At 42.7% G+C, this 72,089-nt stretch overlaps 1 protein-coding gene and 2 pseudogenes across 2 annotated transcripts; 1 reads left to right on the top strand and 2 right to left on the bottom strand.

The window, feature by feature from the left end:
* The window catches only part of LOC112070644 (neuronal acetylcholine receptor subunit alpha-7-like), a 24,350-nt pseudogene extending 15,017 nt beyond the window's left edge, over positions 1–9,333 (bottom strand).
* Positions 9,334–13,598: 4,265 nt separating this feature from the next.
* Positions 13,599–61,624, top strand: LOC112070641 (small conductance calcium-activated potassium channel protein 2-like; annotated as a pseudogene).
* Positions 48,760–55,125, bottom strand: LOC112070642 (small ribosomal subunit protein eS27). Of its 2 annotated transcripts, none has more exons than XM_024138075.2 (4): positions 55,042–55,125; positions 54,185–54,293; positions 50,491–50,601; positions 48,760–49,004 (listed from the first exon to the last, which is right to left on the bottom strand). In XM_024138075.2, the coding sequence occupies exons 1-4, from the start codon at positions 55,045–55,047 to the stop codon at positions 48,976–48,978; spliced, it is 255 nt and encodes an 84-aa protein (XP_023993843.1). In that variant the 5' UTR covers positions 55,048–55,125; the 3' UTR covers positions 48,760–48,975. The 2 variants fall into 2 exon arrangements, with proteins under 2 accessions (XP_023993843.1, XP_023993844.1); XM_024138076.2 differs by lacking the exon at positions 55,042–55,125 and adding an exon at positions 54,974–54,992.
* Positions 61,625–72,089: the final 10,465 nt, after the last annotated feature.

The following is a 72,089-nucleotide window of genomic DNA, read 5'->3' as shown; positions in this document are numbered from 1 at the left end:
CAAGACATGCAAATTAAGCTTTAGAAAAACAGAGAAGGGTCTGAAAAGCTATTTTAATGGTTTAGAAGTTGACAATCAAACCAAATTAAATCCAGCATTAATTATAAAACTTAGTCACTTCACATATCAAATTCCCAATGCAAGATTTCAAATGTAGTTTCATTCAATAGTTGTTTTTTTCCCGCTCATAATGGCATTGCTTTATAGTCTCTGAGCCGTGAAATTGTCAACAATGAACAGTCCAATATACAATTCACCTCTTTGTGCTGTGGTAAGGGCTCTGTAATAACTTATTGTTTTCTCTAGATTCATTCAACCTAAAACTAAACTGATTAGCTAAAAGCTACATTTACTTCCATTTGTAATTCACTGCTCTCCTGCAGCTCTGTAACAGATCCTCTAAGCTAATAATTAGGTTACTCTAAAAGCCGATCCGACAAGCAACCTTCCTTGACACAAAATATCCTCAAACTGCAACATGTCGAAAAATATATCTTAAAACTCTGGAGAATCCCTTGAAAAACAACCTCTACACAGGAAACAAGATGGATCACCCCAGCCTTCAAAAACCTATTTCCTTCCTTTCCCTTAGTGTTTGTCCCAAACGGCACCGTATTCCCTATATAGGGTGCCATTTGGGAACCAGCCTAAGACACCATCCTGCCAATACACCATGCATCATAGCGGAGCTATATATGAAAACTATTTCCAAACGTTACCATCCACCTAAAGTTCTATATCATATATCTCATCTGAGCTATGAAAACAATTTCTAAACATTTTAAAAACCACGAGAGCTCCAGAGGGTTGCTGCTTTTGAATTATTTACCCAGGAGTCAAGCTCCCAAACCCTCCCTGGCATACAGAGCCCATAGTCTTTTATCTCCAGACCAAATGGAGGCCAAATGGACCCCAGTAATTACTTTTATGATGAGAGGTCAGATCAGATCTTTGATATTCTGTACATTATAGCATTCCTGTGTGTGTCGCAGTCCCAATTCTCCATGCACATCATCATCATGATTTCATCCCAAATGGCACCCTATTCCCTACGTAGTGCGCTACTTCGACCAGCGCCCTATGGGACCTGGTTAAAATGTGCGCACTATATAGGGAATAGGGTGCAATTTGGGACACAGCCCCATATCACCCCTTCTGACAACATTTAATTAGCCAACTGTGTTTACATACAACACCTTATAAATAAACATATCCACTGAATAAGAAATGATGGAATTTCTTTGCACCCATTCCTTGACTTGACTTCAAAAGGCCATTTTGGTTTAGTCTGGCACAAGGGACTGGATCCCAGAAGTCTTTAATGTGGGGTTGGGGGAGGTCTGAGAGGATTCAACCAATGTGGTCTTAAAATATGAGAGGGGTAAATATCTCCCATATAGAAGAAACACTGCACATTGGGATTTGTTGCTACAGTAGCTGAGGATGCTGCTTCAAATATTGATGTCATAATTAAGAATAATCGGAAACCCAGAACTAAAATCTTGCGTAATTGCGTCAGATGCTAAATTAAGTTCTTGGTGCAGATGTGTTAGAAAAGATATTAGAACGAACAGCAGAAGCAGATCGGTAGCTCCACTCCTCTCCGTCTGCAAGTTATGGACAAGTCTTTGGGCCAAATGTCCCCTCCCCTTCAGAAATTCAAAAGATGCAAACACCTGCGAAATCGGGATTTTTCCAAATGATCAGTGACAAAATCTGCGCACCGGAACAAAGTTCTCTGTTAGTTGTGTGATCCCACAGTCTATTGACAGACACTATGAAACCATTTATGTTACGTGCGTCTGTCCACGAGGGATTATACAAAACAGATAGGGAGACACACATACCCACTGATACAGAAAAGGCCACTACCAAAGTTAAAAAAAATAATATATATACAGTGGGGAGAACAAGTATTTGATACACTGCCGATTTTGCAGGTTTTCCTACTTACAAAGCATGTAGAGGTCTGTAATTTTTATCATAGGTACACTTCAACTATGAGAGACGGAATCTAAAATCACATTGTATGATTTTTAAGTAATTAATTTGCATTTTATTGCATGACATAAGTATTTGATACATCAGAAAAGCAGAACTTAATATTTGGTACAGAAACCGTTTGTTTGCAATTACAGAGATCATACGTTTCCTGTAGTTCTTGACTAGGTTTGCACACACTGCCAGCAGGGATTTTGGCCCACTCCTCCCTACAGATCTTCTCCAGATCCTTCAGGTTTCGGGGCTGTCGGCTGGGCAATACGGACTTTCAGCTCCCTCCAAAGATTTTCTATTGGGTTCAGGTCTGGAGACTGGCTAGGCCACTCCAGGACCTTGAGAATGCTTCTTACGGAGCCACTCCTTAGTTGCCATGGCTGTGTGTGCTTCGGGTCGTTGTCATGGTGGAGACCCAGCCACGACCCATCTCAATGCTCTTACTGAGGGAAGGAGGTTGTTTGGCCAAGATCCTGCGATACATGGCCCCATCCATCCTCCCCTCAATACGTGCAGTCGTTCCTGTCCCCTTTGCGAAAAGCATCCCCAAAGAATGATGTTTCCACCTCCATGCTTCACGGTGGATGGTGTTCTTGGGGTTGTACTCATAACTTTCTTCTTCCTCCAAAACACGGCGAGTGGAGTTAGACCAAAAAGCTCTATTTTTGTCTCATCAGACCACATGCCTTCTCCCATGCCTCCTCTGGATCATCCAGATGGTCATTGGCAAACTTCAGAACAGGCCTGGACATGCACTGGCTTAAGCAGGGACCTTGCGTGCGCTGCAGGATTTTCCATGACGGCGCGTAGTGTGTTTACTAATGGTTTCTTTGAGACTGTGGTCCCAGCTCTCTTCAGGTCATTGACCAGGTCTGCCGTGTAGTTCTGGCTGATCCCTCACCTTCCTCATGATCATTGATGCCCCACGAGGTGAAATCTTGCATGGAGCCCCAGACCGAGGGTGATTGACCGTCGTCTTGAAACTCTTTCCATTTTCTAATAATTGCGGCCAACAGTTGTTTCCTCTCTCACCAAGCCTGCTTGCCCTATTGTCCTGTAGCCCATCCCAGCTTTGTGCAGGTCTACAAATTTTATCCCTGATGTCCTTACAACAGCTCTCTGGTCTTGGCCATTGTGGAGAAGGTTGGAATCTGTTTGATTGTGTTGGACAGGTGTCTTTTATACAGGTAACGATTCCAAACCAGGTGCAGGTAATACAGGGTAATGAGTGGAGAACAGGAGGCGCTTCTTAAAAAAAAACTAACAAGGCTGTGAGAGCCGGAATTCTTACTGGTTGGTAGGTGATCAAATACTTATGTCATGCAATAAAATGCAAATTAATTATTTAAAAATCATACAATGTGATTTTCTGGATTTTTGTTTTAGATTCCGTCTCTCACAGTTGAAGTGTACCTATGATAAAAATTACAGACCTCTACATGCTTTGTAAGTAGGAAAACCTGCAAAATCGGCAGTGTATCAAATACTTGTTCTCCCCACTGTATATATACAGTACCAGCCAAAAGTTTGGACACACCTACTTTATTTTTGCTATTTTCTACAGTGTAGGATAATAGTGAAGACATCACAACTATGAAATAACATATATGGAATCATGTAGTAACCAAAGAAATGTTAAACACTTGATGACAGCTTTGCTCACTCTTGGCATTCTCTCAACCAGCTTCATGAGGTCGTCCCCTGGAATTTATTTCAATTAACAGGTGTGTCTTTAAGTTAATTTGTGGAATTTCTTTCCTTAATGCGTTTGAGACAATCAGTTGTGTTGTGACAAGGTAGGGGTGGTATACAGAAGATAGCCCTATTTGGTAAAATACCAAGTCCATATTATGGAAAGAACAGCTCAAATAAGCAAAGAGAAACGACAGTCCATCATTACTTTAAGACATGAAGGTCAGTCAATCAGGAAAATTTCAAGAACTTTGAAAGTTTCTTCAAGTTCAGTCGCAAAAACCATCCAGCGCTATGATGAAACTGGCTCTCATGAGGACCGCCACAGGAAAGACCCAGAGCTACCTCTGCTGCAGAGGAAAAGTTAATTAGAGTTACCTGCACCTCAGATTGCAGCCAAAATAAATGCTTCACAGAATTCAAGTAACAGACACATATCAACATCAACTGTTCAGAGGAGACTGCGTGAATCAGGCCTTCATGTTCGAATTGCTGCAAAGAAACCAGAGAGTAGAGTAGGTGAACGGATGATCTCCACATGTGTGGTTCCCATTGTGAAGCATTGAGGAGGAGGTGTGATGGTGTGGGGCTGCTTTGCTGGTGACACTGTTGGTGATTTATTTAGAATTCCAGGCACACTTAACCAGCATGGCTACCACAGCATTCTGCAGTGATACGCCATCCCATCTGGTTTGCACTTAGTGGTACTATAATTCGTTTTTCAACAGGACAATGACCCAACACACCTCCAGGCTGTGTAAGGGCTATTTGACAAAGAAGGAGAGTGATGGTGCTGCATCAGATGACCTGGCCTCCACAATCACCCGACCTCAACCCATTTGAGATAGTTTGGGATGAGTTGGACTGCAGAGTGAAGAAAAGCAGCCAACAAGTGCTCAGCATATGTGGGAACTCCTTCAAGAATGTTGGAAAAGCATTACTCATGAAGCTGGTTGAGAGAATGCCAAGAGTGTACAAAGCTGTCATCAAGGCAAAGGGTGGCTACTTTGAAGAATGTCAAATATATTGATTTGTTTAATACTTTTTTGGCTACCACATGATTCCATATGTGTTATTTCATAGTGTTGATGTCTTCACTATTATACTACAATGTAGAAAATAGTCAAAATAAAGAAAATCCCTTGAATGAGTAGGTGTGTCCAAACTTTTGACTGATACTGTATGTAACATCAACAGAGTAGGAAAAATAGAAAGGGACTCACCTGGAGGGAGATACTCCGCGAAGCCACTGGAGTTGACCAACACGTTGGTCTTGAAGGAGGAGTCAAAGTCATCGTCTGCACTGAGGATAGAGAAAGGAAAGGGTGGATCAAACTCTGGACAGTAGTGTTTTAAAACCATAAAACACATGCATGTGTTGCATGACGATATGAATAGGACCATAGGTATACCTGTTGTAGAGGAGGACGTCTGGTGTCCACACCTGGTCAGTTGTGAACCGAAGGTTTTTCACTCCAGGGTATTCAGTCTGGTTCCACTGAAGATAATGATCAAACCAGCTCTGGAAGACAGACTCAGACTGGATATATTGGACATGGCAATTGAATTCAACTTCAACTGAATATATAACTAAGAAGGTCCACTGAGAAGGATACAATACATTCACTCTCACTCCGACAGCTGTTCACTTGAAGCTGTGCTGTGCTTACCATCCGAAGCCAGATGTTAGTGGTGAGGACCTGATTCTTCTCATCCTATAATATGTAAATCATTTTGAGTCAATTCTTATTCCAAGGAGCTATATTGAGAGACACGCCTCAAAGAATTCTGTGTCATTTTTGAAGTTGCAGTGGAATATTTACTTTAACAGAGCAGAGTTTGCACAGGTATAGACGAAGACACCAACAGACAGGTCGACGTACTGACAAGCAGACGGATAAAATAACATAAATGTAATATGTACATTGGTCCCTACCACATCCATGATCTGCATCAGACTGATAGTGAAGAAGACTGTGAGGGAGTGTGAATCATTGCCCACCGGCCTCTCCATTCGATTGTAGTCCTTCAGAAGGTTCTTCAACAAGGTCCTCTGGTGAGGGCCCTGAACCGACACTGAGAGAGGAAGGGAGGAGAGGGAGATGGAAAGAAAGAGAGAAAAGGAGAGTAGGAGATTTCAGAATAGAGGTGATGAAGACAAGAGGGGCCATGGAAAGGGGAAAATGTATGGAGAAGAAGGGAGCAGAGAGAGAAGATTTAAGAAAAGATTTCAGAAAAGGCGATATAGAAGAGAAAAAAAAGGGTCGTGAAGAGGACCGCCCACTGGGCACAGACGTAATTTCAACGTCTAGTTTTGATTTACATTTGGTTGAGTTATCAACTAACATGACTGCAACGGGAAATCAACAAAAAATGTCACCATGTCATTGATTGAATTTAGGTTAAAAGTTGGGTGAACAAAATGCGAAATCCCCTTACGTTGATGACTTTCTGCAAATCCAATCAGTTCTCCACATTGATTCACCTTCATCACATTAAATGTTTTTGTTGAAGTTATGTGAAAACAACGTTGACGCAACCAGTTTTTGCCCCGCGGGAGGAGAAAGGAAAATGGACAGAGAAGAATGGAGCAGAGAGAGATGGAAGGAAAGAGGGAGAAGGAGAGTAGAAGATTTCAGAAGCGAGGTGATATACAAAAGAGGGGGCATGGACAGGAGAGGAAAGTATGTGGGTTAAGTAAAGATGAAGAAGAATAGCGGAGGAGGAATCGGGGAAATTAGTGGAGGATGAGAGGAACCTCAGCGAAAGTTGTAGGCACACCTTATCAATGCTTAACTAATGAATAATCAAGCAGTTTCGTAAGTGTAAAACCCGTGAAGCACTACAAATTTAAGTAAGCGTGGGTGAATCATTAAATAAGGCATGATGTTCAAAGGATCTGCTTCATAATAGTGTTGTGGAGACTCATTTAGATAAGAGTCAGGTCAAATTATTGGCACCCTTGAAAAAAAAATGGGGAAAAAAGAATGTATAAAATACATAATACAAATACTGAGATATATTGTATTCTCCCCAAAATTGGGACATTTTGTTTAACAAGTAATAAAAACAATTCTCAAAAAGATAGGGGTCATAGTTATTAGCACCCCTGTTTTCAATACCTTTCAATAGCTCAACTTGCGAGGATATCGGCAATGAGCCTTTTTCTAAAATGTTTCATTCGATTGGAGAACACATCTTAGAGAGATCTTAGACCATTCCTCCATTCAGAATCTTTCCAAAGAGCTCTATTTTCATGTCATCTGACCACAGCACCAGTTCTTTTGTGTCCAAAGAAAGGTTAATATGCAGAAACTAACCCTATACCTACTGTCAAATTGGATGGACCTTTAATGTTATGCGGCTATTTTGCATCCACTGGTCCTGGGGCCATTGTTAAGGTCAACAGCATCGTGAACTTTACACATTACCAGGATATTTTTGTCAAAACCCTGGTTGCTTCTGCCAGGTCCTGGTTGCTTCTGCCAGCAAGACACTGACACTAAACAGACATCAAAACCCACAAAAAAAAGTATTAATTGGCCACAAAATCAACAGTCTCCGAACAAACCTGTGGTTTGAATTGAAGGTGGCAGTCCATAAATGCAAATGAAGGATATCAAGGATCTGGAAATATTCTGTATGGAGGAATGGTCTAAGATCCCTCCCGATGTGTTCTCCAATCTCCAACTCTAGCTAGTATTGACATTATAATTAAATCCCAATGGATTAGTTTCCATGAAACAGCTGCCTGTGTTGGCTTCCGAGTTAGAGCAGTGTCCTTAGCTAGCTAGTTAAACATTTGGCTATGGGTTAGCACTGGCAGTATGGGATTATGGAGAGTGAATTAAATAGTTTCTTCGCCATCTTGCTAGGTAGTTACCTAGCTGTGACCATATGGCTAGTATCAACAAGGGCTTTCTACAAAATAGTAACATTAGTGCAGCTAGCTAGCTAACATTGAAATCTAGACCATAAACTAAGCAGCACCTTCTGGTTTGGAGTATTTTAACGAGGCTGAGTGGCTGACGACGTCAAGGTCTATGCTGTGTGAACACATATGAGATTGACTGTCGACACTGTTCAGAGGTGCTAAAGTAAGTACTGTCGGCAGGCAAACGTTTGACAATCCAGTGTGTCAGCTATAAAGTCAGTGGATTTTAAATATTTTAGATGTGACTTAGCATATTCTTGTCAGCATCTTTTATATATTACTTTTTTATTTTATTTAACTAGGCGAGTCAGTTAAGAACACATTTTTATTTACAATGACGGCCAAACCCTAACCCAGACAACGCTGGGCCAATTGTGCGCCGCCCTATGGAACTCCCAATGACGGCTAGTGATACAGCCTGGAATCGAACCCGGGTCTGTAGTGACACCTACTAGCACTGAGATGCAGTGCCTTAGACCGCTGCGCCATTCGGGTATTGTCTTGTCTAGTGTATTTGCTTTTGTCTTTTAACCACCTAGCCCATAACTTTAGTCCTACTATTTTGCCCTATATGTGTTTAGTTGTTACGTGTCATTTCAGATCCATTTGGTGTACAAACAGATATTAAGCACTCTGTCAGTGGTCTGTGTACTTCTAGCTGTTTTATTATCCTTTACCACTGCGTGTCAAGAGGACTTTAACCATTTTTCACCGGGAAAGTAACAAGAATCTCTACAAAAGGTTACAGTCAGGAAATGATTCACGATTTTGCGTTGAGGAACGTTCAGTAGCTCTTTACATAGTTGCAGGGCAGGCAGCCTCTGATATGTAGTAATAACTCTCCTCTCCCTTAGCAAGCTATCTATCCTGCTGCTTACAGCTACTCTGCTCTCTTTGTTGCAGCAACATGTCCATACATAACAAGGAAGCAAGATCGGACCAGATCTATAATGGTGTTCAATTGACGTGCCACCATTGATAATTGTCTGTTCCCTGCTGGTTCAATCCCATTGATACTGCACTCTGTCCCCAGAGATTTTGGAGAAATAGAGGGTGAAAGAGTGAGGGAGGTTGTGACATTTATGATTGCAGCGTTTTCTCTAATAAAGCAAGTCTCCCCATCTCTCTCGCTTTATATACCAACTCTCTCTCTTTCTTTTTCTGTCCGTCCCTGCAACAGACAACATGTATTTTACGTTGAGGACCACATCACATCAGGTTCTGAATAACTGTAGACTTCTGTATTCACTAGGCACACAGGTAGGCATATACACACAGACCAACATAAAACAAGAGCACAAACACTGAGAGAACACAAAAATACACAGACACTTCTCAATCCTCCTCTCCTCCTTTCCAGTGATCCTTTCCTAGTCTTTCCCTCTGGCTTTGTAACTCTAATCTTGCAATGTAGTCAGAGAGAGTAAATAGAGAGGCAGACCTACCCTGGACCAAAGCAGAGAATCCACAGACAACCAGTGCCACAGAGCACCACATTTCTAATGGAGCTGAGACAGACCGGCTTTGGAGGGTCCTGGATATAGGGATAAGAGGAGAGGCAGCACGGACAGGAAGATTGGATTCAGAGGCAGGAATTCCCCTGATTCACATCCACAAAGCATGAGAAGGAATGAATGAGTTAGTCAGAAAGAGCAGGACAGAGAGATAGGGGGTAGGAAATGAGGTCCAGAGCCTAAGCTCGCACATGCCGTCTGGAAAAATGCAGTGAGTGAGTGGAAGAAAAAAAACAACTGATTGATTCTAGACACAAGTCAGCTCTCCCCCACTCTCTTTTGCGCTCTCTCTCTCCTTATCCCCCTCCCTAATCGTGTCCCTCTGCTTCCCTGGGAGGTGGAGCCAAGGAGGAGAGCATGAGAGGACAAAAAGGGATGGGGACCTTTTTAAGAAAAATAGCCCCACCTGATTGATTTGTGTAAACATCTTAATTGACAAAGTGTGTGTGTGTGCGTGCGTGCATAAAAATATGCCTCTTGGGTCCAATCTCCGGATTTGTCTGTGCCGCACAGTGATATACACAGTCTACTGGAGCAGAGAGTTGATGGAGGGGAGAACTAGTCTGTGTGTGAGTGAGCGAGCGAGGTGATAGATAGGTGAGGTGGTTTTGGCTGGGATGTGGGTGGTGGGGAAGTAGCTCCGTTGGGGGGGGGGGGTTTGAATCAGCAGGACAGATGGTCTCTCGTCTAATTGAGAAAGTGCTGGGCTCTGCATGGGGGCCCAGGAATGTGCATAGTTAAACTCCACTCCTCATTCGTTCTCATGAAGTGCTGATGCAGGGAAGGGGAGAGGAGAGAAACTGAGACAGGGAGAGAAAGAGAGGGACCGTATAATAGATTACACTATTACTTCTGCTGCCCTTTGCTATCCACGGCCCATGGGGGGTTGTCAGACATCCCGTGTGCCCTAGAGGCACAGATTCACTCATGACTCATGGGTGCACACAATGAAGAATGGCCTGTGGAATGGGGGGAGAAAGCATCGGTATCGGTGAAGTAAAGAAAACTGCACCAAGCATGAAACAACAAGGATATACAGGTAACTGCCAAAATAAAGGAAACACCAACATAAAGTTTCTTAATAGGCCGTTGGGCCACGACGAGCCGCCAGAACAGCTTCAATGCGCCTTGGCATAGATTCTACAAGTGTCTAGAACTCTATTGGAGGGATGCAACTCCATTCTTCCACGGGTTTTGTTGATGGCGGTGGAAAACGCTGTCTAGGGCGCCCCTTCAGAATCTCCCATAAGTGTTCAATTGGGTTGAGATCTGGTGGCTGAGACACACACACACACACACACACCCTTTAAACCCCCTATGCTCCTTTGAGACCCGCATTTTTATACATGACCCTAAGCATGATGGGGATGTTTTAATTGAAATTGCTTAATTCACTCGGGAACCACACCTGTGTGGAAGCACCTTCATTCAATGTACTTTAAATCCTGAATTTACTTAAGTATTTCCTTTATTTTGTCAGTTACCTGTAATAGATAATGTTAGATGAATCCTGTTGAAACTACATACCTCCATCATTTGAATGTGTACAAAATTAACTAAAGTCTGATTAAAATATGGTGTCTGTCCTATTACGTACTATTATATTGTGCCAAAATCAAAACCATAACACCTTAGCTATAAAAAATATGCATGGCAGCCACTGGGGTGTGGCTGACATCTGGTGGTTTGTACAAAAACTACATTCAAGATAACTATTTCTGATCGACCTGTGATGAGGTGAGGGTAAAGGAGAGGAGGCTCTGGTCAAAAGTAGTGCACTATAGGGAATAGGGCATAGGGGGGGGCTAAGAAAAACATATCGATCTACTAATACAGGACTAGTAAAGGCCCAGTGCACTGCTTTTGTCAGACATTTACATAAATAACTTTTTTCTCTATTCAGATTTTTCAGGGGATGCTGCAGTACCCTCAGCACCCCTACTTCCAGCGCCACACCATTAGTCATTGTGCTGTGCTTTGGGTTTTTAATTACTCTCTTGATTGGATTAGGGCGTTATACTACGCTAACACCTCACCCACCTAATAGGGTATTATCAGCAACAAGTATATTATCATATATCTGTGGCCTTGACTTCTCACTTCAAAGTAGCCTTTTCCCGATGGATTATCTCTTATGAATGCCTTTCACCTGTCCCATTGCATTCTTCTGGTAGGCTACTATCTACATTTGAGAGGTTCCTGTTCTAATGTTTTGTCACGTTCGTTTAGAGATGGATTGGACCAAGGTGCAGCGTGGTAGGCGTAGATCTTTCTTTGACACCGAAAAAACAACAAAATACAAAACGAACGTACAGCTACATGCAGTGCAGAAAGCAACTACACACAAACATGATCCCACAACTAAAGGTGGAAAAAAGGCTGCCTAAGTATGATCCCCAATCAGAGACAACAATAGACAGCTGCCTCTGATTGGGAACCATACCCAGCCAACAAAGAAATAGAAAAACTAGAATGCCCACCCAAATCACACCCTGACCTAACCAAATAGAGACATAAAAAGTCTCTCTAAGGTCAGGGCGTGACATGTTTCCTATCTTCTTCACTAAGGATGGCTATAATAAGTGAGGTTGAGTCTTTTGCTTTGGTGTGGCTGTTGGATTCCTGTTCTTTAGTCACAGCATAGCATGGAGCGATGGGAAGTGAACTGTAGTGTTTTGGGGTTCAGCTCCCAGTCCCAGATTGCATACCCTGGCAGTGTACCCTTGAACAGAGTACTTACCCTAATTCATCTATTTTACACCCAGCTGTGTAACTGTAATACGGGCTAGATGATTAGACCTCTGTGTGCATCTCTCTCTCTCTCTCTGAGTATGTGTTGTATTTTGATTACACAATACCTGTCTTTATCCTCCTCGCTCTACCCCTCCTCCTTGACTTCCTCTGTTAACTGGAGCCCCATCTGTCAAATATTAAAAGATAGAGATAAATGTTGGTGAATGTCATTGTTATGACTTTAATTCCAAAACCATTTCCCTCTCCACATTGTCAGGCTAAAGGGTGACATATTTAATATTTCATAAGCCACTAAGTATCAGATATCTGACTCTCAAACCAACTTGATTAATCTGCCATATTTCTATAATCTCCTCCCCTGCATTGATATGCAGGACCATCACTCACTCTCTTAGATTAAATGGGAAAAGATCCAAATTGCCAGCTTGGAGAGCTCCCTTGGATAAAAATAAAACCCAATAAAATAGTAATGCCTATCCCTCAATAAAACAATAAAACAAAATGTCAACTATTCTTCAACACACACACACACACACACACACATGCAAAAGGAGAGAGAGGCAAAAGAGCTGTCCAACTTGATGAAAAATGATGTCAGATGAAACTTTGCCATGTAACCAGGGACAACTGAAACTGTGGATCTTACAGTAATAAACCCAGCTTAAACAAAGACGTCATGATGGACAACTTAATACTGGAAAATAATTTAATAAACGAGTCATAATACAATTGATATCCATGGACATATGGTTTATATGCTGCTATGTGGATTATAGTTCATAACCCTTACTTATGTCTGCTGGAAGGGAGCTGGATTGTTATAAAGTTATTTCTGAGAGACTGAATATATTTTGTTCTGAATACAAGTATTTTTGTCACCTAATTATCCTAAGGTAATAACCATGATCTATCTAACTGATGCTTCATTTAATTTGTGTTGACTTTAAGGAGATGGACTAAAGGACAATCTGAGGAAGTTAAAAGGAACAGGGGCATTTAAGAGTTCTTAACCAACAACAGTGGAATTGAAAACTTAATTGGAAGTAACTGAAATACGTGGAGAGGTAAGACTGAGCAGAATCAATTAGGTTTTAACGGTAATTTGGCAAATTTGGCAAGAATATTTATGACTGTAAGATTACCAGGTGCTGCAATAACTTAAATGAGAGTTTTGTACAATAATTCTACAATGTTTCTAGATCAATGTTTCTGACAGAATGTCGTTGTTTTTTTCCAACAGGTTTCCATTGTCTTATCATATTATTCTATATAATGTCAACCATTATCACAGAGGAACATTCCCACTGGGCACAGACATCAGTTCAACGTTTATGTCATTGTATTTAGGTTAAAAGTTGGGTGAAAAAAATACTAAATGCCTTTGACGACTTTTTGCAAATCCAATCAGTTTTCCACATTGATTCAATGTCATCGCATAGTTTTTGGGGGTTGAAATTACATCGAAACAACATTGATTCAACCAGTTTTTGCCCAGTGGGTTTGTGTTCATGTTTACTGTGAACTATCAACATTCCACAGGCATATCAACGTCCCCTCTTTTACAATAGAGTTTGTGTTTTTATATGCTTCCCTCATACATTTTCATTGTTTTCACTCCATAAACTGGCTGCACTCTCTCACAGTTGTCTCTTTCCAAACCCCATAAAATCGTTCAAAAATAATAACTCAACACCTGTAACAATCTCTAGATGGAGCCCTCTCCCTCTATGAACTTGACAATGCAGCATGGGGATGAGGAGGAGGAGGAGGAGCAACATCCCCTCCTTCCATCAAAAGTGGTCCCTCCCCCTCCTGCTTTTGGCAACCAGTGCGGAAGAAACTACTCATGTCAAAAAGGGGGAGATCACTCAGTGTGGCTCGATGGAACCCAGTCATCACCCACCCTCTCATATTACAACGGCTGCCAATATGTGTCACCCTCACCCCGCTCCTCACCCCGAAGGGGAGACAATGAGGAAAAGGTTAGGGGGAAGGAGGTCCACAAGGAAAAGAGAGGCAAGAAGCCAGCAGGGAATGAACAGAATGCAGGGCACAAGGATCAGATTTGGGGGAGTAAAACCAAAAAGGCAAGCCCACAGAGGCACCAGCAGGACATGACATCCACTCAGTCACCCTACAAAGGACTCTGCATGTCTCAAATGGACTTAAGGGAGACAGAAAGTGGGCCACCCAGTGAAGGAGGTCGAAGGCTAGAGGCCCCATCAATGAAGATGCAGGACCGCCAGAGTCTACCTGAGATCATCATTACAACCAAAGATGACTACCAGCCACATTCCCCCAACCAAACACCCAGCTCTGACAAGAATCACCCGAAGTCTGAGGCCAAGGGCGCCTCTGGTGGAGGTGAGGAGACCAGTGGTGCGCATCACAAGGATGGTGTCCATGACTGCCCTCACAAGAAGACCCAGAGCATCGGTCGTAGGCTGGTCCGCCGAAGGGCGCTGTTTGAGAGGAGGCAGAGGCTGAATGACTGTGCACTCGCTGTGGGGATGTTTGGAGTGGTGGTCATGATCACCGAGATAGAGCTCTCCTGGAGCGTCTACAGTAAGGTCAGCACTGGGGACTAGACATGGGTTCAAATGCTTGACATTTTTTCAAATATATACTTTGAGTGTTGCCTGAGTCTGCCTGGAGTGCCAAATTGGCAGGGTTTGCAGTTTTGGGACTTTTCTATAGCTTTATTAAGCCATGCAAGTTCAACCAGGCACAGATCAAGTATTTGAAATGCTTTTTCAAGTATTTGAAACCCAGGTCTGCTGGGGACACCTGGGTGATTAGTGAGTTCAAACTTACAGAACATTATTTGAAGGCCTTCAGTATTTGTTGCTGACTTAAGGTTACTGTGGCCAGGAATCAAATAGAGGCACATTGTAGAGCGCTGTGGACAATGCGCCTTTTAAAGGAAATGTTCCTGTGTTCGCGGAGATCGTATAAATCGGAAATTACCTTTAAATGTCAAGCGTGCTATAATGTGCCTTGAATTGAATCCCAACTGTATGTTAAAAGAAGGTATATTTGCCACAATGAAGCTTACTGTACGTTAAGATAAGTGTGTCCACTACATGTTTCCCCTACAGATCTCTATATACTCTATGGCTATGAAGTCTGTTATCAGCCTGTCCTCTCTCATCCTGCTGTGTCTGGTCATTGCCTACCACATCTGTGAGGTGCAGGTAATTTCACCTCTCTGACTACTTACTACACTGCCCATACTCTCACTATCTTAAACTAGCTTATGTGATCCCTCAGCTTAGATTCTTTGAAGTCATTCTACTCTACAATACATTTTGTTATATACCAGACTATAGTAGAGATTATATTGCTAATGGGGAAAGTAGATGGTGACAGAGGGCAACCTTGTCTGGTACTTCTCATTATATAATTTATTACACTTTGACTACACTCTCATTGAACTGTACTTCGTATATGCTCTAACTCTGACATGGCTGTGTACCCATACTCCCATCACTGTTAGCTCTACATCCACGATAACGGATCAGAAGACTGGCAAATTGCCATGACAACGGAGCGTGTGAGCCTGATCGCCCTTGAGCTGTTTGTTGCGGCGGTGCACCCGTTCCCAGTGGGTCTCCCATTGTCATGGCAAGCCATGTCCCCCACGCTGTCAGAGACGGAGCTGGAGATCGTGCTGGCTCTACCCATGTTCCTGCGACTCTACCTCCTGGGTCGTGCCTTGATGCTGCACAGCCGACTCTACACAGACACCGCCTCGCGCAGCATTGGCGCCCTCAACAAGGTCAGAGGTCAACATTTGTCACCATGCAAGTTATGCAACCTCTCCCTCAAATCTTAGTTACTTGCTTTAATGGACCTGTACATACTCAGGTTGTACAATAAACAGAATGGTTTTGACTTGAAATTCAGTAGTAAGTACCTTCTCCATCATGTCGAAACGATGCTAAAGCAGCCCATTGGATTCCACAACACTTCCAGCAGATACTCACACCAACGCTAGGTGTTGCATATTAATGGAATTTCACTGTGCTGCTTTAGCATTGGCTAGCCGAGCATGCTGACAAAAAAATAAGTAGTCCTTTCTTGAGTTGGGCTCTAGGATGTAACAACCGTTGAGCATTTGAGCTTATGGTTGAGTGTGGGGGAAAGGGGTTGCAAATTGAGGTGAGAGCATTGGAAATACTTTTAACGGTTGATCTGCTTCTACTCTGTGGGTGGCACTGTGTGCTCTTTTCAAAGGATGGGTCCTGGCCTTTCGGGGGACCTAGGGATCCAGGGGGACGGGGGTGGTCTGCCGGTCACTGGGATGACAACCCAACTTGGGAGGGGCTTTGGCGGGTGGAGTAGTGGAGAACAATTGGAGGGTTACTTATTAGCAATGCAAATATCATGGTACAGCTACGGTATATGGACACTCAATCACTATGGTACTTTTTAATGGTAAATTTACAAACATATGATGAATGGATTTGAAACTTGTATCTCATTATGGTAAATGGTGAAATAAATATAGCCAGTTATAATTGTAATGTCTTAGCAGATAAGAAAAGAAGAACAATATTTACCTGGCTCAAAGAGAAGGAATATAATATATATTGTTTACAGGAAACTCATTCAACAATTTTAGATGAAGGTGAGTGGAAAATGGACTTGGGGGGGGGCAAAATATACTTCTCTCATGGGCAAAGAAACTCAAAAGGGGGGATGACATTAATTAAAAGTAATTTTGATCCGAATGTGCAAATTGTCCAAACAGATCTGCAAGGTAGATGGATGATTTTAAATATGTTATTGGACCATAAACAGATATGGCTCATTAACCTTCATATTGGAACTACTCGATATATGGAGGCTTAAATATCCTGACCTAGTGAGATATATCTGGAGGAGGCTCAATCAAGCTAGTCATCTTGACTTCTTTCTTATGCCATTCTCATTGGCACCAAAAGTGAAAAAAGTGTTGATAGGGGATAGAATGCGGTCGGACCATCAGATAATTGGAATATACACTTATCAAGGCACAAGGCGAGACCCAAATACAGACACAGGAGGCAGATGGTTGGCGTCTTACAATATGTATTAATCCAAAGGGGCAGGCAAGAGAATGGTCATGGACAGGCAAAAAGGTCCAAACCAAATCAGAGTCCAGGAGGTACAGAGTGTCAGACAGACTCGTGGTCAAGGCAGGCAGAATGGTCAGGCAGGTGGGTACAAAGTCCAGAAACAGGCAAGGGTCAAAACCGGGAGCACTAGAAAAAGGAGAATGCAAAAAGCAGGAGAACGGGAAAACCGCTGATTGACTTGGAAACATACAAGACGAACTGGCACAGAGAGACAGGAAACACAGGGATAAATACACTGGGGAAAACAAGCGACATCTGGAGGGGGTGGAGACAATAACGAGGACAGGTGAAACTGATCAGGGTGTGACAACACTACCGTTCAAAAGTTTGGCGTCACTTAGAAATGCCCTTGTTTTTGAAAGAAAAACCATCAAATGAATCAGAAATACAGTGTAGACATTGTTAATGTTGTAAGTGACTATTGTAGCTGGAAACAGCAGATTTTTTATGGAATATCTACATAGGCCCATTATCAGCAACCATCACTCCTGTGTTCCAATGGCACGTTGTGTTATCTAATCCAAGTTTATCATTTTAAAATGCTAATTGATCATTAGAAAACCCTTTTGCAATTATGATAGCACAGCTGAAAACTGTTGTTCTGATTATTAAAGAAGCAATAAAACTGGCCTTCTTTAGACTAGTTGAGTATCTGGAGCATCAGCATTTGTGGGTTTGATTACAGGCTCAAAATGGCCAGAAACAAATAACTTTCTACTGAAACTCGTCAGTCTATTCTTGTTCTGAGAAATGAAGGCTATTCCATGCGAGAAATTGCCAAAAAACTGAAGATCTCGTACAACGCTGTGTACTACTCCCTTCACAGAACAGCGCAAACTGGCTCTAACCAGAATAGAAAGAGTGGGAGGCCCCGGTGCACAACTGAGCAAGAGGACAAGTACATTAGAGTGTCCAATTTGAGAAACAGACGCTCACAAGTCCTCTACTGGCCGGTTCATTAAATAGTACCTGCAAAACACCCGTCTCAACGTCAACAGTGAAGAGGTGACTCCGGGATGCTGGCCATCTTGGCAGTCTATGAACTTTATCGAACAGAACATACATGTATTGTGTAACATGAAGTCCTATGAGTATCATCTGATGAAGATCATCAAAGGTTAGTGATTCATTTGATCTCTTTCTGCTTTTTGTGACTCCTCTCTTTGGCTGGAAAAATGGCTGTGTTTTTCTGTGACTAGGTGCTGACCTAACATAATCGCATGGTATGGTTTTGTCATAAAGCCTTTTTGAAATCGGACACTGTGGTGAGATTAACAAGAAGTTTATCTTTAAAATAGTGTATAATACTTGTATGTTTGAGGAATTTTAATTATGAGATTTCTGTTGTTTGAATTTGGCGCCCTGGACTTTCACTGGCTGTTGTCATATCGATCCCGTTAACGGGATTTCAGCCGTATGAAGTTAAACATAAATACCAAACTTGTTTTTGCATGGATTCTGCGTTTAACAGCTAGGATCGCTATTTCTTGTCCCAGAATCCCGCTTAACTGACAGGTTAAAATCTACTTGAAAGAGACACTAACCTAGCTAAGATGCTAACATTAGCCATCAAGCTAACGAAGTTAGTCCCAGATGAGTTTTCCAGTGGAGCCCTCTGTCTGGAGAAGTAAATTAATGGTTCCAGCGCTGTAGGAACTGTATCTACTATGCTTTGTTTCGGGACAAACTGGATCACTCAGAGTTCCAATGCGGCAATTGTTTGCTTGCCAAGGATTATAGGCTTGAGGTGGCTTCTTTGATCACGCAGGTTGCCAGCCTATGTAAGAAACTGGGGAAAAAGCAGAGTGGAATGTTTATCTTTTCTATCCCGGTGGCTGGACACCGCTCGCGCATGTTGGATGCTTCTCTGGCTTGTCGTTTGTCGTTATCCGACTGGCCGGTGTTGCCCAGAGATCATTCGCCAGGGCAGCCATCTCCTGCCTCTCCTCCCCCATCTGATAGCAGAGTCGAAGGAGCACAGCAAGAAGAGCATCGCAATCAAGGATAGTCGCATGTCACGAGCCGTGGAAGCCAAAGACAACAGCCTCCCGCAAAGCAGTCTACACTCCAAACGAGAGGCCCGGAACGGATGCAAACAACGAATAGTTTCGCCGCCCTGGAACCTGATCTTCCTGCACCTTCGTTGTTGGGGGTACATGTGTCTATGGCCGCTGTGCCTTCTCCTACTCCTTCCCCTATGATTTTGAAGTTGATGTTGGCAACCTTCCATCCCTGCTCTGGATCGAGCAGGGCTTCTCGATCTGCCGGAAGCCTACACCATCCTGTGAAGCGTGGGAGAGGGCAGATTTCCCCGTCCTTCTTGCCAGCCGTGATTTTGGGAAGCTCCATGGTAAGAAATGTGACTGTTCTCAGTGCAAAAACAATGTCCTATCCCTGAGCTCGAGTAAATGACATTACTAAGCTGTACCCGAATGTACTACACCAGGACATGGACATCGATTCTATTGCAGTACATGTGGGTTTTAATGACATTATAAAGGGCAGCGCTGAACAGTTGAAACTGGATTTCAAAGAGCTGATTGACTCTCTGCTAGACACTAATAGAAGACCCATCTTATCTGACCCTGTGCCCTCTCTGAATCATGTCATTGAATGCTTTAGCATGATTCTTTCTCTTCACAACTGGGTACGTGATTATTGCAGCTGAATTAGCTTAACTTCTGTTGACAATTTTGATACCTTTTGGAAACAAAACATGTTTTATAAGGAGAATGGGATGCTGTGCTCCTTGATTTGGGTGGATCCCATTCTCCTCATAAAACGTGTTTTGTATTTCTGGATCCTTTCACAGCATTATAAGGCTGCATTGAGACAATGACTTATCAATGGCCCAAGCCCAGTTCAGTTAATCGCTACCATTGTGTCGCTGAGTCATCATAATGCTTTAGCAAATGTACATTACACCAGGGGCATTGATAGACACAATGTAATTAACCTAATTTATGTCCCCCTAACTGCCCTGAATGCCTCTGCTGATCATACAGCTATTGTATGCAGCAATCATGTGCCTATGAACCAGATTTATTCTGTTAGCACTGAGCCGGTGTGCCCTAGTAGGAATCCACTGTGTGCAGCTCACCCTGCACTAACATAAATAACATGAGAATATCTACTTCTGCTAAGCTACCTAATAAAGTAATGAAAACAAGCAAGCATCCCAGAAAAGTGCTCAAAATAGCCCACGTTAACATATGTAGCTCAAGAAACAAAGTTCATGAAATTAATAACTTGGTAGTAACAGATGACATTCATATGACTATCTCTGAAACTCACTTAGACAATACCTTTGATGATACAGTGGTAGCAATACATGGTTATAATATTTACAGAAAATACATAAATGCCAGTGGTGGAGGTGTTGCTGTTTATATTCATAACCACATTCCTGTAAAGATTAGAGAAGATCTAATGTGAAATACTGTAGAAGTAATATGGCTACAGGTTCATCTGCCTCACATAAAGCCCATTCTTGTGGGAAGCTGCTATAGACCACCAAGTGTTAACAGTCAGTATCTGGATAACATGTGTGAAATGCTTGATACACTAGTATATTTTCTGGGTGATTTAAATATTGACTGGCTTTCATCAAGCTGCCCACTCAAGAAAAAGCTTAAAACTGTAACCAGTGCCTGCAACCTGGTTCAGGTTATCAGTCAACCTACCAGGGTAGTTACAAACAGCATAGGAATGAAACCATCAACATGTATTGATCACGTCTTTACTAATACTGCAGTATCCAGTATCCAGATCGGCTGTAGTGATCACAATATAGTAGCCATATCTAGGAAAATCAAAGTTCCAAAGGCTGGGCCTGTATAAGAGGTCATACAATACGTTTTGTAGTGATTCCTATGTTGCTGATGTAAAGAATATTTGTTGGTCCGTGGTGAGTAATGAGGAGCAAACAGACGCTGCACATGACACATTGCTTATCCCAGTTACTAATAAGCATGCACCCATTAAGAAAATGACTGTAAAAACTGTTAAATCCCCGTGGCTTGATGAGGATTTGAACAATTGTATGGTTGAGAGTGATAAGGCAATAGGAATGGCAAATAAGTCTGGCTGCACAACCGATTGTCAAACGTACTGCAAATGAGAAATCATGTGACTAAACTGAATAAAAAGAAGAATAAACTACACTATGAAACAAAGATAAATTACATAAAGAATTATAGTAAAAAGCTTTGGAGCACCTTCAATTACATTTTGGTAAAAAATTATTGTTGTCTATCAAGAATGACAAGCCAATGACAACTTGGATAGAAAATTACTGAGGATAATAGTGGATGATATTGCCATATCTTCACTTTAAGCCTAATAGAAAGTGTGTGCCCTCAGGCCTGGAGGGATGCAAAAGTCATTCAGCTACCTAAGAATAGTAAAGCCCCCTTTACTGGCTCAAATAGCCGACCAATCAGCCTATTACCAACCCAGAGTAAAGTTTTGGAAAAATTTGTGTTGACCAAATACAATGCTATTTTACAGTAAACAAATTGACAACAGACTTTCAGCACGCTTATAGGGAAGGACATTCAACAAGCACAGCACTTATACAAATGGCTGAGGATTGGCTGAGAGAAATGTATGATAAAAAAAGATTGTGGGGGCTGTTTTGTTAGACTTCAGTGAGGCTTTTGACATGATCGATCATAGTCTGTTGCTGGAAAAACGTATGTGTTATGGCTTTACACCCCCTGCTATATTGTGGATAGAGAGTCACCTGTAACAGAACACAGAGGGTGTTCTTTAATGGAAGCCTATCCAACATAATCCAGAAAGAATCAGGAATTCCCCAGGGCAGCTGTCTGGGCCCCTTGCTTTTTAAAATCTTTACTAACGACATGCCACTGGCGGATGACTCAACACTATACTATAGCGACTGAAATGACTGCAACACTTAACATTGAGCTGCAGTTAGTTTCATAATGGGTGGCAAGGAATGAGTTAGTCCTAAATATAAAAAAAAAAACTAAAAGCATTGTATTTGGGACAAATCCTTTACTAAATCCTAAACCTCAAGTAAATATTGTAATAAATCATGTGGAAACTGAGCAAGTTGAGGTGACTAAACTGCTTGGAGTAAGCCTGGATTGTAAACGGTCATGGTCAAAACATACAGTAGTAGCTAAGATGGGGAGAAGTCTGTCCATAATAAAGCGCTTCTCTATCTTCTTAACAGCACTATAAACAAGGCAGGTTCTACAGGCTCTAGTTTTGTCAGGTGTGGTCAGGTGCCACAAAGAGGGACTTAGGAAAATTGCAATTGGCTCAGAATAGGGCAGCATGGCTGGCCCTTGAATGTACACAGAGAGCAAACATTAATAATATAATATGCATGTCAATCTCTCCTGGCTCAAAGTGGAGAAGAGATTGACTTCATCACTACTTGTATTTATTAGAGGGATTGACATGTTGAAAGCACCGAGCTGTCTGTTTTTTTTTTTGTTTTTTTTTATGTAATTAAATGTAACCTTTATTTTACTAGGCAACTCAGTTAAGAACAAATTCTTATTTACAATGATGGCCTACACCGGCCAAACCCGGACGATGCTGAGACAATTTTGCACCGCCCTATGGGACTCCCAATCATGGCCGATTGTGTTACAGCCTGGATTCAAACCAGGGTGTCTGTAGTGACGCCTCAAGCACTGAGATGTAGTAGTGGTGCAGCGGTCTAGCACACAGCTCAGACACCCATGCATACCCTACAAGACATGCCACCAGAATCCCCAAGTCCAGAACAGACTATATGAGACACACAGTACTACATAGAGCCATGACTACATGGAACTCTATTCCACATCAGGTAACTGATGCAAGCAGTAGAATCAGATTTAAAAACAGATAAAAATAAGGAACAGCAGGGACTGTGAAGAAACACAATCATAGGCACAGACACATGCATACCAGTGCATTCCAGTTGAATACTTCATGAAGCTGGTTGAGAGAATGCCAAGAGTGTGCAAAGCTGTCATCAAGGCAAAGGGTGGCTATTTGAAGAATATCAAATATAAAATATATTTTGATTTGTTTAACACTTTTTTGGTTACTACATGATTTCATATGTGTTATTTCATAGTTTTGATGTCTTCACTATTATTCTACAATGTAGAAAATAATAAAAATAAAGAAAAACCCTTGAATGAGTAGGTGTTCAAAAATGTTTGACCAGTAGTGTATGTTACTAGTAACCCATTATACCTCCCTAACACTAGTCTTCTATTTATACAGGGGTTTTAATATGTACACTAGTGTTCTATTTAACAGCATATTCGGGAATAGTTATCTTCTCCTTTCATATCTCCACATACAGAATCCTTATATAACGTTATAAATCAACATAAATGCCTACAGATAATAGTCAGTGGGGCTTAGGTATTGACATCCACTCCATGTGCATCTTCAACGATTCCTAAATGCCTACATTAACACCTCGAGCTATTATCAGTGGTTCTCAGACCATGCAGACTTTTCTATCGTTACATCCTATGCATATATACCTTCAACGGTTCTCTTGCCGCTACTTCCTATACATATGAAACACCCTGTGCTCAATAACACCTTGTGCTATTACTAGTAGTCCCAGACTATGATGGGCGGTGGTGGACAGAACCCTATATAGCGTTTTAGATCGAAAAACTCAGCTCACAGAACTGGTTGGGGTATTCATACAGACACGCACTTCTTTCACACCGGAGCTAGTCTCCTGACAGCTCTTTCACTCAGTACTTAATAGTAATAATCTCCTATTATCTAAATTTAGATCCTCTTTTAACAATCCAAATTTAAATCCTCTTATTATCCCAATTTCAATCCTCTTATTATCCAGCTTATTATATTCTTTCCACACTCACACAACTCTCACATCCACATTCACCTTGTGCTATTACTTGACTCAAGACTAGTGGTATCCTCCTCCATTTTTATGTTGAGTTTTATTGGTTTTATACATTTTTTTGTATTATTTTTATACAAATTCATTTAAATTGACATACTGAAATTCAGTCGCCGTGTCCTTCAATTGTTCGCAGCTGTGCAGCTCACAGTAAGGGTCTGGTCTGGGCGGGTCCTTGTCGACTTTTGGTCGGACGGGAATTTTACTCACGCTTCATAAAATGCGCCACCGGGTTTCCTCGCATACTCCCACTGGAAAGCTCCGCAGGCAGAATCAATAATCCTATTCGTGACATGGAATTGTCGTTGAAATTACCACCAGGGACACCTGAAGTCAATATTAAATGAATAAATATGTATTATCAGCTAGCTGGAGAGGTTCTAACCAACTCAATGCACCATAGTACACATGTCGGTCAGGAGCTCCGCCGGGGCAGTCCCGCTAGTTCTCTTATATACTGCTTACACAGACAAGTTGTATTTACATGATGTAGCTTATTCATTATTCATAATTAACTCATCATTAACGTTTGGTTCATGCATGTGACTGACCAATACCTCACGAGGCCTCTTCTCTCCAATTTGAGAACTTAAAACTAAGACACCCCTTTCCGTTCTCAAAACAGTGTTATGGGCGTTATGCAAAATTGCAGATACTGATAGTGAGGATTCCTCCCAGTCACGATCAAATCAGTCACTTGCATGAACCCAGTTGAATTGGTTATTAGAAAAGCACAAACATACAATTTTCCTTCACAAAATACAGTGCCAGTCAAACGTTTGGACGCACCTACTCCTTCAGGGGTTTTTCTTTATTTTTGCTATTTTCTACATTGCCAGAATAATAGTGAAGACATCAACACTATAAAATAACACATATGGAATCATGTAGTAACCAAAGAAAGTGTTAAATAAATCAAAATATATTTTAGATTCTTCAAAGTAGCCACCCTTTGCCTTGAGAGCTTTGCACACTCTTGGCATTCTCTCAACCAGCTTCATGAGTTAATCACCTGGAATGCATTTCAATTAACAGGTGTGCCTTGTTAAAAGTAAATTTGTGGAATCTATTTTATTTTTATTGCGTTTGAGCCAATCAGTTATGTTGTGACATGGTAGGGGTGGTATACAGAAGATAGCCCTATATGGTAAAAGAACAGCTCAAATAAGCAAAGAGAAACAACAGTCCATCATTACTTTAAGACATGAAGGTCAGTCAATGTGGAAAATTTCAAGAACTTTGAAAGTTTCTTCAAGTGCAGTCGCAAAAAAACATCAAGCGCTATGATAAAACTGACTCTCATGAGGACCGCCACAAGAAAGGAAGACCCAGAGTTACCTCTGCTGGAGAGGATAAGTTCGTTAGAGTTAACTGCACCTCAGATTGCAGCCCAAACAAATGCTTCACAGAGTTCAAGTAACAGACACATATCAACATCAACTGTTCAGAGGAGACTGTGAATCAGGCCTTCATGGTCGAATTGCTGCAAAGAAACCACTACTAAAAGGACACCAATAAGAAGAAGACACTTGCTGGAAATCTGTCCTTTGGTCTAATGAGTCCAAATTTGAGATTTTTGGTTCCAACCGCCATGTCTTTGTGAGACGCAGAGTAGGGGAACGGATGATCTCCGCATATGTGGTTCCCACCGTGAAACATGGAGGAGGTGGTGTGATGGTGTGGGGCTGCTTTGCTAGTGACACTGTCTGTGATTTATTTAGAATTCAAGGCACACTTAACCAGCATGGCTACCCAATCATTCTGCTGCTATACGCCATCCCATCTAGTTTGTGCTTAGTGGGACTATCATCTGTTTTTCAACAGGACAATGACCCAACACACCTCCAGGCTGTGTAAGGGATTTGACCAAGAACAAGAGTGATGGAGTGCTGCATCAGATGAGCTGGCCTCCACAATCACCCAACCTCAACCCAGTTGAGATGGTTTGGGATGAGTTGGATCGCAGAGTGAAGGAAAAGTGCTCAGCATATGTGGATACTCCTTCAAAACTGTTTGAAAAGCATTCCAGTTGAAGCTGGTTGAGAGAATGCCAAGAGTATGCGAAGATGTCATCAAGGCAAAGGGTGGCTACTTTGAAGAATCTAAAATATATAATATATTTTGATTTGTTTAACACTTTTTTGGTTACTACATAATTCCATGTGCTATTTTATAGTTTTGATGTCATCACTGTTGTTCTACAATGTAGAAAATAGTAAAAATAAAGAAAAACCCTTGCATAAGTAGTAAGTATTTTTTTATCTAAGGGTGGATCAGCTTTAATATTGCAAATAAATTGTGACTTCTATCAATGTAATTGTCTGCATCATTTCCAATCCCCCATATATATATATTTTTTAATAAATATATTATTTTAAATATATTTTTAGGGGTATATATATATTTTTGTAATTATTTTCCCCTAACCCTACCACTGTGGATATTAATATTATTATTATTTTGACTTGTATCCAGATCCACTTCAACAGCCGTTTTGTGGTCAAAACCCTGATGACCATCTACCCTGGCACTGTGTTGATGATCTTCAGCGTCTCTCTGTGGCTAGTTGCTGCCTGGGGCCTACATGTCTGTGAGAGGTAAGTGACTAAGAAGGGAAAGGGAGTAGAGAGAGGAAGGAGGAAAATAGGGAAATTGGTATCAGACTTTTGCCAGGATTCATTAAAAGCAGTGTTAATTTCGTCAACTAAAATAGTACTCTACAATATTCGTCAAACACCTATTTTTCAGTGGCAATTGATGACTGAATAAATATAAATTATTTTTAATTTCAGTTGAATAAAATGAGACGAGACAAAATTATCTCTGTGACTAAAATCTGACTACTAAATGGACTGGGCAAGAGATTTTGGAGAGATTGAGAGCTTTTCGGTGATAAGCTCAAATAACAGGACAGATGCACAGTGCAGTTCTGTTCAGCAGTGGGATGGACTCAACCAGCAAACACAGGCTACTTCAGTGGTGAGCTACAGGGAAGCAATCACTGTGGACAGACAGGCAGCCAGGCAGGCTCTGCTCTGGCTCGGCCTCCGATTATAGCCTGCCTAAACATTGCGCAGGCGACTCTCTTGCTTCACCACCAGCCTTCTAATTAGCAAGCCTTGGCCTGGTTAAGAAACACAAGCTGCTTTACGAAATCAAAAGCAATAGCTGCATTGAGTTTAATTGTAAAATAACAGTCAAGCTATGTTTTCCTTTCTCTTTAGTAGACTATAGAAAAGTAGTCTGTCTCTCTCAACCATCCCACTTTTTCCACTGCATTTCATATACAGATTCTGTTGCCAAGTCTCCCTCTTTTACTCAGAAAAAACAGTTTGATTCTACTGCTGAAAAGACATGACTCATAATACTGGTGCTACGGTTTTTTCTTTCTATTGTGCATCAGCACAATAGAAAGACATACTCTATGTCGGCTCTATTCATGGAATTTCTATCTGCAATGTTCAACAACGCTTTTCAACTGAACCTGGCTGTGGGAACATTACCAGTAGCCTATATGCAAACATTTTGGTGGCACAGAAAGAAAGGAAAAGGGATAGCAAACAATTTATTGACAAAATGTATCTTACCACTACGCTATTTCTGAATTGGTAAATAACTTTATTTTGAGTTAAAGCTGCGATATGTATCCTTTTGGGCGACCTGACTAAATGCACATAGAAATGTTGAGTTATAGATCTGTCATTCTCATTGAAATCAAGTCTAAGAAGCGGAAGATCTGTTCTATGTGCGCTATTTCTATGCTTCCCGTTCTTCAGTGTTGTTTTTGTATACCAGCGCCAAACAGCTGAAAATACAATCTTTTTGGTTATGGAAAATATTAGTGATGCACCGAGATGACATATTTGGCCGATACCAATATCCAATATTTTCCTTGCAAAACAAAACTATACCGATAACCGATATTTAAAATTGTTGCGGTCTTTTAAATATTCTAGTACATTTAAATAGTTAACACACACAGACATGGATGCAGCGTTCTAAGGCACTGTATCTCAGTACAAGAGGCGTCACTACAGTCCCTGGTTCGAATCCAGGCTCTATCATAACCGGCAGTGAGAGTCCCATAGGGCGGCGCACAATTGGCCCAGCGTTGTCCGGGTTTGGCCGGGGTAGGCCGTCATTGTAAATAAGAATTTGTTATTTAACTGACTTGCCTAGTTAAGTAAAGGTTACACACACACACACACACACACACACCACTGACCCCAAACATTTTTTGTTGGCATTTACGTATGTCCCCATTACCAGTAAAACATAATCAAAACCTATTTCTTTCACTTACTTGCTGTGCTGTTTCGTTGTTCATTTCTTCAGTCGTTTCATTCTCAACCAGGATTTCTATGGAAGGCCATTTGGGCTTTTGCGTGTCAAAAACGATACACCAAATAAGCTTGTTGACCAATCATGACCTGAATATGACTGCAAGTCACATAATAATTTAATGCATCCATACATTTTTTACGTAGTTATTACACATTGATTACACTATCACTCGTATTTCATATGTCACAACGATTCATCGATACGTATGCTCTGATGCTGGTAAAATTGTCTCGCGCACCTACAGTGCTGGTCATAAAAAAAAGCTAGCTAGCTCCCGGATGCAAACAATGTTCTTCCCCAAAAACATAGCAAAACGACATGATCTGTTTCAGTAGCTATAGTTAGCTAGCTAACTGTATAGGTAGGCGTCATCATCTAAAATAACCCTAATTTATAAGCCAGTTCTTATTTGATTAATGGTGGTCGGACCCATCTATGTGAAGCTAGCCACAATATGGATTAGCCACAATAGTGGACTGAGGTTAGCCTTCAAAATAAAAGTATGGCATAATTCTACTATTTGTATTTATTTGCATCACTGTCAATGTCATACTTTTATTTTGAAGGCAAACCGCAAATTCCACTATTGTGCGTAATCCTTTTTGTGGCTAGCTTCACAACACATAACCCGGTCCGGTCGAGCCTCACTAACCAGATGAAGCTAGCAGGCTGCTTTTAACGTTAGCTTTGGGCAACAGGGTTAAGTAGCAGGCTAGCTATTTATTTTCATGAACTGAAGTTCAATTTCAATAGGCGAACAACAAGTGGCAACCTAGCTAATACTTACTCACAAAGATTCCTAAATCATTGCTAAGAATAATGAAAATGACTGCAGTTTGTACTGGTCATTGTTTTCAGGCTGGTTGTATTGGTGCTAGCTAGGTACCAAGCTAAAGCTAGCTACCCCAGAAGTTGCGGTCAAACAAATTATGCTTGTATGTACCAAACGCGGTATTGATAAACACATTGTTCGTTGTTGGTGTTTTGCAGACTTTTTTGTACAGCTTTGACAGTGCTACTGACCCAAACGGCATTCCATTAGTATGTATGTCGTGAAGCTAATAGCAGTGACGCTATTACTGTGCAACTCTGGTAGGGCAACATCTGAAAAATAGCGCACTTGGCACCGGTACGGTGCTCGACCAATCGGCGAAAGCCAACATCACCCAGGACAGAGAAGGGTTGATTGTCAAGGGCAATGAATTCCATTTTCTTGGCTTTCTTACTCTTTCAAATGACTGCTCGACTTGTTGACTGCTCGATCACACAGCAGACATTGTGGGAGGTTAGGGATGCTGTGTTGCAAGTGTTGTGTATGTTATATAGGTATGCACGACAGCTTTGACATCGGTTTTTAACATCATGTTAAACTAGACATCGGCGCGATACTGATGTGTGGCATTTTTAGCTAATATGGCCAATTTCGATATGTTCACCGATATATTGTGCATTCTTAGTGTTTTTTCATATTTCTGCTGTTGGGGAGAATGGGTTTTTATGTAGGAAAAAAAAAAAGTAGTAGGACAAGGCTATGTATGTTTTGTGCACATGGAATTCAGTGATTCATGTTACTATAGGTTACCTCTAATTCCTCCAAACCCGGATCGCGGGAGCACCCCCCACAGTAAAAAAGCTGACTAGCATAGCCTAGATAGCGTCACAAGTAAATACTAGCATCTAAATATCATTAAATCACAAGTCCAAGACACCCAGATGAAAGATAAACATCTTGTGAATCCAGCCATCATTTCTGATTTTTAAAATGTTTTACAGGGAAGACACAATATGTAAATCTATTAGCTAACCACGTTAGCAAAAGACACCACTTTTTTTACTCCACCAGTTTTTTACTCCATCAGTAGCCATCACTAATTCGACAAATAAGATATAAATAGCCACTAACCAAGAAACAACTTCATGAGATGACAGTCTGATAACATATTTATTTTGTATAGCATAGTTTTTTAGAAAAATTTGCATATTTCAGGTATAAATCACAGTTCTACATTGCAGCTGCAATCTGAAATAGTGCCGAAGCTGCCAGAATAATTACAGAGACCAACGTCAAATATCTAATTACTCATCTTAAAACATTTCTGAAAAATACACAGCGTACAGCAATGAAAGCCAACATCTTGTGAATCCAGCAATATGTCAGATTTTTTAAGTGTTTTACAGCGAAAACACAATATAGCATTATATTAGCTTAGCACAATAGCAGAAACACAAGCAATTTACCACAGCACAGGTTAGCGATCGTAACAATACAGAAAAAGATATATAATTTTGGACTAACTTGATATACTTCGTCAGATGACAGTCCTGTAACATCATATTACACATGCATATAGGTTTTTTCGAAAATGTGCATATTTAGCAGCACAAATCGTGGTTATACAATGTGATCAGTGGCAACAGGTCATGCATTCTGGCCGGCCCATCTTGGAAGGCCCTAATCTAATCAATAAATAATCGTAAACTTGACTAAAAAATACAGGTTGGACAGCAAATGAAAGATGCATTAGTTATTAATGCAACCGCTGAGTTAGATTTTTAAAATTAACGTTACTAGACATACAGTGTGCGTTAACGCCAGACTAGGCCGGCAATAATGGCGGACAAATGCGTTTACATTTTTCCACATAAATACGGAATAACATCATAAATAATGCTCTTATTTTTGGACGAGCTTCCATCAGAATCTTGGCAAGTGGTCCTTTGTCCAAAATAATCGTTGCTTGTTTGTAAAACGTCATCTTCAACTTCGGAATTGGCAGCTAACAATAGCTATGTGGCCAAACAACTGCCCAAATCCTCAAACGCAATACTAAGGAAATTCCGAAAATAGCAATATATCGCATAAACTGATATAACTCGGTTTAAAATAACTTCGTTATGATTTTCTAACACCTATATCGAATTAAATTACAGACGGATATAGCAAGGCCGATAACTGAGCGTTTCAAAATGCCATCCTGAGGTCTTGCTTTGGCAATGACGAACGACGAAAGAGAGATCCCCTCGTTCCTTGGCCTTTTATAAGCTCTGAGAACTACGTAGAAACTCCATTCCACTTCTCATTGGTTACTGACATCCAGGGGAAGGCGGGTGCAGTTCATGTCGACCCATAGGATACATACAGAGCTTTAAACTGATCTGAGAACAGAGCCTAGTTTTCAGACCTTCGCAGTTCCTGTCATGAATTCCGCTGCAGAAAGAGTTCTGGTTCACCCACACACATAATTCAAACGGTTTTAGAAACTAGAGATTGTTTTCTATCCAATAGTAATAATAATATGCATATTGTACGAGCAAGAATTGAGTACGAGGCAGTTTAATTTGGGAACGATAATGTCCAAGTGTGAAACAGCACCCCTGTAGTGTCAGAGGTTTTATGACTACAATGAAAGGGCATTTAGTTGAAAATGGCCCACTGTTTTTGTCATTTTACAATAGCTAGACTTAATCATTATTCAAATGACAAATTTGACTTAATGATATTTTAGTAAAAATTTGACTAAATCTAAAAAAAGAGTGCCAAAATTAACACTGATTCCAAAGGTGCAGTGCACACTACACTACAGACAATGCACCTTTTAAGAGGTAATTTATACTTCAGCCGACATCGCGAAACGTTTACTGTGAATGCAATCTCTGCAAACGTCTGGGAAATTACCTTTAAAAGATGCATTGTCGGTAGTACATGTGCGGCCATGCTGCAACGCGTCTTTCAATGAATCCCGGCCTTGGTGACTATAATGACTTGGACCAATCTGTGCTGTGTCTGACAAGATGTGCCCATCATAAGTTGTCAATCATATAACAAATACAATCAAATATCAAACTCCTAGACTGAAACTAGTTTATTTGTTAAGTGTTAATGTTAATATGATGAGTGACAAGACATCATCCCTCCCTGTCCATAGACACCACAACTATAAGGACCTGAGCAGTAACTACATGGAGGCCCTGTGGGTGGTCGGTCGGTGCCACCTTCTTGTCCATTGGTTACGGGGATGTTGTTCCCCACACCTACTGTGGCCGCAGCATCTGTCTACTCACTGGCATCATGGTAAGCAGTTTCTGCAAAATAGGAAAAGCTCTCGCACAGCTGAGTCGACTTGTTGCAGGTGCGTGGGAATAATTCAATTACATCTTTTTTTATTGAAGAAAAAGGGATGGGCAGGTACAGTGCCTTCAGAAAGTATTCATACCCATTGACTTATTCCACATTTGTTATGTTACAGACTGAATTCAAAATGTATTAAATATTTTTTTTAATCTCACCCATCTACACACAATACCCCATAATGAAAAAGTGAAAAAGGAATTTAGAAATGTTTGCAAATTTATTGAAAATTAAATACAGAAATCTCATTTACATAAGTATTCACACCCCTGAGTCAATACATGATAGAATCACCTTTGGGTAAGTCTTTAAGAGCTTTGCACACTTGTACATTTGCAAATTATACTTTTTTTTATTCTTCAAGCTCTGTCATGTTCGGTTGCGATTTTAGCATGTCAATCTTGGTGAGGCACACTCCCCCCCCATTTGTTTTTATGCATGCCAGCAAAGCCACTACACAACACTAAACAATACATGAATTGCACTATAACGGTGACAAACGGTGCCCACAAACTGTTAGGGCCTACATAAAGCTGTCCCAACAGCAGAGCTTTTCTTCAACACCATGCACTGAATCCTTACCACCTTGCTATCAGTGGAGCCTTGTCTGACAGCGAAGCAGTTCAATCAGCCTCATTTACTGGATTTAAAAAAAATCATAGCTGATATGCCTGACTTGCTTAAAACCTCTACGGACCCCCCATCCCGGATCATTCTCATCAGAAACGCTGACTAGAATAGCCTAGCCTAGCGCCACAGGGATATCATATAATTTCATGAAATCACAAGTCCAATACAGCAAATGAAAGATAAACATCTTGTGAATCCAGCCAACATGTCCGATTTTTAAAATGTTTTACAGCGAAAACACAACATATATTTATGTTAGCTCTCCACCATATCCCCAAAAAAACAGCCATTTTTTCACCGCAAAGATAGCTTTCACAAAACCCACAAATAGAGATAAAATTAATCACTAACCTTTGAACAACTTCATCAGATGACAGTCGTATGACATCATGTTATACAATACATTTATGTTTTGTTCGAAAATGTGCATATTTATAGCCAGAAATCGTGGTTTTACATTGGCGCCATGTTCAGAAATGGCTCCAAAACAGCCAGAATAATTACAGAGAGCAACGTGAAATACAGAAATACTCATCATAAAACTTTGATAAAAAATACATGTTGTACACATAATTAAAGATAAACATCTTGTGAATCCAGCCAACATGTCCGATTTTTAAAATGTTTTATAGCGAAAACACAACATATATTTATGTTAGCTCGCCACAATATCCAAAAACACACCGCCATTTTTTCACAGAAAAGATAGCTTTCACAAAACCCACAAATAGAGATAAAATTAATCACTAACCTTTGAACAACTTCATCAGATGACAGTCTTATGACATCATGTTATACAATACATTTATGTTTTGTTCGATTATGTGCATATTTATAGCCAGAAATCGTGGTTTTACATTGGCGCCATGTTCAGAAATGGCTCCAAAATAGCGAAAGTAATTACAGATAGCAACGTGAAATACAGAAATACTCCTCATAAACTTTGATGAAAGATACATGTTTAACATATAATTAAAGATACACTGGTTCTTAATGCAATCGCTGTGTTAGATTTAAAAAAATAACTTTAGTAAAAAGCACAGCATGCAATAATCTGAGACAGCGCTCAGCCATTCTCCGCCATGTTGGAGTCAACAGAGTCAACAGAAATACGAAATWACATCATAAATATTCCCTTACCTTTGATGAACTTTCATCAGAATGCAGTGCCAGGAATCCTAGTTCCACAATAAATCGTTTTTTTGTTTTATAATGTCCATTACCTCTGTCGAATTAGCAACTTTGGCTAGCATGTGTCGTTCACTTGTCCAGAGAACTTTACGCGAATGAACGAAAACTTCAAAAAGTGATATTACAAATAGAATAAACTGGTCAAACTCAGTTGAGAATCAATCTTCAGGATGTCTTTCTCATATATATCCAATAACGTCCCAAACGGAGCATTTCTTCATGTCTATGTAACGCAGTGCAGACAAAGACATCACATTCCCTCTGCACGTGGCCAAGAACTGGAAATCTGCCTGACCACGCACTCCAAAGGCTCTCATCCGGTCCCACATGAAGCTATATGCTTCATTCCACGTTCTACTGCCTGTTGACATCTACGTGGAGGCGTATGAAGTGCATACAGATCCATAAATATAGGAGAATTGAATAGGCGATGCCTTTCACAGCGACCCATTTCAGAATTTTCACTCCTGTTTGGAACTTTTCCTGCCATATGAGTTCTGTTTACTCACAGATATAATTCAAACAGTTTTAAAACTTCAGAGTGTTTTCTATTCAATAGTAATAATAATATGCATATCATATGATCTAGGACAGGTACGAGTGTCACGATCGTCTATGGGTGAGAGAGAGGACCAAGGCGCGGCGTGTGCAAAATACATCTCTCTTTATTAGAGAGAGAAAACCACACGAAACAAACACTAGACACAACTAACAAAATAACAAACTGACGACCGTGAAGCTATATCAACCAATAGTGCTGACACAAACACTACACATAGACAATTACCCACAAACACCTAAAGCCTATGGCTGCGCTTAAATATGGCTCCCAATCAGAGACAACAATAACCAGCTGTCTCTGATTGAGAACCAAATCAGGCAACCATAGACTTTTCTAAAACACTACACTGAACACAAACCCATACATACTACAAAACCCCCTAAACAATACACACACCCTAAACTAGACAAAACACACAAACATCCCCCATGTCACACCCTGACCTAACTAACTAATCAAGAAATATATATAACAAAGGCCAGGTGTGACAGTACCCCCCCCAAAGGTGCGGACTCCGGCCGCAAAACCTGACACAGAAGGGGAGGGTCCGGGTGGGCCTTCCTATGGTGGCGGCTCGGGTGCGGGACGTGGACCCCCTCCACCATCGTCACTACCCGCTTTGGTGGCGCCTCTGGAATGGCGAGTCCCGGACTGAATACCATCTCATAGGGCAGCTCCGGACTGAGGGCAGCTCCGGACTGGGGCAGCTCCGGACTGAGGGGCAGCTCCGGACTGAGGGGCAGCTCATGGCTGGCTGGCGACTCTGGCTGCTCATGGCTGGCTGGCGACTCGGCTGCTCATGGCTGGCTGGCGACTCTGGCTGCTCATGGCTGGCTGGCGACTCTGGCTGCTCATGGCTGGCTGGCGACTCTGGCGCTCATGGCTGGCTGGCGACTTGGCTGCTCATGGCTGGCTGGCGACTCTGGCTGCTCATGGCTGGCTGGCGACTCTGGCTGCTCATGGCTGGCTGGCGACTCTGGCTGCTCATGGCTGGCTGGCGACTCTGGCTGCTCATGGCTGGCTGGCGGCTCTGGCTGTCTGTGGCGTGGCGCTCGGCTGTCATGGCTGGCTGGCGGCTCGGGCTGATCCTGTCTGGCGGACGGCTCGGGCTGATCCTGTCTGGCGGACGGCTCGGGCTGATCCTGTCTGCGGACGGCTCGGGCTGATCCTGTCTGGCGACGGCTCTGACGGCTCGGACAGACGGGCGGCTCTGACGGCTCGGACAGACGGGCGGCTCTGACGGCTCGGGACAGACGGGCGGCTCTGACGGTCGGGACAGACGGGCGGCTCTGACGGCTCGGGACAGACGGGCGGCTCAGACGGTGCTTGGCAGACGGGCGGCTTAGACGGTGCTTGGCAGACGGGTGGCTCTGACGGTGCTTGGCAGACGGGCGGCTCAGACGGTGCTGGCAGACGGGCGGCTCTGACGGTGCTTGGCAGACGGGCAGCTCTGACGGTGCTTGGCAGACGGGCAGCTCTGGCCGGCTGAGGCGCACTGTAGGCCTGGTGCGTGGTGCCGGAACTGGTGGTACCGGGCTGGGGACACGCACCTGAAGGCTAGTGCGGGGAGAAGGAACGGGGATACTGGCCCTGGAGACGCACATTAGGCCTAGTGCGTGGTCCGGAACTGGTGTACCGGGCTGGGGACACGCATCTCAGGGCAGTGCAGGGAGCAGGAACAGAGCACACTGAGTTCTCGAGGCGCACTATAGGCCTGGTGCGTGGTACCGGGACTGGTGGTACCGGGCTGAGGGCACGCACCTCAGGGCGAGTGCGGGGAGAAAGATCAGTGCGTACAGGGCTCTGGAGACGCACATTAGGCCTAGTGCGTGGTGCCGGAACTGGTGGTACCGGGTTGGAGACACGCATCTCAGGGCTAGTGCGGGGAGCAGAACAGGATGCACAGGACTCTGGAGACGCACAGGAGGCTTGGGCGTGGTGCCGGAATTGGTGGTACCGGGCTGGAGACACGCACCATAGGGCGAGTGCGTGGAGGAGGACAGGGCTCTGGAGACACGCTGGAAGCCTGGTGCGTGGTGTAGGCACTGGTGGAACTGGGCTGGGGCGGGAGGTGGCGCCGGAAATACCGGACCGTGCAGGCGTACTGGCTCCCTTGAGCACTGAGCCTGCCCAACCTTACCTGGTTGTATGCTCCCCGTCGCCCGACCAGTGCGGGGAGGTGGAATAACCCGCACCGGGCTATGTAGGCGAACCGGGGACACCATGCGTAAGGCTGGTGCCATGTAAGCCGGCCCGAGGAGACGCACTGGTGGCCAGATGCGTTGGCGGCTTCATGACATTCGGCTCAATACTCAATTTAGCCCTGCCAGTGCGGGGGAGTGGAATAACCCGCACCGGGCTATGAACACGTACAGGAGACACCATGCGCTCTACTGCGTAACACGGTGTCTGCCCGTACTCTCGCTCTCCACGGTAAGTACAGGGAGTATGCGCAGGTCTCCTACCTGACTTCGCCACACTCCCTTTAAGCCCCCCCCCAAGACATTTTTGGGTTGTACTCGCGGGCTTCCAGCCTTGCCTCCGTGCTGCCTCCTCATATCGCCTCCTCTCGGCTTTAGCTGCCTCCAGCTCTTCACAGGGAGGCGATATTCTCCCAGTTGTGCCCAAGGTCCCTTACCATCCAATTCGTCCTCCCATGTCCAGAAATCCTGTGTAAGTGGGTCCTGTTGCCGCTTGACACGCCGCTTGGTCCGATTCGGGTGGGTTATTCTGTCACGATCGTCTATGGGTGAGAGAGAGGACCAAGGCGCGGCGTGTGCAAAATACATCTTCTTTTATTAGAGAGAGAGAAACCACACGAAACAAACACTAGACACAACTAACAAAATAACAAACTTACGACCGTGAAGCTATATCAACCAATAGTGCTGACACAAACACTACACATAGACAATTACCACAAAACACTAAAGCCTATGGCTGCCTTAAATATGGATCCCAATCAGAGACAACAATACCAGCTGTCTCTGATTGAGAACCAAATCAGGCAACCATAGACTTTTCTAAACACCTACACTGAACACAACCCAACATACTACAAAACCCCCTAACAATACACACACCCTAAACTAGACAAACACACAACCTTCCCATTCACACCCTGACCTAACTAAACTAATCAAGAAAATATATATAACAAAGGCCAGGGTGTGACAACGAGGCCGTTTAATTTGGGCAACAATTCATCCAAAAGTGAAAATGTCAGCCCCTAGTTCTAAGAAGTTAAACAAATGTGGTTACTACTGACTCCTTGTGGATTTGTGTAAGTTGATAAGGAAAATACAATCATGAGGATCCACTTTTATATACAATATACCGATGCACAGACAGCGCATTGTGCAAACAAAACAACCCTTGCAATGGAATTACATGGGTCTATTACTGAACTTTTTGTTGAAAACAAGTATTTGAATGGGAAACATGGTTACAGACCCAACAACATTATATACTATCTCCTCCTCGTCAAGAAAAGCACGAGCTAATTATAATACACAAAGTAAGCAAAACAATTAAATAAGGAAAGGGACCAAATTATTAGGGTGAGGCACATCGACTAATAACAGCTTACTACACAACACACACTTAGTATTACTTTCTTAGCTACAGTATACATATCTCTCTGGCATATTACATTGTTTATGCAGCAGCATACAATACATTTTTGGACTCACCATTGTTGTGGTGTGCTCAATTGAACAGGAAGGTGGCACGGCGGTCCTTCTTGTGGGCAAATTTTGTCATCAAAATCTGTCATTCTCTGGATTTATTGTGCTTTCAAGACAACTGGGAACTCTGCAAAAAAACAAGGTTGAATCATGACGTCAGTGATCTTACTAGAAAGAGGTCCGAGTTCCAGAATTGGAATTCCGAGTTGGATGACCGTTGAAAATGTATTTTCCCAGTCAGAGCTAGTTTTTTTCAGAGTCCCAGTTATCTTAAACTCATAAGTCTGAGATTTCCTAGTTCCGAGTTTCCAGTTGTTTTGAACGCGGCAGAAGTCATGCTGGATTGACAGCATGGCCAATGGATTCAACCTTTTCTGGCCCATGGTGTTGCGTGTGAATGTTTATCCTTTTAAGCTTGGTAAAGAGACCCTTAAAACCCAGACCACACACCCTCTCAACCGAATAGCAGGCAGGGGAAGCAAAATAATGATTGTTGTGTAATGTTTATGTCCAATGGCAGTTGAGCACCGATACGTTTAAAAATGTCTCTTCATATGACAAGGATTGAAAAAGATTTGCCAGGAGATTGTCAACGTGATTCATGATGATTGATATGATCAGTCCAAAGCTACGGTAGACATAACGTGATTTTGCATAATTTTATCTGTGGCCAACAACCTTTAGCGTTCTTGGATAGACACTTCTATGGCAGCACCCAAGGAGGCTTGAACTGCCAAGCTCTCCCTGTAGATTCTGCAGTGACGTAGTGTCCCCATGAGTTACCAAACACTGAGCCAATCACGGCACAACTAAAGAAGATTACCAACGCCTATTTTCCACTGGCTGCCCCTCCACCACAGAGAGCTAGGCTGAAAAACCTGCATTTTGGAACTGCCTTACTCAAGAAAGCAAGTAAGAAACCATGTTTGTATGCGACTTTATTCACTCAATAAATGTGTTTTTACATTGTTTTCAAACTGACATGTGGCACAAATGAATGCCAATATAACATGCAAAACAGGCAACAAACCTGTAGCTAAACAGGTGTACCCTGAATGACAGGTCGCCACTGGCCAAGTTGGTTGTTGATCATCGCTAGATGCCATTTTCAAGTCTTGCCATAGATTGTCAAGCCGATTTTAGTCAAACCTGTAATTAGGCCACTCAGGAACATTCAATGTTGTATTGGTATGCAACTCCAGTGTATATTTGGCCATGTGTTTTAGGTTATTGTCCTGCTGAAAGGTGCATCTGTCTCCCAGTGTCTGTTGGAAAGCAGACTGAATCAGGTTTCCCTCTACGATTTTGCCTTTGCTTAGCTCTATTCCGTTTATTTTTATCCTAAAAAAAACTCCCTAGTCCTTGCCGATGACAACCATACCCATAACATGATACAGCCACCACCATGCTTGAAAATATGAAGAGTGGTACTCAGTGATGTATTGTGTTCGATTTGCCCCAAACATAACACTTTGGATTCAGGACATAAAGTTCATTTCTTTGCCACATATTTTGCTGTTTTACTTTAGTGCCTTATTGCAAACAGGATGCATGTTTTGGAATATTTTTTATTCTGTACAGGCTTCCTTTTAATGCTGTCATTTAGGTTAGTATTGTGGAGTAAGTACAATGTTGTTGATCCATCCTCTGTAACTGTTTTAAAGTCACCATTGGCCTCATGGTGAAATCCCTAAGCGGTTTCCTTCCTCTCCGGCAATTGAGTTAGGAAGTATTTTTGTAGTGACTGGGTGTATTGATACACCATCAAAAGTTTATTTAATAATTTCACCATGCTCAAAGCGATATTTAATGTCTGCTTTTGTCTTTTTTACCCATCTACTAATAGGTGTCCTTCTTTGCGAAGCACTGGAAAACCTCCCTGGTCTTTGTGGTTGAATCTGTGTTTGAAATTCACTGCTCGACTCAGTGACCTTACAGATATTTGTATGTGTGGGGTAGAGATGAGGTAGTCATTAAAACACTATGAGCACATTTTTACTCCTGAACTTATTTAGGTTTGCCATAACAAAGTTGACTCAAGACATTAAAGCTTTTCATTTTGTATTACTTTTTAAACCTTTCTAAAAACATAATTCCACTTTGACATTATGGGGTATTGTGTGTAGGCCAGTGATACAAAATGTCAATTTATTTCATTTAAAATTCAGGCTGTGCCTCCCGGGTGGCGCAGTGGTCTAGGGCACTGCATCGCAGCGCCAGCTGCGCCACCAGAGTCTCTGGGTTCGCGCCCAGGCTCTGTCGCAGCCGGCCGCGACCGGGAGGTCCGTGGGGCGACGCACAATTGGCCTAGCGTCGTCCGGGTTAGGGAGGGTTTGGCCGGTAGGGATATCCTTGTCTCATCGCGCTCCAGCGACTCCTGTGGCGGGCCGGGCGCAGTGCGCGCTAACCAAGGGGGCCAGGTGCACGGTGTTTCCTCCGACACATTGGTGCGGCTGGCTTCCGGGTTGGAGGCGCGCTGTGTTAAGAAGCAGGTTGGGTTGGGTTGTGCTTCGGAGGACGCATGGCTTTCAACCTTCGTCTCTCCCGAGCCCGTACAGGAGTTGTAGCAATGAGACAAGATAGTAATTACTAGCGATTGGATACCACGAAAATTGGGGAGAAAAGGGGAGTAAAATTAGGCTGTAACAACAAAATGTGAGAAAAAAAATCAAGGGGTGTGAATACTTTCTGAAAGCACTGTAATTGAGGTCATTAGCACAGTCTTCTTTTCCAATGCAGCCGTTTTTATCTCAATATCAAATAATTTCTGTGTCACAATTAAGTACCTTACTGTGATTGTTTTAAATTAAAATGGTCAAAAATAAACAAAAATAGCTTTTTAGGGGAGGGGAAAACTGATAACTAGCTCTTTTTTTATTGGTCTATTAACTAATTCACCAGGCAGGCCAAAACTCCATCCCACCAAAGCAGCCTGAAATTTCAGGCGGTCTTTTCAAACAGCTCTGTCATCAGTCTTTTTTATTTAAATCATTTTGACAGTAACCCTCCAAAAAGTTATTCATAAACCTTTTTAATTTCCAAAAAACAGTTTGTCTTTCTATCACCCACGTGGGTATAACCAATGAGGAGATGGCACGTGGGTACCTGCTTCTATAAACCAATGAGGAGATGGGAGAGGCAGGACTTGCAGCGCGATCTGCGTCATAAATCTATTTTAGCCCTTGGTGTCGCAGACAGCTTACTCTGATTCAAAAGCGCATGTCAGACCGAGAGCATAATGCTTCTTAGGTAGTTCTTTAAGAGTTCTAGTTTAGAAGCGACAGTTACAGGGATGGTATAACAGCTTGATTGCCGTAACAACATTAGGGACTGTGCAGAAAGCAAGTGTCGCTTCAAATACAGCAGTTCTGCAAAATATTTAATTTAGTCTCTCATTCTCCGTAATTGCCGGCCTCAACACGTTACGGAAAGAGAATAACTGTATAGGAAGCTCTGGGGACAGATCATCTGGATACTGGACAGCCAATAAATTGATATATACAAACAGATTATCATCTTGAGCGGTTTTTGAGGGCTTGAACAAAATAAGCGTTTCGCGATTTTGTTTATACTGGTGAACCGGCGTTGAGTTGTGTGATTGCAATATCAACAGTCCCTTATGTCTGATATATCTTGGCGTGCCTCATTCAAGACTAAGTTTAAATTGTGTGCAGGGCAATTTTTTCCTCATTGTTAGGCTATTTGATGTGTAATTCTTATAAAAAGTTTATAAACAGACGCTAAATACAGTATATAGGTATAGCTATTACACTGCAGAATTAAACAATCCCTAGTAAACTAGTGTTTTGAAGGTGGATTGACTATTATTTGGCATTAAGACTGGTTTTACGCACAATAACTGTATATCATGCAGGTTCAGGTAGCCTATACAGGACAGTAGGTGTATATTTAAAAAAAAAAAAAATGAATTGGTAGCTGATTAGTATACTGTTGCATCGAAAATATATTGAATTTACAACTTGAATTACTGAATAAATAATTACATTATTGCCACCAGCCAGCAGTCTAAAATGGCAGCATTGCGACGCCATATATAGCTTTGTGAAATGTTAGGCTCAACATGAGAAAATTATGACCAAATAGGCCGACCAATAAACATTTAGCAATGAGCTAAAGCAATGCTATACATGCCCTGGCACCACAGAAAGCCTATCATCGATTCAATAGGCATGCAGCCGCATAGACCTTGCAGAGGTCCAGAGAAAATGTGTTACTCCAGTGAGGGCAGTATCATAATTTCAGTTTTATTCCAACCTCCTAATATGGAAATATATTTGACTGCACTGGGCCTTTAACCTTTGTTTATTTCTCTTTCACACACGTGCACAAACACACATACACAGGGGGCTGGTTGCACAGTGCTGGTGGTTGCCGTGGTTGCCAGGAAACTGGAGCTGACTAGGGCAGAGAAACATGTCCACAACTTCATGATGGACTCCCACTTTACAAAAGGGGTAAACTCACCTGATTTAACATGTGAATGTATTCAATAGTGGTCTTTGGAACCTTGACTTAACATGTGATGTGAGATACAGTCAATGGTGGCCTGTAGTTGTATGAATCATGGCACCCTGTTCCCTATATAATAGTGCACCGATCTAAAGTAATACACTACGTAGGGAATATGGAGCCATTTGGGACGCAGCAATAGAAAACTGAGTGTTGGACGAGGAAACAATTGTTCTCTTCCAGATAAAAATTGCTGCTGCAAATGTACTGAGAGAGACTTGGATGATCTACAAACACACCAAGCTTGCCAGGAAGAGAGACCACTGCAGAGTACGCATGCACCAGAGGAAGCTGCTACTCGCCATCCACCAGTAAGGCACCAATCAGAACACACTTCCCCAAGTAACCCACCAATCAGCTTAGATATTCCCCTTAATATATCGATAAGGTCACACATTACATCACATGCCCAGGTGTTACAACTCTAGAACTTGTGAAACCCTAACTGTAATATAGAAATGGTCATTCTCTGGTCATCATGAATTGTATTTTCAATTTGTTGTACGTGTCCTATGATCATTTCCGAATGTTAAATATCTTCTCCCCAGGCTGCGTGATGTGAAGATGGAGAGGAGAAAGTTGGCTGACCAGGCCAACACGCTTGTGGATCTCTGCAAGGTGAGACGGGCAGTCACCCCATAGGTTCACCCGCTACTGTTGCATCAACCAAATATGACCAATATTCTAGAGAAAGTAGCAATCAACTTTCTAAATCTTCTCATTGTCCCTTCATTCTTGGACCACTCTGCACCTCTTTCCCATGTAGATGCAGGATCTGATGTATGACATGCTGTCAGAGGTGAGTGGATTACGAGGGGACCTGGAAACACACATAAACAGTCTGCAGCAGAATGTGGAGGAGCTGAGAGAAGGCTTCAGGACTCTGATACCCCTCCTCTCCAGCACCCTCTCCACACAGAACTCTTCCATCCGCCACCTGCTAAGGGAGAGGGAAGAGCAGGCAGACATGGAGAATGGGAGGGCAGGATAGGTAAGATAGCAAGACAGATGGCAGGTATGGGTTGTGCATCATCACGGGAAGAGGTAGAGAGTGATGTGGAACAGTTGGGATCAGAATAATTATGGGATTTAGGTCAGGCTAGAATGAAATTAGATTAATTTTAGGCAGGAAATAAGGCTACATCAGGGATGCAAACTGGTGAGGGCACAAATTGGTAACGCTTTTGTTTTGCACTGAAACATGTAAAAAAAAAAATGTTAAAATGCAGGTTTTAACTAATTAAACAAAGAATATGATCTAAATGATCGGTCTCTGTGTGTAAAATAGTGGTTAATGTGAACCTAACAACTAAACAAATGTAAAGACAGCAATCCAATGTTATTTGTTGCCTAGACTTTACTGCAGATTACACTCAAAAAACAACACACTAATATTGCAGTTAGCCATGACAGCCTTTATAACAGAACGCTTGTGACCACAAACACACATCTACATTTTTCACTTGGGGGAAAAAAACATCTTAAGTAGAAATAGAATGAAACAAACAGGCACAAGGCTATATGTGTGCAAAAATAACATTCACTGAGTAAAACATGTAATAATCCCCCCTCACACGTGCTACTATCAAATCCAACACATCAAAAGCAATATCTTTGGGCTACACTGCATTGCAGTGGCGTGCCGTGGGCCTGGGGCCTTCAGTGAGGTCCTACACAGTCCCACCCGAATTAATCCACCTCTTATTACCATCATTATGATGCCATGGCTCTAGACACTATACATTTAGACAGAAACGCAGTATAACCAGGCGTTGCGTCACCTTGAAATTGACAAAAATTGACATTTTTTTAAAACAGTGTTTACCCAAAAACATGACACAATCAATCAATGAGTCTTTTCAATATTTCCCTTCACCTTTTCATTGTGCAGCTCCGTTGCCCTGCGCGCTTGTTCGTTGAGCTGTAGATCCACTCGGGTGTCCCCAAAAGTTTTCAAAAGCACCATTGCTTGTAAGTGCCCAGCCGTACTTTGGTGTCTCGTTGCTGCCGTGGTTAGACAACTCAAGTTTGCAAAGCCAGTGTGGCTCCAAACACCAAATCGATCACTTGCAAATAATAGGCATTCCCAGCAGTACAGTTTGCAGTGCTTCTCGGAGCCTGTGAGCCATTGATAGCGCTCGTAGTTGGAACTTTGAAAGTGGCGAACGAACCCCTTTCCCGCCTGTGACAGGCTTTGTAGCGTCGGCGTCGGGCGACCTCTCCTTACAATGTCTAACTTTTCTTGAAAAGTTCGTCTTGAGAATGGCGTTATAATTATATCCTCGACCAAATCGATATCTTCTCCTCCTTCCGCCATTGTGGGTTGAAAAAACAGCTTAGTAGTACGCGAATTAATTCGTTTATCAAATTCAGTTTCCTAGTTCTGAGGTTCTGCATAGACCTGCCCATAGGACCTGCCTCTCAATATTGGTAATCCAATCAAAAGACGTGCACGCACTACGCCTGCTAGCTGGCTCCTGTGTAACACTGGAGCCAGCCAGCAGGCGTACAATAGCCAACTCTAAAGCTGATRGMTTGACACTAAATMTTCATTTCCATTCACTWTAAGCTACAAGCGCCCYCACTGTTGATTCTGAAGGCCTGAGGGCAGATTTTAGACCCCTGGCAACACATGATGGCTGAATATGATTGGATAAAAGATCTAACATAAAGACCAGCCCTCCAAATCTCAACCTGGGGCTGGTAGCAGTGCAACCAAGAGGAAAGCTATGAAATGAAGAGTATAACTCTTACTCTGGCGAATAATTTAATACATATTTGTGGGAAAATATATATATTTTAAAATTATATTCTGATGATGTTTAGGTTAGCAGAGAAGGCCTTGCTGGCCCTGACGGCCCACCACTGCTGCATTGTACACTTTCTGCCTGTGGAAAGTTTCTTCTACAATGTCCCAGTAGAGCATGATACCCTTTGTTGGCATAACTGATCTCTTTCAGGCAGAGAGTACACCTGGCATAACCCTTTTTATCCACTGTATTGAAAAAGTGAGAAAGAGGGAAAGTGTGTGGTGTTTCTTTCACCTAGTGGCATCCAGCTTAAGCCAGGCCCAGCTCCAGCTCCACTTGTTTAACAAGCAACGTCTCATTTTCACCTAATTCTCATTCTGAAAATTAACCACATACTGTAAAGGGAAAACATTAGTTCACAGATAACGGTAGTAGTTAGCTAGTTAACATGCCACACAGCAACTAACACGTTATAACTTGAGGAACGGCAAAGAGTCGTATGTTACCAGTTAATATTATAGCGAATTGGTCTGGTTACTAACGTTAGCTCATCCGATGTAACGTTAACTATTTTCACACCATGAAGCTAGCAAAATACTTAATGTTAACAATACTTGTTCCACCACACTTTCTCCCTCACCTCAAACTTTCCAAATACCAGTTGTTTTTCGGTTACAGCTCATGAAGTATGCTTCATCACCTTCTCACCTACCTCTTAGCTATCGTTCAGGGGACGGGCTGTTATAAGTTAACTGGTCAACTGCCTTTCAACTCTCTCGCTGTCTTTCCACGGCGCGCGGTGATGCTGTAACTAGCCAATCTCTTCAGTCGCGTGCTGCATTCTGTTATGTGAACGCTTGGCTGAGCCTTGGATACAGACAGTATTGCTCCAAACGCGCATCACTAGTTCGCTTACAGCCAGTAGTCATCCAAAGCCCCCCCACGCCCAAAAATTTCTCGTCGGATCTACACGAACCACGTAGGTCACCTATTTTTTATTCTAGTTTGCATCCCTGGGCTACATACCATTTTATGGGTGTAACATGTTAAAAGGTGGAACATTTTTATGCAATTTCATACAAGTAACTAAATAAAGCAGTAAGTGGATGGAATTTAACTGTAGAATACATATTTCACCCATTTTGGAAATCTTTCCACAAAAAACACTACTCTTGATTGCAACATTACCCGAATAACAACTCAAGTGTATATTGTTTTGTTAGCCAGCATGTGCACGGAGTGTCTACTAATAGGTTGTAAATAGAATATTTTCCAGAGCTTCATAATTGTAATTATGAAAAATGTATTCAGTTGTAATTTCACAGTAAGTGAAAGGTAAGTTTACGTATTAACTCCAAATATCTACTTAAATCTTAAATATTAAACTTAAATTAATATCTATTTAAATGTAAATGTACTTTTTACTGAAAATTGTATAATTATTTCTAACATTAAATTAAGTTATATGCACTTTCTCAGACAAGTCCTATTTTGGTGTCAAATTGTTCAACTTAAAGGGCAATTCCACCAGTATTCAAACTCCATCTCCAGCACCAAACCAGTGTCCACATATGTAAAAACAGCGCATTTCTTGTCTTAAAAAATGGGGTAAAATAGATGCCGCGTTCAAAAGAACTGGGAAATCCGGGGGGGGTCGTTTTGAACGGTCAGCAAACCCAGAATTCCAAGTCGGAAACTCTGACATCTTTCTAGAGCGCAGAATTTCCGACCTGGAGATCACAGACGTCATGTTGTCTTAAACACCTTAAAAGTAAAAAAAACTATTTTCAAAACCTGCAATGAGTTTCTAGGCCAATGGAGGGTATTTTCTTGCTCCCCACTTCACCACAAATCTCATAGTTGGGAAATCAGTTCTTAAAATGGCTTAACTTTTGATTTCATCAGGTAGAACTTGGCATTTATTTCTACAAAACTTGGAAATGTGCCATTTTCACATTGACACTTGTGCTGGATAATGAAATTGAAAAGTTTCCCTTTAAGTAGCCCATGACAAATGGTTACTTGATATTTTCTTTAAATTAAGCACTCACCAAATTGTAACTGGCTATGAAAACATATGCAAATAGCCCAACTGGGTAATTATCACAAAACTAACATTTGACCCCAAAATTGATCAAGTGTAATTTCACCAAATTTTCATTGATCACTGAGATTAGGATCCGTACTTATCCATTTCCTTTTCTTTCTTTAATCAGATTATGCATTTGACAATTCCCACAACATTCTCATTACCGCAACAGTTTGTCCAATAAAAGTAAACAAATCAACTTCCGATAGAACATTGTTCCCCTTGTGAAAAGGCCAGAATTAAACTGAAAATACAAATATCGAAATTTTAATTACACAATAAAATTCACATCACTTTCCTAATTGGAGCTTTTCTTGCCGTTTCAGTAATGAGAAGGCCAAGTTGGTTAAAGGGGTTGTTTGAGAATAAGAACCTCATTCTGAAGGCGTATAAGCAAATACATTTACTTGTGTTCATCTAAGGACTACTCCTCTTGATCATGCATCATATGTGAATAACCACTGAACTGATTTTAAAGTTCCTGTAAAAACTCCACAAAGTGAGATGCATGTTGACACGCATAATATTATCGTTTAATGTATACTTAAACTAGTTTTGTTATTTATGGACAAACTACAGCAGTTTTATTCAAAGAAATTACGTTTTTCTAAAGTAAAATTGTATTAAATGACTCGAGAATTTAATCCGAAAAAGGTAATGAAAACTGAAAATGTACAAAATTCATGCGAGAACGTACAATTTAAAATAAGACACTTTGACAAAAATGTTGACCTTAGTCCTCATAATGATAGTTGATTTTTGCAAACGCATCATGGTTTTGTAACTCAATTTGCTACAGACATGTATATATATATTTTTTAACTGGTTTCATGTGAATTACCCAACTGATGTGGATAAAAAAAATTCAATCCCAATTTATACAAATATTGAAAAGGAAACAAAAAAGTACAAACCACCAATTCTTTAGCCAAAACAATTGTATTAAAAGAGATTGGGTTGAAGAGTTCAGTTACTGCAACAAAGTGGACTATCACATTGAATGAGTAATCCCATCTGGTGTCCAGGCATCATGAGCACTTCTGGATCAGTCTTTCTTGGATGCAGTGGGTTCTGTATCGAGGCTGGAGTCGCTGAGATCAACATGTCCAACCCCTCCTCTTACACTTCTCTTACAACTAATGCTGCTTCCTCCTGAATGAGCACCCTGATGGAAAGAGAAAATGACAGAGTCAGGCCACTAAGAATCTGAGGAGAGAGTTGCGGGGAGCAGTGTGAAACCAAATTAACATTTATGGCACCTTGTGCTAAACTGTCAGATTGAATGGCACTAAAGCTTTCACTGCCAAAACAATCATTTAAAATCTTCTAAGTCTATAGTAAGGTTACGCAATGTTTGAATGGAATTGTCCGACATGATTGTGTTCAGGTGCTGGGCCTCCTGAGTGACGCAGCGGTCTGAGGAGTCACTACAGACCCGTGTTCGATCCCAGGCTGTGAACCGAGACCCACGAGGCAGCGCACAATTGGCCCAGCGTCATCCGGGTTAGGGGAGGGTTGGTGCGGTTGGCTTCCGGGTTAAGCGAGCAGTGTGTCAAGAAGCAATGCGGCTTGGCAGGGTTGTGTTTTGGAGGACGCATGGCTCTCGACCTTCGCCTCTCGAGTCCGTGAAGTTGCAGCGATAGGACAAAACTGTAACTACCAATTGGATATGACGAAATAAAGGGGGTATTCAAGTAAAAAAATGATATCTAATATACATTTTTTAAATGATTGTGTTAAAGTGCTTTTGAAGTCAGAAAAAATCTTCAACCAATACGATTCAAGCTAGCTTGATAAGATAAGCTAGCTAACGTTGCTAATAATACAGTTAGCTAGCTTGCTTAACATTGACAATGTTCAAACTAGCTACATTATCCACATTAATAAGTTTGTCAAAAACTACTTTGTCATCTTTTGGTTGAAAGGGTGCGAGGTCAGTGGTGAAACGTCACAACTCAGGTAACATTTTCTCTGTTCCCCACTTGTAATAACGACTTGGAGGACCGCTCAAGTGAAACTTTCCAGTCGGAACTCTGGAATTTCCAATAACCCTGATTGCACATGAAGGCCCTTAACTACATAAATAGACATTGCTGCAGTACCTAAAACTGCTGGAGACAGCGCTCCACCCCTCCAAAGACATTCAATTATTTAAGAGACTGTCCCCTCCAACTTGAGTTGGAAAACACAAGGGGGCACACACACTAGTGATGTGCGGATTTACCCAACCTGCAGTCCCTTAGGTTATATATGGGGGGCGCGCGGGTTTAGGGTCATGAAATATTGTGTGGATGAAAGGCAGATGGGTGGCGGGCGGGTTGAATGAAGTGAAAACAATGCAGTAAAATCCATACGTTTTTTTTTTATATTTTTATCTGGCATTAATGCATAAGCCTAAGCTTTAGGGCCTAATTTTACACGCTCCGACTTGCCAAATGCTTTTCGAAACATGGGAATAAAAAGTTACAAATCGACCCACCGAAGCAAAAAAAGAACACAAGGGAACCAACTGTACAGCGCATTTTCTATATTTGCGGGTTAGGGTTGGGTGCGGGCTTCAGATTTTCTAACAGATTGGGCAGTTACAGACGGGTTATTAGCAATTGCTAGTGGGTGCAGGTGAACCCACACAAAATGATGAGACTACTGACCCTCTGTGAGACGTGCTTTGCCTCCAGTGGGCTGACACAGAACTGTGGAGCAACCCACACACAGCACAACCGTCTGGGCGTGGCTGAACACCGTTGTGATCTTGTAGCATCCTGAGGGAAACAAAAATACAATCATTAAGACACCAGGGCTCTAGACTAGGGTTGTGGTGGTCACAATCAGCCGCCGGTGATTGTCAAGCAAATAACTATCATCTCATGGTAATTGACCGTTAATTAACAAACACATTTAGAATCTCCTGGCTTCCACACGCAGCGTACAAGCCACTGATGCAGACCTTTGGAACATTTACATTTTAAGAAGTCTAATAAATCCTTGTAATATTGCCTACACCTTCACAAATCCATTATTTTAGATAGACTACATTTTCATGTTTATTTAGACCCATTTCAAAAGTAGTCCATTTCAAATGAACAGAATAGCATACTCTGAGTTGTCCTTATGTTAGGTCCTAATCTGGCTATGCCATATGGCCGTGGGCTACACTATTTGTTTAGAATTCCGTGGCATTTTATAGTATGAAGAATACAATTGAACAAAGCTGAATAAAATAAAGGATATTTTCTCCAAAAGATTTGAGGGAGTGCGTACATGAGGCTATTCTGTGTTGAGCAGTTAAAGAAATAGGTACTCCTACAGTGCATTCGGAAAGTATTCAGACCCCTCAACCTTAAAAAAGCCTTATTCTAAAATTGATTAAATAAAAAATGTTCCTCATCAATCTACACACAATATCCCATAATGACAAAGCAAAAACAGGTTTAGAAATTTTTGCAAATGTATTAAATAAAAATACCTTATTTACAAAAGTATTCAGACCCTTTGCTATGAGATTCGAAAAGGTGCTTCCCGTTTCCATTGATCATCCTTGAAATGTTTCTACAGCTTGACATTTTTGCAAATGTTTTTTTTTTTTTTTTACTGAAATACCTTCTTTAAGTATTCAGACCCTTTGCTATGAGACTCTAAATTGAGCTCAGGTGCATCCTGTTTCCATTGATCATTCTTGAGATGTTTCTACAACTTGATTGGAGTCCACCTGTGGTAAATTCAATTGATTGGACATGATTTGGAAAGGCACACACCTGTCTATATAAGTTGACAGTGCATGTCAGAGCAAAAACCAAGCCACGAGGACAAAGGAATTGTCCGTAGAGCTCCAAGACAGGATTGTGTTGAGGTACAGATCTGCGAAAGGGTACCAAAAATGTTCTGCCGCATTTGATATCTCCATCATTCTTAAAATGGAAGAAGTTTGGAACAACCAAGACTCTTCCTAGAGCTGGCCGCTAGGCCAAACTGAGCAATCCGGGGAGGAAGGCCTTGGCCACTCCTCAGTAAAAAGGCACAACAGCCCACTTGGAGTTTGCCAAGAGGCACCTAAAGGACTCTGACCATGAGAATAAGATTCTCGGGTCTGATGAAACCAAGATTGAACTCTTTGGCCTGAATGCCAAGCTTCACGTCTGGAGGAAACCTGGCCCCATTCCTACGGTGAAGCATGGTGGTGACAGCATCATGCTGTGGGGATGTTTTTCAGCTGCAGGGACTGGGACACTAGTCAGGATCGAGGGAAAGATGAATGGAGCAAAGTAGAGATCCTCGATGAAACCCTGCTCCAGAGCACTCAGGAACTCAGACTGGGGCAAAGGTTCACTTTTCAACAGGACAACGACCCTAACCACACAACGCAGGAGTAGCCCAGCCAGAGCCCAGATTTGAACCCGATCGAACATTTCGGGAGAAAACTGAAAATAGCTGTGCAGCGACGCTCCACATCCAACCTAACAGAGTTTGAGAGGATCTGCAGAGAAGAATGGGAGAAACTCCCCAAAGACATGTGCCAAGCTTGTAGTGCCATACCCAAGAAGACTCAAGGCTGTAATGGCTGCCAAAGGTGCTTCAACAATGTAAAGGGTCTGAATACTTACACTACCGTTCAAAAGTTTGGGGTCACTTAAATGCCCTTGTTTTTTAAAGAAAAGCACATTTTTGTCCATTAAAATAACATCAAATTGATCAGTGTAGACATTAATGTTGTAAATGACTATTGTAGCTGATTTAATGGAATATCTACATAGACGTACTGAGGCCCATTATCAGCAACCATCACTCCGGTGTTCCAATGGCACGTTGTGTTAGCCAATCCAAGTTTATCATTTTAAAAGGCTAATTGATCATTAGACAATCCTTTTGAAATTGTTAGCACAGCTGAAAACTGTTGTCCTGATTAGAGAAGCAATAAAACTGGCTTTTTTTAGACTAGTTGAGTATCTGGAGCGTCAGCATTTGTGGGTTTGATTACAGGCTCAAAACGGCCAGAAACAAAGAGCTTTCTTCTGAAACTTGTCAGTCTATTCTTGTTCTGAGAAATAAAGGCTAGTCCATGCGAGAAATTGCCAAGAAACTGAAGATCTTGTACAACACTGTGTACTACTCCCTTCACAGAACAGTGCAAACTGGCTATAACCAGAATAGAAAGAGTGGGAGGCCCCGGTGCACAACTGAGCAAGAGGACAAGTACATTAGAGTGTCTAGTTTGAGAAACAGATGCTCACAAGTCCTCAACTGGCAGCTTCATTAAGTAGTACCCGCAAAACACCAGTCTCAACGTCAACAGTGAAGAGGCGACTCCGGGATGCTGGCCTTCTAGGCAGAGTTTCAAAGAAAAAGCCATATCTCAGACGGGCCAATAAAAAGAAAAGATGGGCAAAAGAACACAGACACTGGACGGAGGAACTCTGCCTAGAAGGCCAGAATCGCGGAGTCTCCTCTTCAGACTTAAATAGCCACCACTAGCACCTTAGGGGCTGCTGCCCTATATACATACTTGAAATCACTGGCCACTTTAATAATGGAACACATTTTGCATCTCATATGTATATACTGTATTCTATTCTAAGCCGCTCCGACATCATCCAAATATTTATATATTCTTAATCCCATTCTTTTAGATTTGTGTGTATTGTTGTGACATTTTTTGATATTACTGCACTGTTGGAGCTAAAAACACAAGCATTTCACTACACCCGCAATAACATCTGCTAAACATGTGTATGTAACCAATCAAATTTGATCATCATGAGGCCTACTTTGCAGTCAACATTTATTGGGAAGGTTTTTTGGTTAAGCCTTTACAAAATGTTCAAACAGCGCATGACGACAATTGTGCTTCGCATAGATTAAACCAAGACTACAGACCAAACTTTGAATACTTGGTCTGCATACCCATTGTTGATTGAATAAATCTTGATAATATATATATATTTTTTTTTTAAAGCTAACTGTGAACCAAAAACTAACGTGATCAGATACATTTTTCCCCTGGCACCCTAGCGGCCAATTCAAAATTGATTTGTCGCACTGCCAAGTCAAAGTGTCCCAAATGCCAGTGTTCTGGTCGCAGTTGAGTCCTGCACACTTGTAGTACAATTACATGCCACACTGCATCATCTGAAACCAGAGTCATTAGTGCCTGTGGTGTATTCACGACAGCACACAGTAGCAAAAGGAACAAAAACAAGGTTATCTTAAATGGACAAATACTACTAGGTCCCTCGTTTCAGCAAACATGCTTCGCAATAAATACAGTCATAAGTACTGAACTCATTATGCTACAGACAAGGTGGCTGATTCAAACGCATAAATGCAATGAAGGAAACAATGGGGACCTACCTGGGCACTTAACATCCATGAAGTAGGAGTTCGGGCTCTGGACAAGACGCTTCTTCTTGTGGCTCCTCTTCTCCTCCTCAGGGGATGGGTGCAATAAGTCTTTTGCGAGCTGCAGGATAGAGTGGACAAGCAAGACTGCTTAGAAAATTACATTTAGTTTGAGTAGATAAGCAATTGTCACTTGTAAGCAGTTGCCCTACAAGTGACAATAAGGCAGTACATTTAACATTTTAGTCAATTAATTGACACCCTAATCCTGAGCAAACTATGAATGATATCGACATTCCAGTCAGATAGGTACACAACACATGCGATAGTGTTTCGCTCAAAGCCAGATGAGTTGCACACGAACTAGAAAATGTCATTAGAACAGGTACCTTCCTGCGAGTGATAATTGCAATGAATTTGCAACCTAAAACCTATCATACTGCCTAGATTTCTTGTTTACTAGATTAGATATCGTCAACGTTGACCAACGGTCTTCCCTTTCCTTATCCGAGGAAATAAAATACACGTCACCTGTTATTTGAGCTATATCTGCACTACACTTTCTACGAGATCATTCAATATAGTGGATGCAATTGCACGTATATTCAGACATATGGTAGCTCGTGTTACATTCTCAGGTTACTCATCTCCATGTTTGCGATATGTACGCCGCCATCTTGTATCACACTGCGCTACTAATCAGCGCGTATAAGAGATTATGATAATACCTCGACACTGACTGGAACGACAGAGCTCAAACACACAACAGTCAAAACACGAATTAATTATGCATTGACTGACTCCAAGATTGTCATCCAAAGACCCATGTTAACGATAAAAGTGTGATTATGTCAGGCTCCGGTACTCACTGGCATGTTTGCGAAAAAATAGCAGTTGCCTGAAAGAAGGCATGATCGGAAACAAGGGGTTTCTATTGACGCTACTTTGGTGCACGGGCAGGAAGTGAGTGAATTGAATGAAGTTGGTGGACATATTTGTAAGGTCAAAACGAGTTTATTGACAGATATAACACGTTTTCAATTAAGGTAGATATTAAGCCACCAGATGCATTTTATTGATCAGACCTCTCTCGAAATTTCATATTCCCAGCCCCATGGATGACAGAATACGTCACAATCCATAGGCCTACCCTACATAACATTCAAAATAATGATTGTGAGTGATTACACTCATCACAATGAGTGATTGTGACATGAACATTGATTTAGTAATAAAATAGAAAATCTATGTTCCTTACTGTAAAACATATTACAGCATCCATTTACATTTACATTTAAGTCATTTAGCAGACGCTCTTATCCAGAGCGACTTACAAATTGGTGCATTCACCTTATGATATCCAGTGGAACAACCACTTTACAATAGTGCATCTAACTCTTTTAAGGGGGGGGGGGGGGGGTTAGAAGGATTACTTTATCCTATCCTAGGTATTCCTTAAAGAGGTGGGGTTTCAGGTGTCTCCGGAAGGTGGTGATTGACTCCGCTGACCTGGCGTCGTGAGGGAGTTTGTTCCACCATTGGGGTGCCAGAGCAGCGAACAGTTTTGACTGGGCTGAGCGGGAACTGTACTTCCTCAGAGGTAGGGAGGCGAGCAGGCCAGAGGTGGATGAACGCAGTGCCCTTGTTTGGGTGTAGGGCCTGATCAGAGCCTGAAGGTACGGAGGTGCCGTTCCCCTCACAGCTCCGTAGGCAAGCACCATGGTCTTGTAGCGGATGCGAGCTTCAACTGGAAGCCAGTTTACTTCTGCTGTAAATGTACAGGGATGCTGTAATGTTTTACAGTAAGGAAAATAGTACTGTAAATTATATTATAGCATCTCGGGTGTAAAGAAAAATATCAGTATTAAACTGGCAACTCTGGTGCCAGTAGAATGCTGTACATTTACAGAGGAAAGTTTTACAGTGTAGGATTGAAGTCTGCGTCTACGGAAGCTAGACAGGCTAGGGTTAGGGAGAGCATCCAGGAGAGAAAAGCCAGCGCAGTATCAGGTGTTCCTAATGGGGCTCCGTAACAATCCTCAGTTCTGATTCGTCATCTCTTCTCACCCCTAGGATAAGCATAAAAAAAATAAGAATAGAATGAGAGAGAGAGAGCACCAGGACTGTTACTCTGTAGGTAAAAAGACAGGTGACAAGGGGACCTTATTAGCTAACTAATAAAACATTGCTATAGCCTAATACCACAGATAATTTTACAAGACTCAACTTTTTCCTTTCTTTCTGTGGCGCCAAATGTTTGCATACTACTGGTAAAGTGAACAGGTTTAGCTAATACATTATTGGACAATGTTGTTTAAATTAAACAAATGGTTAGCGGGGAGAGGCTATAAGAACACTCCTGGCCTGCAAAACAATGACTTATGTCGTAGCTGAGGGCAGAATGAACCCGAATCACACAGGGTTGTGTGACAGCTAGGAGGACACTCACTGTGTCCCGGTGTTGTTGCCGTTCATGCTCTCCCCGTTGAGTAGTAGACTATATCACGGTGACATCTAGATCGCTACCAATATTAGCTATTTCTTATGTAGGCTGCTATCCCACTTGAAATATAATCCTTGTGAGGGGAAGAAAATGGCCACGTTATTAGCTACCGCTGGCGACACTAAGTGGCATAGGCTACAGCTGCCCACTGCACCTTAGGTCACCTTAGGTCAGCTTTTTCCAATCATTTTTCTTCATGGAAAATGCATTTGTAATTTGTACTTGCTAATAGATTTAAAATGTATATATTGACACCATATTCCATGGGTTTACTGACAACAATCTAGTGAATTAATATTAAGGTGTTAATTATTAGGCATCAGGAAAGCACAGCGCATGGAACAAAGCAGTGAGATATGCAACATAGCGTTATGTTTCTGCAAAATATTCACTGCTAGAGTGCGAGGCCACGAGTGCGGGGCACTTCATATTGGTTGCGCAGGGATCAAATCCCCCCCCAGGTCTTCAGGGCTGAGCCCCGGATATTCGGAATGTCTAGTGACGTCCCTGCTTCCAACTCTACCCAAAGCTGCTTGGGGGTAAGGAGGAGGAGGCTAATCCCCAGCATGGGCTCCTGTCAGAGCGGAGACTTCAGCTGGCCCTTAGCTATTTATGGTGCTTTCAAGACCGCTGGGAACTTGGAAAAAGCAATGTCAAATCATAACGTCATTGATCTTCAGGTCAGAAAGTCGGAGCTCTAGAAAGATGCCATTTTGACAAAGCAAATTTGAGGAAAAGGCTCCCAAAATTCTATCAACATATTGATTGGTGTACTCGCGCTGCTAAAACTCTCAATCATTGTTATACTACCTTCCAGAATGCATATAAGGCCCTCCCTCGCCCTCCATTCGACAAATTGGAGCACAATTCCATCTTTCTTCTCCCCTCCTATAGGCAGATACTCAAACAGGAAGCACCCGTGGTGAGGACTATTCAACACTGGTCTGACCAATCGGAATCCACGCTTCTAGATTGTTTTGATCACGTGGACTGGGATATGTTCAGAGWAGCTTCAGAAAATAATATCGACACATATACCGATATGGTGAATGAGTTTATCAGGAAGTGCATATGAGATGTTGTACCCACTGTGACTATTAAATCCTACCCCAACCAGAAATTGTGGATAGATGGGAGCATTCGTGCAAAACTGAAAGCGCACTGCATTTAACCAGGACAAGAAGACTAGGAATATGGAAGAATAAAAACAATGTAGTTATTCCCTCCGCAAAGCAATCAAGCAGGCTAAACGTCGGTATAGGGACAAAGTTGAGTCCCAGTTCAACGGCTCAGACACGAGACGTATGTGGCAGGGTCTACAGACAATCACGAATTATAAAAGGAAAACCAGCCACGTCGCGGGCACCGATGTCTTGCTTCCGGACAGGCTGAACACCTTCGCTCGCTTTGAGGATAATACGGTGCCACCGACGCGGCCCGCTATCAAGGACTGTGGGCTCTCCTTCTCCGTGGCCGACGTGAGTAAGACATTAAAGAGTGTTAACCCTCACAAGGCTGCCGGCCCAGAATGTATCCCTAGCCATGTCCTCAAAGCATTCGCAGACCAGCTGGCTGGTGTGTTTACAGATATATTCTGTAAACATCTCTCCCTATCCCAGTCTGTTGTCCCCACATGCTTCAAGATGGCCACAAAGATGGCCACTAAGAAAGCAAAGGTAATTGAACTAAATAACTATCGCCCGTAGCACTCAACTCTGTCATCATGAAGTGCTTTGAGAGACTAGTCAAGGATCATATCACCTCCACCTTACCTGCAACCCTAGACCCACTTAAATTTGCTTACCGCACCAATAGATCCACAGATGATGCAATTGCCACCACACTGCACACTGTCCTGTCCCATCTGGACAAGAGGCATACCTATGTAAGAATGCTGATAATTGACTATAGCTCAGCATTCAACACCATAATACCCTCCAAGCTCATCATCAAGCTCGAGGCTCTGGGTCTGAACCCCGCCCTGTGCAACTGGGTCCTGGACTTCCTGATGGGTCGCCCCCAGGTGGTGAAGGTAGGAAACAATACCTCCTCTTCGCTGATCCTCAACAATGGTGCCCCACAAGGGTGCGTGCTCATCCACCTCCTGTGCTCCCTGTTCGCCCATGACTGCCAAGCACGCCTCCAACTCAATCATCAAGTTTGCAAACTACACAACAGTAGTAGGCTTGATTACCAACAACGATGAGACAGCCTACAGGGAGGAGGTGAGGGCTCTGGGAGTGTGATGCCAGGAAAATAACCTCTCACTCAACGTCAACAAAACTAAGGAGATGATCGTGGACTTCAGGAAACAGCAGAGGGAGCACACCCCTATCCACATTGATGGGACCGCAGTGGAGAAGGTGGAAAGCTTCAAGTTCCTTGGTGTACACAATTTCACAGTGGGTGCAAGACCTGGAGAGGCCTACAAGCCACAGTGTCTCGCACCCACTGGGAAATTTGGTGGAGGATCGGTGATGATCTGGGGGTGCTTCAGTAAGGCTGGAATCAGGCAGATTTGTCTTTGTGAAGGATGCATGAATCAAGCCACGTACAAGGTTGTCCTGGAAGAAAACTTGCTTCCTTCTGCTCTGACAATGTTCCCCAACTCTGAGGATTGGTTTTTCCAGCTGGACAATGCTCCATGCCACACAGCCAGGTCAATCAAGGTGTGGATGGAGGATCACCAGATCAAGATCCTGTCATGGCCAGCCCAATCTCCAGACCGGAACCCCATTGAAAACCTCTGGAATGTGATCAAGAGGAAAATGGATGGTCACAAGCCATCAAATAAAGCTGAGCTGCTTGAATGTTTGTGCCAGGAGTGGCATAAAGTCACCCAACATCAATGTGAAAGACTGGTGGAGAGCATGCGAAGACGCATGAAAGCTGTGATTGAAGATCTGGGTTATTCCACCAAATATTGATTTCTGAACTCTTCATAAGTTAAAACATTAGTATTGCGTTGTTTAAAAATGAATATTAACTTATTTTCTTTGCATTATTTGAGGTCTGACAACACTGCATCTTTTTTGTTATTTTGACTAGTTGTCATTTTCTGCAAATAAATGCTCTAAATGACTATATTTTTATTTCGAATTTGGGAGAAATGTTGTCAGTAGTTTATAGAATAAAACAAAAAAATTCATTTTACCCAAACACATACCTAGAAATAGTAAAACCAGAGAAATTTTGCAGTGGTCTTGTAATTTTTCCCAGAGCTGTATATACTGTATTGTATTCTATACTACACCACTGACTGTTAAACAGCCATCTCCAGCACATCAGAGGCTGCTGCCTATAGACATAGATTAGGAACACTTGCCACTTTAAGGAAATTAAACACTACCCACTTTAATAATGTCTCCGTATCTTGCATTACTCATCTCATATGTATAAACTGTACTCTATACTATTCTACGGTATCTTAGTCACTTTAATTGTGTGTAATCACCCATCTCATATGTATATACTGTATTCTATACTATGCCACTATCTTAGTCCAATGCCACTCTGACATAATGTAAAAATGTGTATATATATATAAATCCATTCCTTACTTAGATTTATGTGTATTTTGGGTATATGTTGTGAAACTGTTGGATATTACTTGTTAGATATTATTGCACTGTCGGAGCTAGAAGCACAAGCATTTCACTAGGATTATACCCTGATGAAGACAGCTTTACTGTCGAAACGTTGGTAATTACATTTTTGCATCTGAGCTCCTAGAGTGTGCGGCTCTCCTTTATTTTCAAGTTTGCTACACCCACAATAGCATCTGCTAAACACGTGTATGTGACCAATACATTTGATTTGATTTTTGATTTGATGATTATTCAGAGATATTGACCTCACAGTAAGCCAGATTCGAGTAACTTACATTTCAAGATGTGGACTCAAAAGCTGCACTGACAGACAACGTTAAGCTAACTAACTAACTAATGTGAGGGACTACCCAGTCTAGCTAGCAGTGCTGCTTCATTAGAAACCTAGCAAATTTTATGAGCAGGGTTTTGACAGTAAGTTACAGTTATTGTCGATTAGCTATCTGGACACTGAATCCAACTATTGGAGCTCTGTTCACCACCCGGGCAAAGTATCACTAACTAACCAATAACTGTCTAATCAAGTACTGTCCAAATATGCTAAAAATTACAAATAAAAATAGCTAGCTAACTTAAGGCTTACATGACGTTAGCTACTTTTGGTAACGTCAACTCAATTAGCTAGCTAACGTTACGCTATCTATTGAAAAAACAAAGCTGGATAGCTGGTAACATTTTTTCTAATTTATAGAAGATGGACATGCGGAATTGAAGATGCAGCTCAGCTAACACAGGGACGGTTGTTAAATTTGCAGGAGTAAATTAATAGATTGTGTGTGTATGTGTGTGTTTACAATATACAATTATTTAGCATCTAACGTTAGCTGCATAGATGGGTTGGCTGACAACGTCACATAAACGATGTGCGCGCTTCCATAAATCAGCTTCCATAAATCAGCCTGTTGTGATTCTGGATGGTCAGATTGCTAGCAAGAATGACACTGCCATGTGTGGGAATCATAAGTGGCTTATTTCAGCATATTTCATCATGTTATTGATAACATGTCTTGTTTTGAGGTGTTTTGACTAGCTAAAATGGCTAAGATTCACTAGCTAGCTAAACAACAACTGCAACAACGTATTTGAAATCACAAGTGGTCAGTGTGCAAATGTATTTGTTTTCAATAAACATTGGAGACGAAATATAGCTTTCATGTCAACAATCTAAGTGTGCGTGCGTATATTGCTTATGTGTGTGTTTGTCTGTTCAGAATACTCCATATTGCTATGGTACTGATACTATGTCGTCTCTGTAATAATATAGGAAATCCAGGAAAGCAGAACATCAAACAGCAAGGAAGAGAGGGGAGCAGACAGGACAGAGCGAGAACACAGGAGAAGATAGAGGGGAGGCCCACACAAGACAAACATGGCATATTCCTCTCAAGCCAGAATATGTAGTCCTTGCTAAACATTACCTCTCAAAAAAAGTAAAGATGCCACTTCTGACATGTGCTGTGTATATAAATTGTTAAACCCTGATATGTTCCCATCACTGAAAGCAATCATACAGGCCGCGCTGACCATCCCAGTTAGCAGCTGTGAGAGATCTTTCAGTGCCTACAAACCTGGTTTAGGTGCCCAATGACCCAAGATAGAATGCATCATGACAATGATATACATACTTACACGCTGGGGAAAGAGTGAAGTCATAGACAGGTTTGCACCTACAATTTAATTTTGTTTAATTTCTAATCTTGATGGATAGACTAACATCCTAGTACTGTGTAATATAACTCACAAACATTGTGAATATTTAGTTGGAGAAAGGATTGCATGCTCGTATGTACATGTGTGTAAAATTGTGAAGTGTTGTTCCTACAGGGGTGTTGGAGGGTGTGTATTTGTTTTTGTGTCATTAATTAGGTAGAAATATTGTCCTGTAGCTAGTTGACCTTGGAATATGTGATTTATTACCACAAATGCTATAAAATCATGATTTTCAAGCGTGTTTGGTGCCTGCGTTTGTAAATATTATCTGCAAAAGTTGTCCCCTCCGCCCCCACTCTAAGTTATAATACAAGCCTGTTGCTAATGTGAGTTCATGCAGTTTGTGACCGAAAAATTACATATTTACCTGATTTGCTTGATATTAATAGTTAACAATTATATACTTAACAAATAGTAAGACATTTCTGTTCTAAATTATATACTTAACAAATACTAAGACATTTCTGTTCTATTAAATGCTGTGTTTCTGTAAAGGGATGGTTTTCACTCTAGCTTCCTGCAGATAATCTGGGTGTATGGTCACTACAGATGGCTTGAGCTGACAAATGAGTTAAAGACTGCATTCCATAGACAAGATGTGGTGGGTGTAACCGGGATAGGGATAGCCTGGAGGAGTAGAACATAATCCTTAGTCTCAAAATCATCCTTGCATCTGGGAGACTAAACTGGGTGGGGTTTAAAACAACACCCCCCTGTGTAGATAACGACAGGATGAACCCAGAGTGTCTTATGATGCCCCAATCTGCATGGGATGGGTGGAACCAGCCAAGACTAAGCATTTTTAGATCTACTATATAAAGAACTCTGCATTTCTGTAAAGGTTAAGCTCTCTGCAACACGCACTTCAGAGTGTGCTGTCGACCAGCTTCATTTTTGCAATAATTAATCAATGTTAAATAAAGATTGATTGTTTGAATAGTTGTCCAAGTCTCTCTCAGTGTACATAAATTTCCACGACAAGTTCCAACATAATCCCAAGAATGGCAGCCTAAAATCCCAATCCTGCTAAATTGCATGTAACTATAAAAAACATTTCATGAAAAACATTAATGTGGTTTAGGCTGCCACCATTTGGATTATTTTGGAACCGCACAGTGTGCGTTAATGTTAGCATTAATGTGACCAACAGCATCTTTTTGTATTGCCAATCAAATATTGGACATGGTTTATGAAAACATTGCAACAAAATGATACATTTTAAGTTGCCGCCCCGTAGCCATGAAGTGCTTTCAAAGGCTGGTCATGGCTCACATCAACAGCATCCTCCCGGACACCCTAGACCCACTCCAATTTGCATACCGCCCAAACAGATCCACAGATGACGCAATCTCAATCGCACTCCACACTGCCCTTTCTCACCTGAACAAAAAGAACACCTATGTGAGAATGCTGTTCATTGACTACAGCTCAGTGTTCAATACCATAGTGTCCACGAAGCTCATCACTAAGCTAAGGACTCTGGGACTAAACACCTCCCTCTACAACTGGATCCTGGACTTCCTGACAGGCCACCACCAGGTGGTAAGAGTAGGCAACAGCACGTCTGCCACGCTGTTCTTTAACACTGGGGCCCCTCAGGGGTGTGTACTTAGTCCCCTCCTGTACTCCCTGTTCACCCACGACTGCGTGGCCAAACACGACTTCAACACCATCATTAAGTTTGCTAACAACACAACAGTGGTAGGCCTGATCACCGACAATGATGAGACGGCCTATAGGGAGGAAGTCAGAGAACTGGCAGTGTGGTGCCAGGACAACAATCTCTCCCTCAATGTGAGCGAGACAAAGGAGCTGATCGTGGACTACAGGAAAAGGAACCTCGATGGGGCTGTAGTGGAGCGGGTCAAGAGTTTCAAGTTCCTTGGTGTCCTTGGTGTCACCAACAAACTATCATGGTCCAAACATACCAAGACAGTTGTGAAGAGGGCACGACAAAACCTTTTCCCTCTCAGGAGACTGAAAAGATTTGGCATGGGTCCCCAGATCTGGAGTGCCAGAGTGCGCTCAGAGTATGCTCTGGGCGTTCGTAAATTCAGACCGTTGTCAGATTGTCCATTTGTAAATTCAGAGCGTTTCACTCTCAGAGTGGCCGAGGAGTAGGGTTGATCCGAGTGTTCTGATCTCACAACGGCAGTCAAGCACCCAAGCTAACTGGCTAATGTTGTCTAGCTTGCTAGCTACTTCCAGACACAAATGAGAGAACACCTCACTCTGACCATTTTACTCGCCCTAACAGAGCTGGTTAGGCTGTTTTAATGTTATACAGAGAGTTGGGGACTATAACTGTGCTGCTGACAACCATTTATTACGCTTTTTTGCCGAGGTTTACTGACACCGGCCATATTCAACGGGTTTTGAGCGTTCGTAATTTCATCAGTTATTCTGCGAATTAACAAACGCAGCCTGAATCATAATTTATCACTGCTATGACATTATTAGACCCACCTCTAGTGTTGCATGGTACAGTGGTTCTTCCTTTAAAAGTTGCGTCATACTGCAGCAAAGCTTGCGGGCTGCCGCAGAATTCTATGACACGTTATTTAAGTGTCAGGCACTGTTGCCATTAATGCTAGTTAGTGCTAGTTTGACCACCAGAGGGCATCTTTGAGAAGAATTTAGCTTAAATCATTTGATTAATATTATGGTGTTTCTATTCCAAGAATAGTCAAAGGAGACATGGGCTTGGGCAATTAAAGGGTATAAAACCCAATGTAAAAGATAAGGAAAGCGGAGCAGAGATTCTGGGGAAGACAGATCAGGAGCTGATTGATATATTAGAAGTTTTGTTTTATTTTCATAAGCTCTACGTTTTACTTCAGCCTTCGCTGTTGGACCTATATTGGTTAAATTTGTATGTACTGTTACTTTAAATATGTTCGGACAGTTTCTATTCACCAGAAGGTTGTGTGATCGTTTTGGGCCAATCAAGATGGACTATGGGTGGTGTGCAGAGGGCTTTGCGGGGTTTTTCGTTGTTGCTGAAAAGAGAAAGTGAAAAGAAATGAGAGGCGCTCTTGTGAATTGGGTTTAACTGCGCTCTACTTTACTCACCTTAACAAAAAAAATATGTATAGTTTAATATTTTAGAGAGAGAGTTGTCTCAGTTCGCCTGCTGCTTGGCTGGCTAAACAAAGTTTCCAGACGCTTCGGGAGCTAGTTTGGGTTTGTTGGATCGAGAGCTGAAGAGAATGGCTTGGTCTGAGGGAATTTGATGGCTTTGTTGACGCTGGACATTGTTTTTCGGATGCATGCAGGGCACTTTCCAATTGGAATTTGCCAATTGGATTATAAATAGGTAACGGCCTTGGAACTGTTGCTTTCAAGGGATTTTTCTACAAAACCGCGAGTATCTGTGGGGTTAGCCTAATGTGTTTTTGAGCTCCAACGACAACAATTAACATTTTAATTTTAGCACCCGGGTTTAGGTTTAGGCTGTCTTAAAATTATATTGTGTCATGTGTATTGCAGATTTTATGCAAGTGTATCATTTATCGTTCATTATTTTCTATTTAAACATTCTATCTGAAGGTAAGAACCCTGGTCTTTGGTTTAAACTAGCGAATTAAGTCATACCATTTTTATTGTATATTGAGTGTCCTTTTCATCATACATTTGCGTATGCATTTATCTGAGCCTTTGATGAGAGGGTTACATTTTAGGGGCTCGTCCGGAATTTTATTTTATTTGTTTTCCTTGAATGATACAGTGCATTTTGCATGCATATTAACAAAAAATACTAAGCTTTTACTCTGAGTCACTGTACTAAACTGCTAGTTGTTAGTGCTGTGTTTCTCCCTACTTAATTGAGTATACAACATGGAGGATGATGAGATTGTAATGATGAGATTGCACTGAGCATAAGGTAGCTACACACAATGCTGTTGTGCTGAGTAATGTGTCTGTTGAAGTAACAGATTAAGAACTGAATGAAGCCCTCTGTCACGATCGTCTTCGGGAGAAAGAGAGGAGGACCAAGGCGCAGCGTGAAGTGAATACATTCTTCTATTTAATAAACGAAGAGAAACAATATAGACAAATACAAAACAACAAAACGAACGTGACGCTATATATAATAGTGCAGACACAAGCAACTAACACATAGACAATAACCCACAACCCACAACCCACAATACAAAACAGGCTACCTAAATATGGTTCCCAATCAGAGACAACGCAAAACACCTGTCTCTGATTGAGAACCATATCAGGCCAAACARATAGAAATAGACAAACCAGACATACAACATAGAATGCCCACTCAGATCACACCCTGACCAAACAAAACATAAAACATACAAAGCAAACTATGGTCAGGGCGTGACAGTACCCCCCCCTCAAGGTGCGGACTCCGGCCGCAAACCTAAACCTATAGGGGAGGGTCTGGGTGGGCATCTGTCCGTGGTGGCGGCTCCGGCGCGGGACGTGGACCCCACTCCACCATAGTCACAACCCGCTTTGGTGGCGCCTCTGGAGCGGGGACCCTTGCAGCGGGTCCCGGACTGAAGACCATCCTAGAGGGCGCCACTGGACGGAGGGGCAGCTCCGGGCTGAGGGGCAGCTCCGGACTGAGGGGTAGCTCCGGACTGAGGGGCAGCTCCGGACTGACGGGCAGCTCCGGACTGAAAGGCGGCTCTGGCAGCTCCTGACTGGCGGGCGGCTCTGGTAGCTCCCGACTGGCGGGCGGCTCTGGTGGCTCCTGACTGGCGGGCGGCTCTGGCGGCTCCTGACTGACGGGCGGCTCTGGCGGCTCCTGACTGACGATGGCTCTAAACGGGCGCTGGACAGACGGGCAGCTCAGGCGGCGCTGGACAGACAGGCAGCTCAGGCGGCGCTGGACAGACGGGCAGCTCAGGCGGCGCTGGACAGACGGGCAGCTCAGGCGGCGCTGGACAGACGGGCAGCTCAGGCGTGCCGAGGCGCACTGTAGGCCTGGTGCGTGGTGCCGGAACTGGTGGTACCGGGCTGGGGACACGCACCCTCATGGCGAGTGCGGGTAGAAGGAACAGGGCATTCTGGACTGCCGAGGCGCACTATAAGCCTGGTGCGTGGTGCCGGCACTGGTGGGTATGGCTGGGCACGCACTGCCTGGCCGCGCGAGTGGCGAGGAGACAGAGCGAGGCGAGGGACAGGGCGTACATGGTTCTGGAGACGCACAGGAGCCTGGTGCGTGGTGTAGGCACTGTTGGTACTGGGCTGGTGCGAGGGACTGTCACAGGCGGACTGGTGTGTGGAGGTGGCACCGGATAACCGGACCGTGGGAGGACTACAGGTCTCGAGCACCAAGCCTGCCCCACCCTACCTGGCGAATGCTCCCCGTAGCCAGACCAGTGCGGCGAGGTGGAATAGCCCGCACTGGGCTGTCCTGGCGAACCGGGGGCACCATGCGTAGGGCTGGTGCCATGTAACCCGGCCCAGGAGACGCACTGGTGACCAGATGCGTAGAGCCGGTTTCATGGCACCTGGCTCGATGCCCCAATCTAGCCCGGCCATACGAGGTGCTGTTATGTACCGTGTTATGTACCGCACAGGGCTAATACCTGCACACCAGGGACACCGTGCGCATCTCTGCAAACACGGTGCCTGCCCGGTCGCTCTCTTCTCCACGGTGCACGGGGAGTTGGCTCAGGTTCTCCTACTGCTTAGCCACACTCCCCGTGTGCCCACACCCAAGACATTTTTGGGGCTGCCTCTCTGGCTTCCAGCCGCGCTTACGTGCAGCCTCCTCATACCGCCGCCTCTCCGCTTTCGCTGCCTCCAGCTCAGCTTTTGGGCGGCGATATTCACGAGCCTGTGCCCAGGGTCCCTTACCATCCAGAATCTCCTCCCAAGTCCATTTCTCCACAAAGCGCTGTTCCTCCATTTCACGCTGCTTGGTCCATTGATGGTGGGTTATTCTGTCACGATCGTCTTCGGGAGAAAGAGAGGAGGACCAAAGGCGCAGCGTGAAGTGAAACATTCTTCTATTTAATAACGAAGAGAAACAATATAGACAAATACAAAAAAAACAAAACGAACGTGACGCTATATATAATAGTGCAGACACAAGCAACTAACACATAGACAATAAACCCACAACCCACAACCCACAATACAAAACAGGCTCCTAAATATGGTTCCCAATCAGAGACAACGCAAAACACCTGTCTCTGATTGAGAACCATATCAGGCCAAACACATAGAAATAGACAAACCAGACATACAACATAGAATGCCCACTCAGATCACACCCTGACCAAACAAAACATAAAACATACAAAGCAAACTATGGTCAGGGCGTGACAGTACCCCCCCCTCAAGGTGCGGACTCCGGCCGCAAACCTAAACCTATAGGGGAGGGTCTGGGTGGGCATCTGTCCGTGGTGGCGGCTCCGGCGCGGGACGTGGACCCCACTCACCCTAGTCATAACCCGCTTTGGTGGCGCCTCTGGAGCGGGGACCCTTGCAGCGGGTCCCGGACTGAAGACCATCCTAGAGGGCGCCACTGGACGGAGGGGCAGCTCCGGACTGAGGGGCAGCTCCGGTACTGAAGGGGCAGCTCCGGACCATGAGGGGTAGCTCCGGACTGAGGGGTAGCTCCGGACTGAGGGGCAGCTCCGGACTGTGGGGCAGCTCCGGACTGAGGGGCAGCTCCGGACTGACGGGCAGCTCCGGACTGACGGGCAGGTCCGGACTGAGGGGTAGCACAGGACTGAGGGGTAGCTGCGGACTGAGGGGCAGCTCCGGACTGACGGGCAGCTCCGGACTGAAAGGAGGCTCTGGCAGCTCCTGACTGGCGGGCGGCTCTGGTAGCTCCCGACTGGCGGGCGGCTGCTGACTGGCGGGCGGCTCTGGCGGCTCCTGACTGGTGGGCGGCTCTGGCGGCTCCTGACTGACGGATGGCTCTAACGGTGACAACAACTCTTGTACCACATCCATCGTTAAGACATACTAATGCTCTTTGTTTCCATCATATCTTCCACAATAGTACCATTAGCATCTAGAACCCAATTCCCCTGATATTTCATCAAACATCGCTACAGATTTCCACCACCACACATTCATATTCAGAGGGGACAGTTATATTATGCTATACAAGACCTTCTCTTATGAATGCAGCACAACCACCACCCTGTCCAATTGATCTATCAGATCTGATTGAACAATAACCAGGAATAATACAATCAAGATGTGGTCTAAGCCATGTTTCTTGTACACATATCACATCAGGTTTGATCTCTAAATCTATTACATATTTCTTAAACTCCTGATCGTTAGCAGTAATGCTTCTGGCGTTCCATTGAAGGATGACAAAAACTAATTATCATCATACTGAGACATTCCATCATTAGTATTATTAGTTGTCAACATATCAACAATCATGGCGACAGTAACATCCGTTACTCATAAAAAGTCTGTTGCTGCTTCCACAATGATCTTCCACTTGGCAGTTCTTTCCACAAACGCAGTCAGGTTGATAACCTTTCCAATGAAGGCAATAAAAAAAAAAAAGACATTTGTGAGAGCAAGATTTCTGAACAGGTCTCGTATCCGTATCTGGACCAACACAGCAACATTTCCTACAGTAGGTCCACTTATTCCAGGACTGACCCTATTATCTCCATCATTCTGCCTAATAGTTCCACCCATTTGCTTAATAGTTCCACCCATCTGCCTTGCAGCCTCTGCATAAATCAAATCAATTTTTATTTGTCACATGCGCCGAATAAAACAGCCCTTAACCAATAACGCAGTTTTAAGAAAATACAAAAAAAAAGAATAATAAGAATAACAAATAATTAAAGAGGAGCAGTAAATAACAATAGCGGGGCTATATACCGGGGGTACCGGGACAGAGTCAATGTGCGGGGGCACCGGTGTCGAGGTAATTGAGGTAATATGTACATGTAGGTAGAGTTATTGAGGTCCTAGAGTTATAGAGGTCCTGGATGGCAGGAAGCTTGTCCCCAGTGATGTACTGGGCCATACACTGGGCACTACCCTCTGTAGCCGGAGGCTGAGCAGTTGTCATACCAGGCAGTGATGCAACCCGTCAGGATGCTCTCGATGTTGCAGCTGTAAAACCTTTTGAGGATCTGAAGAACCATGCCAAATCTTTTCAGACTCCTGTGGGGGAATAGGTTTGTCGTAACCTCTTCACGACATGTCTTGGCGTGCATGGACCATGTTAGTTTGTTGGTGATGTGGACACCAAGGAACTTGAAGCTCTCAACCTGCTCCACTACAGCCCCGTCGATGAGAATGGGGGCATGCTCGGTCCTCCTTTTCCTGTAGTCCACGATCATCTCCTTTGTCTTGATCACGTTGAAGAAGAGGTTATTGTCCTTGCACCACACTGTCAGGTCTCTGACCTCCTCTCTCTAGGCTGTCTCATCGTTGTCGGTAATCAGGCCTACCACTGTTGTATCATCAGCAAACTTAATGATGCTGTTGGAGTCGTGCCTGGCCATGCAGTTATGAGTGAACAGGGAGTATAGGAGGGGACTGAACACGCACTGAGCTGTAGTCAATGAATAACATTCTCACATAGGTGTTCCTTTTGTCCAAGTGGGAAAGGGCAGTGTGGAGTCCAATAGAGATTGCATCATCTGTGGATCTGTTGGGGCGGTATGCAAATTGGAGTGGGTCTAGGGTTTCTGGGATAACGGTGTTGATGTGCACCATGACCAGCCTTTCAAATTATTTCATGGCTACAGACGTGAGTGCTACGGGTCGGTAGTCATTTAGGCAGGTTACCTTAGTGTTCTTGGGCACAGGGACTATGGTGATCTACTTGAAACATGTTGTTATTACAGACTCAGACAGAGGTTGAAAATCTCAGTGAATCTCAGACACTTGCCAGTTGGTCAGCGCATGCTCGGAGTACATGTCCTGGTAATTCATCTGGCCCTGCGGCCTTGTGAATTTTGACCTGTTTAAAGGTCTTACTCACATCGGCTGCGGAGAGCGTGATCACTCAGTCGTCCAGAACAGCTGATGCTCTCATGCATGTTTCAGTGTTACTTGGCTCGAAGCGAGCATAGAAGTTATTTCAAATCAAATCAAATCAAATTTTATTTGTCACATACACATGGTTAGCAGATGTTAATGCGAGTATAGCGAAATGCTTGTGCTTCTAGTTCCGACAATGCAGTAATAACCAACAAGTAATCTAACCTAACAATTCCACAACTACTACCTTATACACACAAGTGTAAAGGGATAAAGAATATGTACATAAAGATATATGAATGAGTGATGGTACAGAACGGCATAGGCAATGTATGCAGTAGATGTATAGAGTACAGTATATACATATGAGATGAGTAATGTAGGGTATATAAACATAAAGTGGCATAGTTTAACGTGGCTAGTGATACATGTATTACATAAAGATGGCAAGATGCAGTAGATGATATAGAGTACAGTATATACATATACATATGAGATGAGTAATGTAGGGTATGTAAACATTATATTAAGTGGCATTGTTTAAAGTGGCTAGTGATACATTTTTACATAATTTCCATCAATTCCCATTATTAAAGTGGCTGGAGTTGAGTCTATGTTGGCAGCGGCCACTAAATGTTAGTGGTGGCTGGTTAACAGGCTGATGGCCTTGAGATAGAAGCTGTTTTTCAGTCTCTCGGTCCCTGCTTTGATGCACCTGTACTGACCTCGCCTTCTGGATGATAGCGGGGTTATCAGGCAGTGGCTCGGGTGGTTGTTGTCCTTGATGATCTTTATGGCCCTCCTGTGACATCGGGTGGTGTAGGTGTCCTGGAGGGCAGGTAGTTTGCCCCCGGTGATGCGTTGTGCAGACCTCACTACCCTCTGGAGAGCCTTACGGTTGTGGGCGGAGCAGTTGCCGTACCAGGCGGTGATACAGCCCGACAGGATGCTCTCGATTGTGCATCTGTAGAAGTTTGTGAGTGCTTTTGGTGACAAGAAGAATTTATTCAGGCCTCCTGAGGTTGAAGAGGCGCTGCTGCGCCTTCTTCACAACGCTGTTTGTGTGGGTGGACCAATTCAGTTTGTCCGTGATGTGTACACCGAGGAACTTAAAACTTACTACCCTCTCCACTACTGTCCCGTCGAT

The sequence above is a fragment of the Salvelinus sp. IW2-2015 genome, unplaced genomic scaffold, assembly GCF_002910315.2.
Source record: "Salvelinus sp. IW2-2015 unplaced genomic scaffold, ASM291031v2 Un_scaffold1382, whole genome shotgun sequence".
NCBI classification, from domain to species: Eukaryota; Metazoa; Chordata; class Actinopteri; order Salmoniformes; family Salmonidae; genus Salvelinus; species Salvelinus sp. IW2-2015.
This window is presented reverse-complemented; position numbering and strand designations above follow the sequence as displayed.

Coding starts and splice junctions, on each gene's coding strand:
- LOC112070642 (XM_024138075.2), bottom strand. Junction 50,602..54,184: donor CATGGATGTTAAGTGCCCAG/GTAGGTCCCCAT, acceptor TGTTTCCCTCAG/GATGCTACAAGATCACAACG. Junction 49,005..50,490: donor CAAAGCACGTCTCACAGAGG/GTCAGTAGTCTC, acceptor TCTTTCCATCAG/GGTGCTCATTCAGGAGGAAG.